The 72,089-nt window shown below is 52.7% G+C and overlaps 1 protein-coding gene across 1 annotated transcript; it reads left to right on the forward strand.

Annotated features, from left to right (window-relative positions):
- The first annotated feature begins 26,993 nt into the window (after positions 1 to 26,993).
- Positions 26,994 to 53,949, forward strand: CACNG1 (calcium voltage-gated channel auxiliary subunit gamma 1). Its single transcript, XM_073660413.1, has 4 exons — positions 26,994 to 27,365; positions 48,245 to 48,319; positions 50,419 to 50,556; positions 53,559 to 53,949. Exons 1-4 carry the CDS (start codon positions 27,125 to 27,127, stop codon positions 53,783 to 53,785), a joined length of 681 nt encoding a protein of 226 aa, XP_073516514.1. The 5' UTR covers positions 26,994 to 27,124; the 3' UTR covers positions 53,786 to 53,949.
- The last annotated feature ends 18,140 nt before the right edge of the window (positions 53,950 to 72,089 follow it).

Here is a 72,089-nt window from a genome sequence, read left to right on the forward strand (position 1 = left end):
AAACTGGCTCAAATGAGGACCGCCCCAGGAAAGGAAGACCAAGAGTCACCTCTGCTTCTGAGGATAAGTTTATCCGAGTCACCAGCCTCAGAAATCGCAGGTTAACAGCAGCTCAGATTAGAGACCAGGTCAATGCCACACAGAGTTCTAGCAGCAGACACATCTCTACAACAACTGTTAAGAGGAGACTTTGTGCAGCAGGCCTTCATGGTAAAATAGCTGCTAGGAAACCACTGCTAAGGACAGGCAACAAGCAGAAGAGACTTGTTTGGGCTAAAGAACACAAGGAATGGACATTAGACCAGTGGAAATCTGTGCTTCGGTCTGATGAGTCCAAATTTGAGATCTTTGGTTCCAACCACCGTGTCTTTGTGCGACGCAGAAAAGGTGAACGGATGGACTCTACATGCCTGGTTCCCACCGTGAAGCATGGAGGAGGAGGTGTGATGGTGTGGGGGGGCTTTGCTGGTGACACTGTTGGGGATTTATTCAAAATTGAAGGCATACTGAACCAGCATGGCTACCACAGCATCTTGCAGCGGCATGCTATTCCATCCGGTTTGCGTTTAGTTTTACCATCATTTATTTTTCAACAGGACAATGACCCCAAACACCTCCAGGCTGTGTAAGGGCTATTTGACCAAGAAGGAGAGTGATGGGGGGCTACGCCAGATGACCTGGCCTCCACAGTCACCAGACCTGAACCCAATCGAGATGGTTTGGGGTGAGCTGGACCGCAGAGTGAAGGCAAAAGGGCCAACAAGTGCTAAGCATCTCTGGGAACTCCTTCAAGATTGTTGGAAGACCATTTCCGGTGACTACCTCTTGAAGCTCATCAAGAGAATGCAAAGAGTGTGCAAAGCCGTCATCAAAGCAAAAGGTGGCTACTGTGAAGAACCTAGAATATAAGACATATTTTCAGTTGTTTCACACTTTTTTGTTAAGTATATAATTCCACATGTGGTAATTCATAGTTTTGATGCCTTCAGTGTGAATGTACAATTTTCATAGTCATGAAAAGACAGAAAAATCTTTAAATGAGAAGGTGTGTCCAAACTTTTGGTCTCTACTGTACATCCCATAACCCAATATAAGAGCCCACCTCTCATCATACATCCCATAACCCAATATAAGAGCCCACCACTCATCATACATCCCATACCCCAATATAAGAGCCCACCACTCATGATACATCCCATAACCCAATATAAGAGCCCACCACTCATCATACACCCCATACACCAATATAAGAGCCCACCACTCATCATACATCCCATAACCCAAAATAAGAGCCCACCACTCATCATTCATCCCATAACCCAATATAAGAGCCCACCACCCATCATACACCCCCATAACCCAATATAAGAGCCAACCACTCAATATACATCCCATAACCCAATATAAGAGCCCACCACTCATCATACATCCCATAACCCAATATAAGAGCCCACCACTCATCATACATCCCATACCCCAATATAAGAGCCCACCACTCATGATACATCCCATAACCCAATATAAGAGCCCACCACTGATAATACACACCATATCCAAATATAAGAGCCCACCACTCATCATACATCCCATAACCCAATATAAGAGCCCACCACCCATCATACACCCCCATAACCCAATATAAGAGCCCACCACCCATCATACACCCCTTATCCCAATATAAGAGCCCACCACTGATCATACACCCCATATCCCAATATAAGAGCCCACCACTCATCATACATCCCATATCCCAATATAAGAGCCCACCACTCATCATACACCCCATATCCCAATATAAGAGCCCACCACTCATCATACATCCCATAACCCAATATAAGAGCCCACCACTCATCATTCATCCCATAACCCAATATAAGAGCCCACCACTCATCATACACCCCATATCCAAATATAAGAGCCCACCACTCATCATACATCCCATAACCCAATATAAGAGCCCACCACTCATCATACACCCCATAACCCAATATAAGAGACCACCACTCATCATACATCCCCTAACCCAATATAAGAGCGCACCACTCATCATACACCCCATATCCCAATATAAGAGCCCACCACTCATCATACACCCCATAACCCAATATAAGTGCCCACAACTCAATATACATCCCATAACCCAATATAAGAGCACACCACTCATCATACACCCCATAACCCAATATAAGACCCCACCACTCATCATACATCCCATAACCCAATATAAGAGCCCACCACTCATCATATACCCCATATCCCAATATAAGAGCTCACCACTCATCATACACCCCATAACCCAATATAAGAGTCCACCACTCATCATTCACCCCATATCCCAATATAAGAGCCCACCACTCATCATACGCCCCATAACCCAATATAAGAGCCCACCACTCATCATACACCCCATAACCCAATATAAGAGCCCACCACTCATCATACACCCCATATCCCAATATAAGAGCCCACCACTCATCATATGCCCCATAACCCAATAAAGGTGCCCACCACTCATAATACACCCCATAACCCAATATAAGAGCCCACCACTCATCATACATCCCATAACCCAATATAAGAGCCCACCACCCATCATACACCCCATAACCCAATATAAGAGCCCACCACTCATCATACACCCTATAGCCCCATATAAGAGCCAACCACTCATCATACATCCCATAACCCAATATAAGAGCCCACCAAGCATTATGTAACATACCTGGCGGTGTCCTTGCATGGTGGTCCATCTCCCACTGTGCAAGAGCGCGCACTTGATCTCCAGTCCAGAATGTCTCTCTGGCTTCCCTCCATGCTGTCTGTTTGTGTCTGTTTCTGCTGCTTAAGGGCGGCGCCCGATCACTTCCTGCCTTTTGTACCTGCTGTGGGTCACACCCCTTGTGCGTCCTCAGCCTATTGCTGTCTGTCACTTGGTATATAGCTCAGCAGCTCCCTTCTATCCCTGCCTGAGCATAGTGTTTCCTTCAGTGTGTGCTTGCACTCTGAAGGTGCCAGGTCCCGTCTCTTGTCTCCTGCTTTTTGTATCAGTTCCCGTGTCTGAACTGAGTCCTGTATGTCTCCTGCTTTTTGTATCAGTTCCCGTGTCTGAACTGAGTCCTGTATGTCTCCTGCTTTGCGGTATCAGCTCCCGTGTCTGAACTGAGTCCTGTATGTCTCCTGCTTTGCGGTATCAGCTCCCGTGTCTGAACTGAGTCCTGTATGTCTCCTGCTTTGCGGTATCAGCTCCCGTGTCTGAACTGAGTCCTGTATGTCTCCTGCTTTGCGGTTTCAGCTCCCGTGTCTGAACTGACTCCTTTCTGTGTTCTCTTGTCTGTCCTGTCTGAACACGCTCCTAGCCTGTTCCTCTCGCCTTCTAGTGGCCGATTTCCTAGACCCGCTCCTGTGTCTGGTCTGTCCTGTCTGAACACGCTCCTTGCCTGTTCGTTCCGCCTTCTAGTGGCCGATTTCCTAGACCCGCTCCTGCGTCTGGTCTGTCCTGTCTGAACACGCTCCTTGTCTGTTCGTTCCGCCTCTCTGGGGGCCGTATTCCCAGACCCGCTCCTGTATCCCTCTGCAGTGTCGGTCTCCTCCGTACACTCAGTTCCAGTCTGAACTCTCTCCTGTCCTTTACCTGTTTTGCCTCTATGTCCGTTCCCTTCCTTTTTCTGCAGAGTCTGAACTCGTACCTAACTCCTGCTTGTTGTCTCTGTACTCCCGTTTGTGAGTTTGTGGTCCACTCGCTACTTCACTGCAAGTACCCTGTGGGTATCTGGCTCTGCCTTTCCCTTCCTGTCTGTTCCGTGTGAACAGAGCCCTGTCCCCCCTGCTCAGCCTTGCCTGCTCTGACTCCTTTGCTCACCGCTCCGGCGGTTCTAGTCTCCTGCTCTGTTCTTGCCCACCGCTTCGGGTGTTCCCTCTGCTGTGGTTGTCTACCGCATCTGCCGTTCTGTGACCCAGTCTGTACTGGGTCTTAACCTTTCTGTGCTCCAGCCCGTCCTTTCGGCCAGTACCTCCCTGCCTGCATACTCGCCTGTATCCACCCATCTGCATACCTGCCGTGTTTGCTTACATCCACCAGTCTGTGCCAGCCTAACCTGCCTGTTCCAGTAATCCCAGTGTGGGTCAACCCCCGTGTCCGGAGTTTGACCTGGAGTAGCACCTGGTCCCTCTGCCCGGTTTCTCCCTGGTGCACTGGCGTCGTATGCCGTCGTGCCACCTTGGTCGGATCGGCCAGATACTTAGTCACGCCCCTCCAGGCACTCTCCGGTCCATGGTCCAGTGGAACCACAACACCCGCACACGCCAGTCAGTCCGGGCGTGTGCATAACAGCATGCTCAGGCCATGGTTCCCGTTGAGCCCCACGGCCTTCGCTCTCTGAGAAGTTTTCCAGCGAATACATGCATTAAAAATAAATAAATAAAATTTATTTTTTTTCTCAGCTGAGTTCCAGGCGAATTACGCACCCGTCCAGATGGATCTATCTGCTCTCGTTCCTGCGGATCCGCCACGTTACTATGGGGATCCAAGACAAAGTCGTGCATTTGTGGAGCAATGCATGCTACACTTCAAGTTCTACCCTCTATGTTTTCCCACCGATCGGGTTAAGGTGGCATTCATTATGTCTTACCTGGCGGGTGATGCCTTGGAATGGATCAACCCCTTATATGAAACACAGGATCCGATCCTCCTGGACCTAATGGCCTTCCTGGTGGCCTTTCTAATGGTCTTCGATGATCCTAACCCGGAGGCTCCTGCTGAAGCTTCACCTCCCAATATCCCGGAGCAGCCCCGATGGGTAATGTGTGTGGGTAGCGCAATAGTCCTCCAGCCCAATGAGACTACTGTCCCCCCAGAATCTTCACAGGGTGACTACGCTTTCCGGAATACATCTCCCAACCTCAAGAGGCAGTCCAGACGTGCTAGACGTAGAGGCAAGCCGTCACGCCAGGGTCTGTCCTCCCTGAGACCTCCTGACCCCAACCTTGAAGTCCCTACTGAAGCTTCATCTCCCTGTATCCCGGAGAAGCCCCAACGGGTAATGTGCGTGGGTAGTGCTCCGGTTCTCCTGCCCGAAGAGACTTCTGCCCATCCAGACTCCACACAGGAGAACTTCCTGCACCCGGCATCAGATGCTTCACCCACTTTAACCGGTGTGCATGTCCAAGGATGCTCCAAAGCTGTGGTTACCTCTGAGTCTGTGCACCTCTACTACCTGGCGGAGGACCCCCTGTTGCCTCCTGAATCCTCCGGGATACCACTCGATGACAAATGGAGAGAGACTTCTCTACACTCGGTACTCGATACTTTGTCCGCTTCGTCCTGTGAGCCTGACAATCGGTACCCCAAAGTGGTAGTTACCCCCGAGTCTCTACACCCCTCCGACCAGGCGGAGGACCTCCAGTTGTCTCCAGAACCCTTCGGGGTGCTACCTGGTAGCGAAAGGACAGAGACTCTCCTTTACTCTGTACCTGATACCTCGCTCGCTTCGTCCAGTGAGTCCAACCTAGTGTACTCTGAAGCAGAGGTTACCCGTGAGTCTCTACACCCTTCTGACCAGGCGGAGGACCGCCAGTTGTCTCCAGAACCCTTCGGGGTGCCACCTGGTGGTGAATGGACAGAGACTTTCCTATACTCGGTACCCGATACCTCGCCTGCTTCGTCCAGTGAGTCCGACCTAGTGTACTCTGAAGCAGATGTTTTCTCTGAGCCTCTGCACTCTTCTGACCCGGCGGAGGACCTCCAGTTGTTTCCTGAATCCTCCGGGGTACCACCAGATAACAAAGAGACAGTGACTTTTCCTCATTATGTACCTGATAACCCGTCTATTTCTTCCTGTGAGCTTGACAAGATGTACCTCGAAGCAGAGATTACCCCCAAGTCTCTGTCCCCCTCCAACCCGGTGAAGGACTTCCAGTTGTCTCCTGTACCCTCTGGGGTGCCACCTGAAAATATGTGGAGAGAGACTTCCTTGTGTGCTGTTCCTGGTACTCCACCCGTTTCGTCTGTTGCTGAGGATGGCTGGATAGGAGGTAGCATCCTAGCTAACCAGATGAGATCAGTTTTTCCTGTGGACAGTGGAAGTGATCTCCTTGAAGTGAACGACTGGTCCTCGAATTCCCTGCGGAAGATTCTGGCAGGCCTGAAGAAGAGGGGGCGTAAGGGGGGGGGGGGACTGTAACATACCTGGCGGTGTCCTTGCATGGTGGTCCATCTCCCACTGTGCAAGAGCGCGCACTTGATCTCCAGTCCAGAATGTCTCTCTGGCTTCCCTCCATGCTGTCTGTTTGTGTCTGTTTCTGCTGCTTAAGGGCGGCGCCCGATCACTTCCTGCTTTTTGTACCTGCTGTGGGTCACACCCCTTGTGCGTCCTCAGCCTATTGCTGTCTGTCACCTGGTATATAGCTCAGCTGCGCCCATCTATCCCTGCCTGAGCATAGTGTTTCCTTCAGTGTGTGCTTGCACTCTGAAGGTGCCAGGTCCCGTTCTGTGTTCTCTTGTCTGCCTATCCTGGAGGCTGAATTTCCAGGCCTGTCTGAACACGCTCCTAGCCTGTTCCTCCTGCCTTCTAGGGGCCGATTACCTAGACCCGTTCCTGTATCTTGTCTGACCTGTCTGAACACGCTCCTAGCCTGTTCCTCCCGCCTTCTAGGGGCCGATTTCCTAGACCCGCTCCTGTATCTTGTCTGTCCTGTCTGAACACGCTCCTTGCCTGTTCGTCCTGCCTCTCTGGGGGCCGTATTCCCAGACCCGCTCCTGTATTCCGCTGCAGTGTCGGTCTCCTCCGTACACTCAGTTCCAGTCTGAACTCTCTCCTATCCTTTACCTGTTTTGCCTCTATGTCCGTTCCCTTCCTTTTTCTGCAGAGTCTGTACTCGTACCTAACTCCTGCTTGTTGTCTCTGTACTCCCGTTTGTGAGTTTGTGGTCCACTCGCTACTTCACTGCAAGTACCCTGTGGGTATCTGGCTCTGCCTTTCCCTTCCTGTCTGTTCCGTGTGAACAGAGCCCTGTCCCCCCTGCTCAGCCTTGCCTGCTCTGACTCCTTTGCTCACCGCTCCGGCGGTTCTAGTCTCCTGCTCTGTTCTTGCCCACCGCTTCGGGTGTTCCCTCTCTGCTGTGGTTGTCTACCGCATCTGCCGTTCTGTGACCCAGTCTGTACTGGGTCTTAACCTTTCTGTGCTCCAGCCCGTCCTTTCGGCCAGTACCTCCCTGCCTGCATACTCGCCTGTATCCACCCATCTGCATACCTGCCGTGTTTGCTTACATCCACCAGTCTGTGCCAGCCTAACCTGCCTATTCCAGTAATCCCAGTGTGGGTCAACCCCCGTGTCCGGAGTTTGACCTGGAGTAGCACCTGGTCCCTCTGCCCGGTTTCTCCCTGGTGCACTGGCGTCGTATGCCGTCGTGCCACCTTGGTCGGATCGGCCAGATACTTAGTCACGCCCCTCCAGGCACTCTCCGGTCCATGGTCCAGTGGAACCACAACACCCGCACACGCCAGTCAGTCCGGGCGTGTGCATAACACATTATACACCTTATAACCCAATATAAGAGCCCACCACTCATCATATGCCCCATAACCCAATATAGGTGCCCACCACTCATCATACACCCCATAACCCAACATAAGAGCCCACCACCCATCATACACCCCATAACCCAATATAAGAGCCCACCACTCACCATACACTCCATATCCCAATATAAGAGCCCACCACTCATCCTATACCCCATATCCCAATATAAGAGCCCACCACTCATCATACACCCCATAACCCAATATAAGAGCCCACCACTCATCATACGCCCCATAACCCAATATAAGAGCCCACCACTCATCATACACCCCATAACCCAATATAAGAGCCCACCACTCATCATACATCCCATAACCCAATATAAGAGCCCACCACCCATCATACACCCCATAACCCAATATAAGTGCCAACCACTCATCATAAACCCTATAGCCCAATATAAGAGCCCACCACTCATCATACATCCCATAACACAATATAAGAGCCCACCACCCATCATACACCTTATAACCCAATATAAGAGCCCACCACCCATCATACACCCCATAACCGAATATAAGAGCCCACCACTCATCAAACATCCCATAACCCAATATAAGAGCCCACCACCCATCATACATCCCATAACCCAATATAAGAGCCCACCACTCATCATACACCCCATAACCCAATATTAGAGCCCACCTCTCATCATACACCCCATAACCCAATCTAAGAGCCCACCACTCATCATACACCCCATAACCCAATATAAGAGCCCACCACTCATCATACATCCCATAACCCAATATAAGAGCCCACCATTCATCATATACCCCATATCCCAATATAAGAGCCCACCACCCATCATACACCCCATAACCCAATATAAGAGTCCACCACTCATCATACACCCCATAACCCAATATAAGAGCCAACCACCCATCATTCACCCCATAACCCAATATAGGAGCTCACCACCCATCATACACCCCATAACCCAATATAAGAGCCCACCACCCATCATACACCCCATAACCCAATATAAGAGCCCACCACTCATCATACACCCCATAACCCAATATAAGAGTCCACCACTCATCATACACCCCATAACCCAATATAAGAGCCCACCACCCATCATTCACCCCATAACCCAATACAAGAGCCCACCACTCATCATATACCCCATATCCCAATATAAGAGCCCACCACTCATCATACACCCCATAACCCAATAATAAGAGCCCACCACTCATCATACACCCCATAACCCAATATAAGAGCCCACCACCCATCATTCACCCCATAACCCAATATAAGAGCCACCACTGATCATACATCCCATAACCCAATATAAGAGCCCACCACTCATGATACACCCCATAACCCAATATAAGAGCCCACCACTCATCATACACCCCATAACCCAATATAAGAGCCCACCACTCATCATACATCCCATATCCCAATATAAGAGCCCACCACCCATCATACATCCCATAACCCAATATAAGAGTCCACCACTCATCATATACCCCATATCCCAATATAAGAGCCCACCACTCATCATACACCCCATAACCCAATATAAGAGCCCACCACTCATCATACACCCCATAACCCAATATAAGAGCCCACCACTCATGATATATCCCATAACCAAATATAACAGCCCATCACCCATCATACACCCCATAACCCAATATAAGAGCCCACCACTCAATATACATCCCATAACCCAATATAAGAGCACACCACTCATCATACACCCCATAACCCAACATAAGAGCCCACCACTCATCATACATCCCATAACCCAATATAAGAGCACACCACTCATCATATACCCCATATCCCAATATAAGAGCCCACCACTCATCATACATCCCATAACCTAATATAAGAGCACATCACTCATCATACACACCATAACACAATATAAGAGCCCACCACTCATCATACACCCATATCCCAATATAAGAGCCCACCACTCATCATACATCCCATAACCCAATGTAAGAGAGCACCACTCATCATACACCCCATATCCCAATATAAGAGCCCACCACTCATCATAAACCCCATAACCCAAAATAAGAGCCCACCACCCATCATACACCCCATAACCCAATATAAGAGCCCACCACTCAATATACATCCCATAACCCAATATAAGAGCCCACCACTCATCATACATCCCATAACCCAATATAAGAGCCCACCACTCATCATACATCCCATACCCCAATATAAGAGCCCACCACTCATGATACATCCCATAACTCAATATAAGAGCCCACCACTGATAATACACACCATATCTGTCACGGGTGTGTCGCCACGAAGATCGTCACGATTACACAGCCTGACTTCTCGCAGCTGACTTTTTGGTGCTTTGTGTTTTCGGCAGTGAGGGAGTTAATTCTCTCTCTCTCTCTGTGCTAGACGAGGTCCAGCCTCGCCCAGCTGCAATCAATGCTGCTGTAGTGAGTCTCCTTCAAATGCCTGCTGGTCTGTTTGGGAAGTGTCGGTGAAAGCATTTCATACAGACTTACAGAGCGGATCGTGGTATTTGGAGTTTCTGAGATAAGTGTATTTGGAGTCTTTTTCCCTTCCTCGCTTTATCATTTATCTCCTTTCCCGTTGGTGTTCCCTCTGTTGTAGTTGTGTAGTTTTTGTATGCAAGGTGGTTTTGGTTTTTCCCTTGTACTGTCTCATTCGTCTAAGTACTGTGTGTGGGCATATTATTACTTGTCCTCTTTTGTTGTGATCGGGGTCCTTCTCAGGACTAGATTACTTAGGTGCAGGGATCCTCAGGAGGTAGGGGTTACGCTGGCGGCCTGGACCTCTGTACCTTTAACAGTACCTCCAGGTTGAGGGACTAGTCAGGGCCCCAGCTTAGGGTCAGCTTAGGCCCCCTACCTCCAGTATACAGAGACAGCGTGACAATATCCAAATATAAGAGCCCACCACTCATCATACATCCCGTAACCCAATATAAGAGCCCACCACTCATCATACACTTCATATCCCAATATAAGAGCCCACCACTCATCATACATCCCATAACCCAATATAAGAGCCCACCACTCATCATACACCCCATAACCCAATATAAGAGACCACCACTCATCATACATCCCCTAACCCAATATAAGAGCGCACCACTCATCATACACCCCATATCCCAATATAAGAGCCCACCACTCATCATACACCCCATAACCCAATATAAGTGCCCACAACTCAATATACATCCCATAACCCAATATAAGAGCACACCACTCATCATACACCCCATAACCCAATATAAGAGCACACCACTCATCATACATCCCATAACCCAATATAAGAGCCCACCACTCATCATATACCCCATATCCCAATATAAGAGCTCACCACTCATCATACACCCCATAACACAATATAAGAGCCCACCACCCATCATACACCCCCATAACCCAATATAAGAGCCCACCACTCATCATACATCCCATAACCCAATATAAGAGCCCACCACTCATCATACACCCCATAACCCAATATAAGAGCCCACCACTCATCATATGCCCCATAACCCAATATAAGAGCCCACCACTCATCATATGCCCCATAACCCAATATAAGAGCCCACCACTCATCATACACCCCATAACCCAATATAAGAGCCCACCACTCATAATACACCCCATATCCCAATATAAGAGCCCACCACTCATCATACGCCCCATAACCCAATAGAAGAGCCCACCACTCATCATACACCCCATAACCCAATATAAGAGCCCACCACTCATAATACACCCCATATCCCAATATAAGAGCCCACCACTCATCATACACCCTATAGCCCCATATAAGAGCCCACCACTCATCATACATCCCATAACCCAATATAAGAGCCCACCACCCATCATACACCTTATAACCCAATATAAGAGCCCACCACTCATCATACACCCCATAACCCAATATAAGAGTCCACCACCCATCATACATCCCATAACCCAATATAAGAGCCCACCACTCATCATACACCCCATAACCCAATATTAGAACCCACCTCTCATCATACTCCCCATATCCCAATATAAGAGCCCACCACCCATGAAACATCCCATAACCCAATATAAGAGCCCACCACCCATGAAACATCCCATAACCCAATATAAGAGCCCACCACTCATCATACACCCCATATCCCAATATAAGAGCCCACCACTCATCATACATCCCATAACCCAATATAAGAGCCCACCACCCATCACAGACCCCGTAACCCAATATAAGAGCCCACCACTCATCATATACCCCATATCCCAATATAAGAGCCCTCCACCCATCATACATCCCATAACCCAATATAAGATCCATCACCCATCATACACCCCATAACCCAATATAAGAGCCCACCACCCATCATACACCCCATATCCCAATATAAGAGCCCACCACTCATCATACATCCCATAACCCAATATAAGAGCCCACCATTCATCATATACCCCATATCCCAATATAAGAGCCCACCACCCATCATACACCCCATAACCCAATATAAGAGTCCACCACTCATCATACACCCCATAACCCAATATAAGAGCCCACCACCCATCATTAACCCCATAACCCAATATAAGAGCTCACCACCCATCATACACCCCATAACCCAATATAAGAGCCCACCACCCATCATACACCCCATAACCCAATATAAGAGACCACCACTCTTCATACATCCCCTAACCCAATATAAGAGCGCACCACTCATCATACACCCCATATCCCAATATAAGATCCCACCACTCATCATACACCCCATAACCCAATATAAGTGCCCACAACTCAATATACATCCCATAACCCAATATAAGAGCCCACCACTCATCGTATACCCCATATCCCAATATAAGAGCTCACCACTCATCATACACTTCATAACCCAATATAAGAGACCACCACTCATCATACATCCCCTAACCCAATATAAGAGCGCACCACTCATCATACACCCCATATCCAAATATAAGAGCGCACCACTCATCATACATCCCATAACCCAATATAAGAGCCCACCACTCATCATACACCCTATAGCCCCATATAAGAGCCCACCACTCATCATACATCCCATAACCCAATATAAGAGCCCACCACTCATCATACACCCTATAGCCCCATATAAGAGCCCACCACTCATCATACATCCCATAACCCAATATAAGAGCCCACCACGCATCATACACCTTATAACCCAATATAAGAGCCCACCACCCATCATACACCCCATAACCCAATATAAGAGCCCACCACTCATCATACACCCCATAACCCAATATAAGAGTCCACCACCCATCATACATCCCATAACCCAATATAAGAGCCCACCACTCATCATACACCCCATAACCCAATATTAGAGCCCACCTCTCATCATACACCCCATAACCCAATATAAGAGCCCACCACTCATCATACACCCCATAACCCAATATAAGAGCCCACCACCCATCATACACCCCATAACCCAATATAAGAGCCCACCACTCATCATACATCCCATAACCCAATATAAGAGCCCATCACCCATCATACTCCCCATATCCCAATATAAGAGCCCACCACCCATGAAACATCCCATAACCCAATATAAGAGCCCACCACCCATCAAACATCCCATAACCCAAAATAAGAGCCCACCACTCATCATACACCCCATATCCCAATATAAGAGCCCACCACTCATCATACATCCCATAACCCAATATAAGAGCCCACCACCCATCATACACCCCATAACCCAATATAAGAGCCCATCACCCATCATACACCCCATAACCCAATATAAGAGCCCACCACCCATCACAGACCCCATAACCCAATATAAGAGCCCACCACTCATCATATACCCCATATCCCAATATAAGAGCCCTCCACCCATCATACATCCCATAACCCAATATAAGATCCATCACCCATCATACACCCCATAACCCAATATAAGAGCCCAACACCCATTATACACCCCATAACTCAATATAAGAGCCCACCACCCATCATACACCCCATAACCCAATATAAGAGCCCACCATTCATCATACACCCCATAACCCAATATAAGAGCCCACCACTCATCATACACCCCATAACCCAATATAAGAGCCCACCACCCATCATTCACCCCATAACCCAATATAAGAGCCCACCACCCATCATTCACCCCATAACCCAATATAAGAGCCCACCACTCATCATATACCCCATAACCCAATATAAGAGCCCACCACTCATCATATACCCCATAACCCAATATAAGAGCCCACCACTCATCATACACCCCATAGCCCAATATAAGAGCTCACCACTCATCATACACCCCATAGCCCAATATAAGAGCCCACCACCCATCTTTCACCCCATAACCCAATATAAGAACCCACCACTCATCATACATCCCATAACCCAATATAAGAACCCACCACTCATAATAGACCCCATAACCCAATATAAGAGCCTACCACTCATCATAGACCCCCATATCCCAATATAAGAGCCCACCACTCATCATACACCCCATAACCCAATAAAAGAGCCCACCACTCATAATACATCCCATAACCCAATATAAGAGCCCACCACTCATAATACATCCCATAACCCAACATAAGAGCCCACCACTCATCATACATCCCATGACCCAATATAAGAGCCCACCACCCATCATACACCCCCATAACCCAATATAAGAGCCCACCACTCATCATACACCATATAATCCAATATAAGAGCCGACCACACATCATACATTCCATAACACAATATAAGAGCCCACCACTCATCATACACCCCATAACCCAATATAAGAGCCCACCACCCATCATTCACCCCATAACCCAATATAAGAGCCACCACTGATCATACATCCCATAACCCAATATAAGAGCCCACCACTCATGATACACCCCATAACCCAATATAAGAACCCACCACTCATCATACATCCCATATCCCAATATAAGAGCCCACCACCCATCATACATCCCATAACCCAATATAAGAGTCCACCACTCATCATATACCCCATATCCCAATATAAGAGCCCACCACTCATCATACACCCCATAACCCAATATAAGAGCCCACCACTCATCATACACCCCATAACCCAATATAACAGCCCATCACCCATCATACACCCCATAACCCAATATAAGAGCCCTCCAATCAATATACATCCCATAACCCAATATAAGAGCACACCACTCATCATACACCCCATAACCCAACATAAGAGCCCACCACTCATCATACATCCCATAATCCAATATAAGAGCACACCACTCATCATATACCCCATATCCCAATATAAGAGCCCACCACTCATCATACATCCCATAACCTAATATAAGAGCACATCACTCATCATACACCCCATAACCCAATATAAGAGCCCACCACTCATCATACACCCATATCCCAATATAAGAGTCCACCACTCATCATACATCCCATAACCCAATGTAAGAGAACACCACTCATCATACACCCCATATCCCAATATAAGAGCCCACCACTCATCATAAACCCCATATCCCAATATAAGAGTCCACCACTCATCATACATCCCATAACCCAATGTAAGAGAACACCACTCATCATACACCCCATATCCCAATATAAGAGCCCACCACTCATCATACACCCCATAACCCAATATAAGAGCCAACCACTCAATATACAGTACAGACCAAAAGTTTGGACACACCTTCTCATTTAAAGATTTTTCTGTATTTTCATGACTTTGAAAATTGTTCATTCACATTGAAGGCATCAAAGCTATGAATTACCACATGTGGAATTATATACTTAACAAAAAAGTGTGAAACAACTGAAAATATGTCTTATATTCTAGGTTCTTCACAGTAGCCACCTTTTGCTTTGATGACTGCTTTGCACACTCTTGGCATTCTCTTGATGAGCTTCTAGAGGTAGTCACCAGAAATGGTCTTCACTTCACAGGTGTGCCCTGTCAGGTTTAATAAGTGGGATTTCTTGCCTTATAAATGGGGTTGGGACCATCAGTTGTGTTGTGCAGAAGTCTGGTGGATACACAGCTGATAGTCCTACTGAATAGACTGTTAGAATTTGTATTATGGCAAGAGAAAAGCAGCTAAGTAAAGAAAAACGAGTGGCCATCATTACTTTAAGAAATGAAGTTCAGTCAGTCCGAAAAATTGGGCGAACTTTGAAAGTGTCCCCAAGTGCAGTTGCAAAAACCATCAAGCGCTATAAAGAAACTGGCTCAAATGAGGACCACCCCAGGAAAGGAAGACCAAGAGTCACCTCTGCTTCTGAGGATAAGTTTATCCGAGTCACCAGCCTCAGAAATCGCAGGTTAACAGCAGCTCAGATTAGAGACCAGGTCAATGCCACACAGAGTTCTAGCAGCAGACACATCTCTACAACAACTGTTAAGAGGAGACTTTGTGCAGCAGGCCTTCATGGTAAAATAGCTGCTAGGAAACCACTGCTAAGGACAGGCAACAAGCAGAAGAGACTTGTTTGGGCTAAAGAACACAAGGAATGGACATTAGACCAGTGGAAATCTGTGCTTCGGTCTGATGAGTCCAAATTTGAGATCTTTGGTTCCAACCAAAGTGTCTTTGTGCGACGCAGAAAAGGTGAACGGATGGACTCTACATGCCTGGTTCCCACCGTGAAGCATGGAGGAGGAGGTGTGATGGTGTGGGGGGGCTTTGCTGGTGACACTGTTGGGGATTTATTCAAAATTGAAGGCATACTGAACCAGCATGGCTACCACAGCATCTTGCAGCGGCATGCTATTCCATCCGGTTTGCGTTTAGTTGGACCATCATTTATTTTTCAACAGGACAATGACCCCAAACAACCTCCAGGCTGTGTAAGGGCTATTTGACCAAGAAGGAGAGTGATGGGGGGCTACGCCAGATGACCTGGCCTCCACAGTCACCAGAGCTGAACCCAATCGAGATGGTTTGGGGTGAGCTGGACCGCAGAGTGAAGGCAAAAGGGCCAACAAGTGCTAAGCATCTCTGGGAACTCCTTCAAGATTGTTGGAAGACCATTTCCGGTGACTACCTCTTGAAGCTCATTAAGAGAATGCAAAGAGTGTGCAAAGCTGTCATCAAAGCAAAAGGTGGCTACTGTGAAGAACCTAGAATATAAGACATATTTTCAGTTGTTTCACACTTTTTTGTTAAGTATATAATTCCACATGTGGTAATTCATAGTTTTGATGACTTCAGTGTGAATGTACAATTTTCATAGTCATGAAAATACAGAAAAATCTTTAAATGAGAAGGTGTGTCCAAACTTTTGGTCTCTACTGTACATCCCATAACCCAATATAAGAGCCCACCTCTCATCATACATCCCATAACCCAATATAAGAGCCCACCACTCATCATACATCCCATAACCCAATATAAGAGCCCACCACTCATCATACATCCCATAACCCAATATAAGAGCCCACCACTCATCATACATCCCATAACCCAATATAAGAGCCCACCTCTCATCATACATCCCATAACCCAATATAAGAGCCCACCACTCATCATACATCCCATACCCCAATATAAGAGCCCACCACTCATGATACATCCCATAACCCAATATAAGAGCCCACCACTGATAATGCACACCATATCCAAATATAACAGCCCACCACTCATCATACATCCCATAACCCAATATAAGAGCCCACCACCCATCATACATCCCATAACCCAATATAAGAGCCCACCACCCATCATACACCCCCATAACCCAATATAAGAGCCCACCACCCATCATACACCCCATATCCCAATATAAGAGCCCACCACTCATCATACATCCCATATCCCAATATAAGAGCCCACCACTCATCATACACCCCATATCCCAATATAAGAGCCCACCACTCATCATACATCCCATAACCCAAAATAAGAGCCCACCACTCATTATTCATCCCATAACCCAATATAAGAGCCCACCACCCATCATACACCCCCATAACCCAATATAAGAGGCAACCACTCAATATACATCCCATAACCCAATATAAGAGCCCACCACTCATCATACATCCAATAACCCAATATAAGAGCCCACCACTCATCATACATCCCATACCCCAATATAAGAGCCCACCACTCATGATACATCCCATAACCCAATATAAGAGCCCACCACTGATAATACACACCATATCCAAATATAAGAGCCCACCACTCATCATACATCCCATAACCCAATATAAGAGCCCACCACCCATCATACACCCCCATAACCCAATATAAGAGCCCACCACCCATCATACACCCCTTATCCCAATATAAGAGCCCACCACTGATCATACACCCCATATCCCAATATAAGAGCCCACCACTCATCATACATCCCATATCCCAATATAAGAGCCCACCACTCATCATACACCCCATATCCCAATATAAGAGCCCACCACTCATCATACATCCCATAACCCAATATAAGAGCCCACCACTCATCATTCATCCCATAACCCAATATAAGAGCCCACCACTCATCATACACCCCATATCCAAATATAAGAGCCCACCACTCATCATACATCCCATAACCCAATATAAGAGCCCACCACTCATCATACACCCCATAACCCAATATAAGAGACCACCACTCATCATACATCCCCTAACCCAATATAAGAGCGCACCACTCATCATACACCCCATATCCCAATATAAGAGCCCACCACTCATCATACACCCCATAACCCAATATAAGTGCCCACAACTCAATATACATCCCATAACCCAATATAAGAGCACACCACTCATCATACACCCCATAACCCAATATAAGACCCCACCACTCATCATACATCCCATAACCCAATATAAGAGCCCACCACTCATCATATACCCCATATCCCAATATAAGAGCTCACCACTCATCATACACCCCATAACCCAATATAAGAGCCCACCACCCATCATACACCCCCATAACCCAATATAAGAGCCCACCACTCATCATACATCCCATAACCCAATATAAGAGTCCACCACTCATCATTCACCCCATATCCCAATATAAGAGCCCACCACTCATCATACGCCCCATAACCCAATATAAGAGCCCACCACTCATCATACACCCCATAACCCAATATAAGAGCCCACCACTCATCATACACCCCATATCCCAATATAAGAGCCCACCACTCATCATATGCCCCATAACCCAATAAAGGTGCCCACCACTCATCATACACCCCATAACCCAATATAAGAGCCCACCACTCATCATACATCCCATAACCCAATATAAGAGCCCACCACCCATCATACACCCCATAACCCAATATAAGAGCCCACCACTCATCATACACCCTATAGCCCCATATAAGAGCCCACCACTCATCATACATCCCATAACCCAATATAAGAGCCCACCAAGCATTATACACCTGATAACCCAATATAAGAGCCCACCACTCATCATATGCCCCATAACCCAATATAGGTGCCCACCACTCATCATACACCCCATAACCCAACATAAGAGCCCACCACCCATCATACATCCCATAACCCAATATAAGAGCCCATCATACACCCCATAACCCAATATAAGAGCCCACCACTCACCATACACTCCATATCCCAATATAAGAGCCCACCACTCATCCTATACCCCATATCCCAATATAAGAGCCCACCACTCATCATACACCCCATAACCCAATATAAGAGCCCACCACTCATCATACGCCCCATAACCCAATATAAGAGCCCACCACTCATCATACACCCCATAACCCAATATAAGAGCCCACCACTCATCATACATCCCATAACCCAATATAAGAGCCCACCACCCATCATACACCCCATAACCCAATATAAGTGCCAACCACTCATCATAAACCCTATAGCCCAATATAAGAGCCCACCACTCATCATACACCCTATAGCCCCATATAAGAGCCCACCACTCATCATACATCCCATAACCCAATATAAGAGCCCACCACCCATCATACACCTTATAACCCAATATAAGAGCCCACCACCCATCATACACCCCATAACCGAATATAAGAGCCCACAACTCATCAAACATCCCATAACCCAATATAAGAGCCCACCACCCATCATACATCCCATAACCCAATATAAGAGCCCACCACTCATCATACACCCCATAACCCAATATTAGAGCCCACCTCTCATCATACACCCCATAACCCAATATAAGAGCCCACCACTCATCATACACCCCATAACCCAATATAAGAGCCCACCACTCATCATACATCCCATAACCCAATATAAGAGCCCACCATTCATCATATACCCCATATCCCAATATAAGAGCCCACCACCCATCATACACCCCATAACCCAATATAAGAGTCCACCACTCATCATACACCCCATAACCCAATATAAGAGCCAACCACCCATCATTCACCCCATAACCCAATATAGGAGCTCACCACCCATCATACACCCCATAACCCAATATAAGAGCCCACCACTCATCATACACCCCATAACCCAATATAAGAGTCCACCACTCATCATACACCCCATAACCCAATATAAGAGCCCACCACCCATCATTCACCCCATAACCCAATACAAGAGCCCACCACTCATCATATACCCCATATCCCAATATAAGAGCCCACCACTCATCATACACCCCATAACCCAATAATAAGAGCCCACCACTCATCATACACCCCATAACCCAATATAAGAGCCCACCACCCATCATTCACCCCATAACCCAATATAAGAGCCACCACTGATCATACATCCCATAACCCAATATAAGAGCCCACCACTCATGATACACCCCATAACCCAATATAAGAGCCCACCACTCATCATACACCCCATAACCCAATATAAGAGCCCACCACTCATCATACATCCCATATCCCAATATAAGAGCCCACCACCCATCATACATCCCATAACCCAATATAAGAGTCCACCACTCATCATATACCCCATATCCCAATATAAGAGCCCACCACTCATCATACACCCCATAACCCAATATAAGAGCCCACCACTCATCATACACCCCATAACCCAATATAAGAGCCCACCACTCATGATATATCCCATAACCAAATATAACAGCCCATCACCCATCATACACCCCATAACCCAATATAAGAGCCCACCACTCAATATACATCCCATAACCCAATATAAGAGCACACCACTCATCATACACCCCATAACCCAACATAAGAGCCCACCACTCATCATACATCCCATAACCCAATATAAGAGCACACCACTCATCATATACCCCATATCCCAATATAAGAGCCCACCACTCATCATACATCCCATAACCTAATATAAGAGCACATCACTCATCATACACACCATAGCACAATATAAGAGCCCACCACTCATCATACACCCATATCCCAATATAAGAGCCCACCACTCATCATACATCCCATAACCCAATGTAAGAGAGCACCACTCATCATACACCCCATATCCCAATATAAGAGCCCACCACTCATCATAAACCCCATAACCCAAAATAAGAGCCCACCACCCATCATACACCCCATAACCCAATATAAGAGCCCACCACTCAATATACATCCCATAACCCAATATAAGAGCCTACCACTCATCATACATCCCATAACCCAATATAAGAGCCCACCACTCATCATACATCCCATACCCCAATATAAGAGCCCACCACTCATGATACATCCCATAACTCAATATAAGAGCCCACCACTGATAATACACACCATATCTGTCACGGGTGTGTCGCCACGAAGATCGTCACGATTACACAGCCTGACTTCTCGCAGCTGACTTTTTGGTGCTTTGTGTTTTCGGCAGTGAGGGAGTTAATTCTCTCTCTCTCTCTGTGCTAGACGAGGTCCAGCCTCGCCCAGCTGCAATCAATGCTGCTGTAGTGAGTCTCCTTCAAATGCCTGCTGGTCTGTTTGGGAAGTGTCGGTGAAAGCATTTCATACAGACTTACAGAGCGGATCGTGGTATTTGGAGTTTCTGAGATAAGTGTATTTGGAGTCTTTTTCCCTTCCTCGCTTTATCATTTATCTCCTTTCCCGTTGGTGTTCCCTCTGTTGTAGTTGTGTAGTTTTTGTATGCAAGGTGGTTTTGGTTTTTCCCTTGTACTGTCTCATTCGTCTAAGTACTGTGTGTGGGCATATTATTACTTGTCCTCTTTTGTTGTGATCGGGGTCCTTCTCAGGACTAGATTACTTAGGTGCAGGGATCCTCAGGAGGTAGGGGTTACGCTGGCGGCCTGGACCTCTGTACCTTTAACAGTACCTCCAGGTTGAGGGACTAGTCAGGGCCCCAGCTTAGGGTCAGCTTAGGCCCCCTACCTCCAGTATACAGAGACAGCGTGACAATATCCAAATATAAGAGCCCACCACTCATCATACATCCCGTAACCCAATATAAGAGCCCACCACTCATCATACATCCCATAACCCAATATAAGAGCCCACCACCCATGAAACATCCCATAACCCAATATAAGAGCCCACCACCCATCAAACATCCCATAACCCAATATAAGAGCCCACCACTCATCATACACCCCATATCCCAATATAAGAGCCCACCACTCATCATACATCCCATAACCCAATATAAGAGACCACCACCCATCATACATCCCATAACCCAATATAAGAGCCCATCACCCATCATACACCCCATAACCCAATATAAGAGCCCACCACCCATCACAGACCCCGTAACCCAATATAAGAGCCCACCACTCATCATATACCCCATATCCCAATATAAGAGCCCTCCACCCATCATACATCCCATAACCCAATATAAGATCCATCACCCATCATACACCCCATAACCCAATATAAGAGCCCACCACCCATCATACACCCCATAACCCAATATAAGAGCCCACCACCCATCATACATCCCATAACCCAATATAAAAGCCCACCACTCATCATACACTCCATAACACAATATAAGAGCCCACCACTCATCATACATCCCATAACCCAATATAAGAGCCCACCACTCATCATACATCCCATAACCCAATATAAGAGTCCACCATTCATCATATACCCCATATCCCAATATAAGAGCCCACCACCCATCATACACCCCATAACCCAATATAAGAGTCCACCACTCATCATACACCCCATAACCCAATATAAGAGCTCACCACCCATCATACACCCCATAACCCAATATAAGAGCCCACCACTCATCATACACCCCATAACCCAATATAAGAGCACACCACCCATCATACACCCCATAACCCAATATAAGAGCCCACCACCCATCATGCACCCCATAACCCAATATAAGAGCCCACCACTCATCATACACCCCATAACCCAATATAAGAGCCCACCACCCATCATTCAACCCATAACCCAATACAAGAGCCCACCACTCATCATATACCCCATATCCCAATATAAGAGCCCACCACTCATCATACACCCCATAACCCAATAATAAGAGCCCACCACTCATCATACACCCCATAACCCAATATAAGAGCCCACCACCCATCATTCACCCCATAACCCAATATAAGAGCTCACCACCCATCATACACCCCATAACCCAATATAAGAGCCCACCACCCATCATACACCCCATAACCCAATATAAGAGCCCACCACTCATCATACACCCCATAACCCAATATAAGAGCCCACCACCCATCATACACCCCATAACCCAATATAAGAGCCCACCATTCATCATACACCCCATAACCCAATATAAGAGCCCACCACTCATCATACACCCCATAACCCAATATAAGAGTCCACCACTCATCATACACCCCATAACCCAATATAAGAGCCCACCACCCATCATTCACCCCATAACCCAATATAAGAGCTCATCATTCATCCCATAACCCAATATAAGAGCCCACCACTCATCATACACCTCATATCCCAATATAAGAGCCCACCACTCATCATACATCCCATAACCCAATATAAGAGCCCACCACTCATCATACACCCCATAACCCAATATAAGAGACCACCACTCTTCATACATCCCCTAACCCAATATAAGAGCGCACCACTCATCATACATCCCCTAACCCAATATAAGAGCGCACCACTCATCATACACCCCATATCCCAATATAAGAGCGCACCACTCATCATACATCCCATAACCCAATATAAGAGCCCACCACTCATCATACACCCCATAACCCAATATTAGAACCCACCTCTCATCATACTCCCCATATCCCAATATAAGAGCCCACCACCCATGAAACATCCCATAACCCAATATAAGAGCCCACCACCCATCAAACATCCCATAACCCAATATAACAGCCCACCACTCATCATACACCCCATAACCCAATATAAGAGCCCACCACCCATCTTTCACCCCATAACCCAATATAAGAACCCACCACTCATCATATATCCCATAACCCAATATAAGAGCCCACCACTCATCATACACCCCATATCCCAATATAAGAGCCCACCACCCATCATACATCCCATAACCCAATATAAGAGCCCATCACCCATCATACACCCCATAACCCAATATAAGAGCCCACCACCCATCACAGACCCCATAACCCAATATAAGAGCCCACCACTCATCATATACCCCATATCCCAATATAAGAGCCCTCCACCCATCATACATCCCATAACCCAATATAAGATCCATCACCCATCATACACCCCATAACCCAATATAAGAGCCCAACACCCATTATACACCCCATAACTCAATATAAGAGCCCACCACCCATCATACACCCCATAACCCAATATAAGAGCCCACCATTCATCATACACCCCATAACCCAATATAAGAGCCCACCACTCATCATACACCCCATAACCCAATATAAGAGTCCACCACTCATCATACACCCCATAACCCAATATAAGAGCCCACCACCCATCATTCACCCCATAACCCAATATAAGAGCCCACCACCCATCATTCACCCCATAACCCAATATAAGAGCCCACCACTCATCATATACCCCATAACCCAATATAAGAGCCCACCACTCATCATACACCACATAGCCCAATATAAGAGCTCACCACTCATCATACACCCCATAGCCCAATATAAGAGCCCACCACCCATCTTTCACCCCATAACCCAATATAAGAACCCACCACTCATCATACATCCCATAACCCAATATAAGAGCCCACCACTCATCATACACCCCATAACCCAATATAAGAGCCCATCACTCATGATACATCCCATAACCAATATAAGAGCCCACCACTCATCATACATCCCATAACCCAATATAAGAGCCCACCACTCATCATACACCCCATAACCCAATAAAAGAGCCCAGCACTCATCATACACCCCATATCCCAATATAAGAGCCCACCACAAATCATACACCCCATAACCCAATATAAGAGCCCATCACCCATCATACACCCCATAACCCAATATAAGAGCCCACCATTCATCATACTCCCCATATCCCAATATAAGAGCCCTCCACCCATCATACATCCCATAACCCAATATAAGATCCATCACCCATCATACACCCCATAACCCAATATAAGAGCCCACCACCCATCATACACCCCATAACCCAATATAAGAGCCCACCACTCATCATACACCCCATAACCCAATATAAGAGCCCACCACTCATCATACACCCCATAACCCAATATAAGAGCCTACCACTCATCATACACCCCATAACCCAATATAAGAGCCCACCACTCATCATACACCCCATAACCCAATATAAGAGCCTACCACTCATCATACACCCCATAACCCAATATAAGAGCCTACCACTCATCATACACCCCATAACCCAATATAAGAGACCACCACACATCATTCACCCCATAACCCAATATAAGAGCTCACCACCCATCATACACCCCATAACCCAATATAAGAGCCCACCACCCATCATTCACCCCATAACCCAATATAAGAGCCCACCACTCATCATATACCCCATATCCCAATATAAGAGCCCACCTCTCATCATACACCCCATAACCCAATATAAGAGCCCACCACTCATCATACACCCCATAGCCCAATATAAGAGCCCACCACCCATCATACACCCCATAACCCAATATAAGAGCCCACCAGTCATCATACACCCCATAGCCCAATATAAGAGCCCACCACCCATCTTTCACCCCATAACCCAATATAAGAGCCCACCACTCATCATGCACCCCATAACCCAATATAAGAGCCCACCACCCATCATACACCCCATAACCCAATATAAGAGCCCACCACTCATCATACACCCCATAACCCAATATAAGAGCCCACCACTCATCATACACCCCATAACCCAATATAAGAGTCCACCACTCATCATACACCCCATAACCCAATATAAGAGCCCACCACCCATCACAGACCCCATAACCCAATATAAGAGCCCACCACCCATCATTCACCTCATAACCCAATATAAGAGCCCACCACTCATCATACACCCCATAACCCAATATAAGAGCCCACCATCCATCATACATCCCATAACCCAATATAAGAGCCCACCACCCATTATACACCCCATAACTCAATATAAGAGCCCACCACTCATCATACACCCCATAACCCAATATAAGAGCCCACCATTCATCATACACCCCATAACCCAATATAAGAGCCCACCACTCATCATACACCCCATAACCCAATATAAGAGTCCACCACTCATCATACACCCCATAACCCAATATAAGAGCCCACCACCCATCATTCACCCCATAACCCAATATAAGAGCCCACCACTCATCATATACCCCATATCCCAATATAAGAGCCCACCACTCATCATACATTCCCTAACCCAATATAAGAGCCCACCACCCATCATAGACCCCATAACCCAATATAAGAGCCCACCACCTATCACAGACCCCATTAATAAGCCTTCCTCATTATAAGACTCTGGATACCATTGTTCACACCTGGAAGTTTGTAACATGTTTATATTGCACATTGTATCCTTGCACCTCGCTGGCGGTGCGTCCTGGTGACTCCCATTCTCCGCTCTCTTCGGATGATGGACTACTTCTGCCTCTCTTCGGATGATGGACTACTTCTGCCTCTCTTCGGATGATGGACTACTTCTGCCTCTCTTCGGATGATGGACTACTTCTGCCTCTCTTCGGCCTTTAGTAACTTTTTTAATTGCGCAGTAAAAAAGTTTTTGAAACTTTTTTTTTTTCCTTTTTCTTCTTGTTTTCGGCCACAAACAAACAAGCGTCGGGAGGAAGCCACAACGTAATTATTTACAGCAAGAACTTCACCGCGGCCAAAGAGAAAACCAAAGGGTCCGGCAGTAATAGCACCTCCCAGCATGCTCTGCTCTGTGTGTAACCCACACTGACAGATCCCAACAGCTGCGGGGTCCGGCCCAGCCCCTTCTCCAATCTCAGCCGCAGCCTCAGACACAGCAGAGCTAAGGAGGCGACAGGACAAGCTCATAACAAGACCCCCCGATACCCCACTCAATCGCCACCATGATGGAACTGAAAGCCCTAAAGATTCGCATCACCTTCTGCATCATCCTCATCGGGGTCTCGCTGATGTTGGCCGCCGTCATGAGCGATCACTGGGCCGTCATGAGCCCCAAAGTGGACAACCACGAGGAGCTCTGCGAGATGGCGCACTTCGGCTTGTGGCGCTTGTGCACCAAGAAGATATTGGTGGAAGGGAACGACGTGATCAGCAAACCGTGCGGCCCCCTCAGCCTTCCCGGAGGTAAGCAGCGGGACCACTAATAAAACCTCCAGATTTCTGGTGGCACTGACCCCCATGTCCCTAACCGAAGCCCCAAATCTGCGAAACTCTCCGTTCATACAATGAGGGTCAGCATGTGTACTCCAGAGATAGGGGGCGCCATCACTGCCTGTATCTCCCTGGAGTCCATAACTGAGTAATGAGACGTTCTCCACCTTTCTAATGAACCTTAACTTTCAGCTCTTCAGCAGTTTCAGGATCTCTGTTTGCTGTCAGAGGAAAAGAACATTCTTATAATCGCAGCTGAGGGGTAAAAAGTGACTCAGAGACACGTCAGAAGTTTTTGGTCGGCTTTGGTCCAGATGCTGAGACCCCACTGATCGCTAAAAAGAAGAGGCGTTCTGAGCGCTATCTGCGTCTCATTGATCAGCTGGGCACTACTGCCCCTTTAATTTATTGGTGGGGGTCTCTGCACTTGGACCTTCAATGATCAATATCCACATCTCCATCTGTGGACGTGAAGTTACACTTATCCTGCCTTCTCCTACCATTTCCTGCCATCTCTTGTCCTCTCCTGCTCTTTCCTGTCTTTTCCTGCCCTTTCCTGTCATCTCCTGTCCTGCCATCTCATGCTCATTCCTGCCACCTCCTGCCTCTTCCTGCCATCTACTGCCTCTGCTGCCTTTTCCTGCCCTCTCCTGTCATTTCGTGCCTTCTTCTGCCCTTTCCTGCCATCTCATGCCCATTCCTGCCCTGTCCTATCCTCTCCTGCCATCTCCTGTCCCTTCTTACCCTCGTCTGCCATCTCCTGTTCTCTCTTGCCCTCTACTGCAATCTTCTGCCCTTTCTTACCCTCTCCTGCCATCTCCTGCACTTTCCTGCCTGCTCCTACCCTCTCCTGCCATCTTCTGCCCTTTCTTACCTTCTCCTGTCCTTTCCTGCTCTCTCCTGCCTCTTCCTGTTATCCCCTGCCTTTTCCTGCAATATCCTGCCTTCTCCTGCCTTTTCTTGCCTTCCCCTGCCCTCTCCTGCCTTTTCATGTCTTCCCCTGCCTTTTCCTGTAATCTCCTGCTTTTTCTTGCCATCCCCTGCCCTCTCCTGCCTTTTCTTGTCGTCCCCTGCCCTCTCCTGCCTTTTCTTGTCCTCCCCTGCCCTTTCCTGTCATCCCCTGCCTTTTCCTGCAATCTCCTGCCCTTTCCTGCCCTCTCCTGCCTTTTCTTGCCCTCCCCTGCAATCTCCTGCCTTTTCTTGCCCTCCCCTGCAATCTCCTGCCTTTTCTTGCCCTCCCCTGCAATCTCCTGCCTTTTCCTGCAATCTCCTGCCTTTTCTTGCCCTCCCTGCCCTCTCCTACCTTTTCTTGCCCTCCCCCGCCCTCTCCTGCCTTTTCTTGTCTTCCCCTGCGTTCTCCTGCCTTTTCTTGTCTTCCCCTGCCTTTTCTTGCTGTCCCCTGCCCTCTCCTGCTTTTTCTTGCCCTACCCTGCCCTCTCCTGCCTTTTCTTGTCCTCCCCTGCCCTTTCCTGTAATCTCCTGCCTTTTCTTGCCATCCCCTGCCCTCTCCTGCCTTTTCTTGCCCTCCCCTGCCTTTTCTTGCCCTCCCCTGCCCTCTCCTGCCTTTTCTTGCCCTCCCCTGCCCTTTCCTGTAATCTCCTGCCTTTTCTTGCCCTCCCCTGCCCTCTCCTAACTTTTTTTTGCCCTACCCTGCCCTCTCCTGCCTTTTCTTGCCTACCCTGCCCTTTCCTGCCTTTTCTTGTCCTCCCCTGCCCTCTCCTGCCTTTTCTTGCCCTCCCCTGCCCTCTCCTGCCTTTTCTTGCCCTCCCCTGCCCTCTCCTGCCTTTTCTTGTCCTCCCCTGCCCTTTCCTGTAATCTCCTGCCTTTTCTTGCCCTCTCCTGCCCTCTCCTACCTTTTCTTTCCCTACCCTGCCCTCTCCTGCCTTTTCTTGTCCTCCCCTGCCCTCTCCTGCCTTTTCTTGCCCTCCCCTGCCCTCTCCTGCCTTTTCTTGCCCTCCCCTGCCCTCTCCTGCCTTTTCTTGTCCTCCCCTGCCCTTTCCTGTAATCTCCTGCCTTTTCTTGCCCTCCCCTGCCCTCTCCTGCCTTTTCTTGCCCTCCCCTGCCTTTTCTTGCCCTCCCCTGCCCTCTCCTGCCTTTTCTTGTCCTCCCCTGCCCTTTCCTGTAATCTCCTGCCTTTTCTTGCCCTCTCCTGCCCTCTCCTACCTTTTCTTTCCCTACCCTGCCCTCTCCTGCCTTTTCTTGTCCCCCCCTGCCCTTTCCTGTAATCTCCTGCCTTTTCTTGCACACCCCTGCCCGCTCCTGCCTTTTCCTACATTCTCCTGTATTCTCCTTCCCTCTAAATCCCTTTTCTGCACATTTCCTATCCTGATCATTTGTTACAATGTATCAGTGTAGGTTATATATTAGTACAATAATCATCTACATTGGATACAACCCTCAGCTGTGGGGAAGCATTTCTGTGCAGCCTCTGGATATTGATCACAATGTGTCCACTCACTTACAGCAAGCAGAGATCTTGAAAATTGTGAGAAATAGAAACATAAAACCTGTTATAAAGTCGCAACACTTGATTGAAGAAGTTTTCTGTAAGGAGTAATGGGGGAGGGGTCGATAGCACTTTGGTCAGGTTCGGTGAGGTGTGATCGGATACCAACATCCACGTTACATCCCCGAACCCCGAGAGCAGGAAAAGCGCAGAACTAAACCTCATAGAAATAAACGTACTCCAAATCCCAAACACAAATTGGGAAAGACTCCTGGAATGAGACCCCGAACAGCTGCCGAGACGTCTCATTATTCACGTGCACCTGCCAAGAAGCATGCCAGTAATACCATTTACATGCCACGCTGGTCAGAAGGAAGGGTGCCGAAACCCGGGAGCGGCTGAAATATAATAACCCAGCTATAATACATGGGTACTGAAACCGAGGGCAAAGAATGACACTGCACAGGACCACCGCTCCTGTCCTGTATATATACACTGTACAGTACCACTCCTCCAGTATATATACACTGCACAGTACCACTCCTGTATATATACACTGCACAGTACCACTCCTCCTGTCCTGTATATATACACTGCACAGGACCACCGCTCCTGTCCTGTATATATACACTGCACAGTACCACTTCTCCTGTATATATACACTGCACAGTACCACTCCTCCTGTATATATACACTGCACAGGACCACCGCTCCTGTCCTGTATATATACACTGTACAGTACCACTCCTCCTGTATATATACACTGCACAGTACCACTCCTCCTGTCCTGTATATATACACTGCACAGTACCACTCCTCCTGTATATATACACTGCACAGTACCATTCCTGTATATATACACTGCACAGTACCACTCCTCCTGTCCTGTATATATACACTGCACAGTACCACTCCTCCTGTATATATACACTGCACAGTACCACTCCTCCTGTATATATACACTGTACAGTACCACTCCTCCTGTATATATACACTGCACAGTACCACTCTTGTATATATACACTGCACAGTACCACTCCTCCTGTCCTGTATATATACACTGCACAGTACCACTCCTCCTGTCCTGTATATATACACTGCACAGTACCACTCCTCCTGTCCTGTATATATACACTGCACAGTACCACTCCTCCTGTCCTGTATATATACACTGCACAGTACCACTTCTGTCCCGTATATATACACTGCACAGTACCACTCCTCCTGTATATATACACTGCACAGTACCACTCCTCCTGTATATATACACTGTACAGTACCACTCCTCCTGTATATATACACTGCACAGAACCACTCCTCCTGTCCTGTATATATACATTGCACAGTACCACTCCTCCTGTCCTGTATATATACACTGCACAGTACCACCCCTCCTGTATATATACACTGCACAGTACCACTCCTCCAGTCCTGTATATATACACTGCACAGTACCACTTCTGTCCCGTATATATACACTGCACAGTACCACTCCTCCTGTATATATACACTGCACAGTACCACTCCTCTTGTATATATACACTGCACAGTACCACTCCTCCTGTATATATACACTGCACAGTACCACTCATCCTGTCCTGTATATACACTGCACAGTATCACTCCTCCTGTCCTGTTTATATACACTGCACAGTACCACTTCTCCTGTATATATACACTGCACAGTACCACTCCACCTGTCCTGTATATATACACTGCACAGTACCACTTCTCCTGTCCTGTATATATACACTGCACAGTACCACCCCTCCTGTCTTGTTTTTATACACTGCACAGTACCACTTCTCCTGTATATATACACTGCACAGTACCACTCCTCCTGTCCTGTATATATACACTGCACAGTACCACTCCTCCTGTCCTGTATATATACACTGCACAGCACCACTCCTCCTGTCCTGTATATATACACTGCACAGTACCACTCCTCCTGTCCTGTATATATACACTGCACAGTACCACTCCTCCTGTCCTGTATATACACTGCACAGTACCACTCCTCCTGTATATATACACTGCACAGTACCACTCCTCCTGTCCTGTATATATACACTGCACAGCACCACTCCTCCTGTCCTGTATATATATACTGCACAGTACCACTCCTCCTGTCCTGTATATATACACTGCACAGTACCACTCCTCCTGTCCTGTATATATACACTGCACAGTACCACTCCTCCTGTATATATACACTGCACAGTACCATTCCTGTATATATACACTGCACAGTACCACTCCTCCTGTCCTGTATATATACACTGCACAGTACCACTCCTCCTGTATATATACACTGTACAGTACCACTCCTCCTGTATATATACACTGCACAGTACCACTCCTGTATATATACACTGCACAGTACCACTCCTCCTGTCCTTTATATATACACTGCACAGTACCACTCCTCCTGTCCTGTATATATACACTGCACAGTACCACTCCTCCTGTCCTGTATATATACACTGCACAGTACCACTCCTCCTGTCCTGTATATATACACTGCACAGTACCACTTCTGTCCCGTATATATACACTGCACAGTACCAATCCTCCTGTATATATACACTGTACAGTACCACTCCTCCTGTATATATACACGGCACAGCACCACTCCTCCTGTCCTGTATATATACACTGCACAGTACCACTCCTCCTGTCCTTTATATATACACTGCACAGTACCACTCCTCCTGTCCTGTATATATACACTGCACAGTACCACTCCTCCTGTCCTGTATATATACACTGCACAGTACCACTCCTCCTGTCCTGTATATATACACTGCACAGTACCACTCCTCCTGTCCTGTATATATACACTGCACAGTACCACTTCTGTCCCGTATATATACACTGCACAGTACCACTCCTCCTGTATATATACACTGTACAGTACCACTCCTCCTGTATATATACACGGCACAGTACCACTCCTCCTGTCCTGTATATATACATTGCACAGTACCACTCCTCCTGTCCTGTATATATACACTGCACAGTACCACCCCTCCTGTATATATACACTGCACAGTACCACTCCTCCTGTCCTGTATATATACACTGCACAGTACCACTCCTCCAGTCCTGTATATATACACTGCACAGTACCACTTCTGTCCCGTATATATACACTGCACAGTACCACTCCTCCTGTATATATACACTGCACAGTACCACTCCTCCTGTATATATACACTGCACAGTACCACTCCTCCTGTATATATACACTGCACAGTACCACTCCTCCTGTCCTGTATATATACACTGCACAGTACCACTCCTCCTGTCCTGTATATATACACTGCACAGTACCACTCCTCCTGTATATATACACTGCACAGTACCATTCCTGTATATATACACTGCACAGTACCATTCCTGTATATATACACTGCACAGTACCACTCCTCCTGTCCTGTATATATACACTGCACAGTACCACTCCTCCTGTATATATACACTGTACAGTACCACTCCTCCTGTATATATACACTGCACAGTGCCACTCCTGTATATATACACTGCACAGTACCACTCCTCCTGTCCTGTATATATACACTGCACAGTACCACTCCTCCTGTCCTGTATATATACACTGCACAGTACCACTCCTCCTGTATATATACACTGCACAGTACCACTCCTCCTGTATATATACACTGTACAGTACCACTCCTCCTGTATATATACACTGCACAGTACCACTCCTCCTGTCCTGTATATATACATTGCACAGTACCACTCCTCCTGTCCTGTATATATACACTGCACAGTACCACCCCTCCTGTATATATACACTGCACAGTACCACTCCTCCTGTCCTGTATATATACACTGCACAGTACCACCCCTCCTGTCCTGTATATATACACTGCACAGTACCACTCCTCCAGTCCTGTATATATACACTGCACAGTACCACTTCTGTCCCGTATATATACACTGCACAGCACCACTCCTCCTGTATATATACACTGCACAGTACCACTCCTCCTGTCCTGTATATACACTGCACAGTATCACTCCTCCTGTCCTGTTTATATACACTGCACAGTACCACTTCTCCTGTATATATACACTGCACAGTACCACTCCTCCTGTCCTGTATATATACACTGCACAGTACCACTCCTCCTGTCCTGTATATATACACTGCACAGTACCACTCCTCCTGTCCTGTATATACACTGCACAGTACCACTCCTCCTGTATATATACACTGCACAGTACCACTCCTCTTGTCCTGTATATATACACTGCACAGCATCACTCCTCCTGTCCTGTATATATACACTGCACAGTACCACTCCTCCTGTCTTGTTTATATACACTGCACAGTACCACTTCTCCTGTATATATACACTGCACAGCACCACTCCTCCTGTCCTGTATATATACACTGCACAGTACCACTCCTCCTGTCCTGTATATATACACTGCACAGTACCACCCCTCCTGTCCTGTATATATACACTGCACAGTACCACTTCTCCTGCCCTGTATATATACACAACACAGTACCACTCCTCCTGTCCTGTATATATACACTGCACAGTACCACTCCTCCTGTATATATACACTGCACAGCACCACTCCTCCTGTATATATACACTGCACAGTACCACTCCTCCTGTCCTGTATATATACACTGCACAGTACCACTCCTCCTGTCCTGTATATATACACTGCACAGTACCACTCCTCCTGTCCTGTATATATACACTGCACAGTACCACTTCTCCTGTATATATACACTGCACAGTACCACTCCTCCTGTCCTGTATATATACACTGCACAGTACCACTTCTCCTGTCCTGTATATATACACTGCACAGTACCACTCCTCCTGTCCTGTATCTATACACTGCACAGTACCACCCCTCCTGTCTTGTTTATATACACTGCACAGTACCACTTCTCCTGTATATATACACTGCACAGTACCACTCCTCCTGTCCTGTATATACACTACACAGTACCACTCCTCCTGTCCTGTATATATACACTGCACAGTACCACTCCTCCTGTATATATACACTGCACAGTACCACTCCTCCTGTATATATACACTGTACAGTACCACTCCCCCTGTCCTCTATATATACACTGCACAGTACCACTCCTCCTGTCCTGTATATATACACTGCACAGTACCACTCCTCCTGTCCTGTATATATACACTGCACAGCACCACTCCTCCTGTCCTGTATATATACACTGCACAGTACCACCCCTCCTGTCCTGTATATATACACTGCACAGTATCACTGTCACGGGTATGTCAGAAGTGACAGTCACCCTGCAGTTGTTTGCAGGAGATCTCTTAGTTTGGCATTACAGACACCTTCTTAAAAGCTGTCTCTCTAGGACCCAGTTTCTACCTTCCTCTTGCTAATTAACACCCTGGCCTGCGTGTATAAATACCTGCTGTTTGCTAGAGAGAGGTGCCGGCGATATTCACATTACCCCTTGTGAAGGCTTGAGCAAGAGCAGTACTTCTTCCCCACTAGAGCTAAGAGGACGGGTGTTCATCTCTCTGAAGTCGACTAAAGCTAAGCTATCTTCCCTTGTTTGCTCCCCCTTGTTGTCTTTAGTTGTCAGTGGGGATCGACTAGCGCTCATCCTCTCCCTTCCCTAGCCAGGCCCAAACGCCAGGGAAAGACAGGGCGAGGTTCCTTTGCGGCGATTGGTGCGGAAACAATATAGGGACATTAGTGGAGACAGGGTGATAGAAGGTCAGCCTAGGAGGTCTCCACTTGCCCTTTTCCCAGAGTCTGGGCCCCCTTTTCCACCTTCCCTTCGTGTTGCACTAAGTCTTTCTTACACCTTGTGCGACATTATCGCCGGCCGAGCATGTTTTGAAAAGAAAAAACAAAAGCTGACACTTTCGGGGGGGGGGGGGGGGGGTTGTGTGTTTTTTGGACATGGACTTTATTTTTCTTTTCTCCCTTGGTATGGGATCAGTTACAGAGCGGCTGCGCAGTCTGTCTCTGGAGGTGAATGACCTCCACTGTGAGATTCAGAAGCAGCATCAGCGGTTACAGGTCACCAATATGGGGGTCTTTGCAGGTAGGCCTGTCTAGCCTGAACCCAAGGTTGCCCTTCTGGACAGGTTTTCAGGTGGTAGAGATAAGTTTTTGTGTTCGAGGAGGCCTGCAAACTGTACTTTAAATTTCGTCCTTACTCCTCCGGTAATGAGGAGCATATTGTGATCTCTCTACTGCAGGGAGATCCTCAGTCGTGGGAGTTTTCTTTACCGCAGGACTCTGCTTGTCTCCAATCTGTGGAGGGATTTTTCGGGGCTCTTGCCCTCATCTATGATGACCCTGACCGAGTCGCTTTGGCTGAGTCTAAGCTATGTTCCCTTCAGCAGGGGATTCGGTCAGTGGAGACGTACAGTTCTGAATTCCGTAGATGGGAAACGGATTCCAAATGGAAAGACTCAGCCCTCAATTTTGTGAGGATCTTACTGAAAGGCTGAAAGATGCCTTGGCAGTATATGAAACCCCTCAGTCCTTGGAGCCTGCCATGTCTTTGGCCATAGGTCTTGATAGATGCCTTCAGGATAGGCGGGTGAGATCACTTGCTCCGGGGCCTTCTCCCCTGGCTGGTGAAACATAATCCGTTGGTGGATTGGCAAACCGAGGAGATTATTGAATGGGGAGATTACAGCCATGAGAACTGTTTAGATATCTCCCTTGCCACTGTATCTACAGAAATATTACCTGCTTTTCTGTCTGGTTTTGTGGACGTTTTTTCTGAGAGGGGGTGTCAGGATTTGCCTCCTCATCGTGCATATGACTGTCCTATCAACCTGACCCCCGGAGCTAAAATACTGAAGTCCAGACTGTATAATCTTTCCTGCCCTGAGAGACAAGCTGTCATAGAAAATATTAAGAATTTCTCTCTCCCCCTGAAACTCCTCATTCCCTCTCCTCTATACCATTTCTCAAAGAAGCTCACCATCTAAGGAGCTGTTGCTATCCAAATTAGCACACACAGGAGAAGTGGCTAATAGGCAAATGCTAGTACAAAGGGAGCTACTAACCCAATTAACATACGAGTGTATTTTCTAGTGGCACAGGACTGTGATAAATATACACCTAGGTGAGAAAAATGTAGTTCCTGGCTTCAAAAGAATTCTCTCTCACCCCCAGGGCATGAGAGAGGGCATCCTCCATCCTCCATTTGGTGCCATCAGAAATCTGCACTCTCGATGGCACCGACATGAAATATGGAATATTGGAAGTTCTATACTTCCGATAATAATGGGACACATATTTTTAGTGGCAGGGTTAGCTAAGGAACAATATGCATAGTTTTCCGTAGCTGTGAGCCCCTCCGGTGAGCTATGGTGCAAAAGTACCAGAATAACAGACCGCAGCTATGCCATGTGTAGTCTCTAATAAATTCGTAACAAAGAATATGGCGCCACTTGCAAGCTTTTGCGATCAACCAGTGATAAAATATCTAACTTCTGTGATAACTTAATAAAAATATGAAGGCTGGAGCCCAGCCCACATGATGTCATCACAGGGGGTGTGTGGGCAGGTTCCCCCTTCGGCATAAAAGACCAAGCCGAAGATGGGTCAGTACTCATGCCAGGAGTATATATTTCATATAGCACGGGTCACGTTCGATAAGGCCTCCAGCTAAACGGAATCGTCTCTGCGATCTTTTTAGTGAGTTCTTCTTTAATCCCATTTTATTTGTGTAACTGTATATTCTGTATTTTAATGTCTCCTTTGTAAAACCTTTTGTATATTTTTCATAAACACAGGGTCCGTCCTCTGGTAAATGGCGTCCATGCGCTTTCTTTTCTAAAAAATTATCTTCGGCTGAGAGAAATTATGACGTGGGTAATAGGGAACTTTTGGCAATCAAATTGGCGTTGGAGGAATGGCGACATTGGTTGGCGGGGGCTGTCCATCCTATTACTGTTATTACTGATCATAAGAACCTGTCCTATCTCCAGTCAGCTAAAGGTCTCACCCCTAGGCAAGCCAGATGGTCCCTGTTTTTTACTGGGTTCAATTTTGTTGTCACTTTTCGTCCAGGGGTCAAAAATGTCAAGGCTGATGCTTTGTCCCGGAGCTTCGCTGGTGGTGGCGACCATGAGGACCCTGCCCCGATATTACAGAAGGGGGTGGTCATTTCGGCACTGGAGGGTGAGGTGTTGGAGGCTCAGGGGGACGCCCCTGCCTCCTGCCCTCCAGGACGGTTATTTGTACCATCTGATGTGCGCAGCAAAGTAATCAAGGAACATCATAACTCTGTGCTTGCTGGTCATCCAGGTGGTAAGGCCACCGCGGACCTCCTCTCTCGTCGTTTTTGGTGGCCGGGGTTGCATCGGGATGTGATTGAACACGTAGCTGCTTGTAGTATTTGCGCGCGTTCTAAGGTTTCGCATATCCATCCGTCTGGTACTCTTCTTCCGCTACCTATCCCTAGTAGGACATGGACACACTTGTCCATGGATTTCATTACTGACCTACCGGTTTCTGCAGGCAATACGGTGGTTTTGGTGGTAGTAGATCGGTTCAGTAAAATGGTTCGCTTTGTCTCATTACCTGCACTTCCCAATGCCAAGACACTTGCTCAGATGTTCATAAATGAGATCGTGGAGCTTCACAGGGTTCCCACCGATGTGGTGTCTGATCGGGGGACTCAGGTTGTTTCCAAGTTCTGGAAGACATTCTGTTCTCGACTGGGGGTGCAGCTGTCCTTTTCCTCTGCCTGCCACCCTCAGTCGAATGGTTAGACCGAGCGCGTCAATCAGAATTTAGAGACCTACCTCAGGTGTTTAGTCTCAGAAAATCAGGAGGATTGGGCATCCTACTTACCGCTGGCAGAATTTGCCATTAATAATCATCGTGAGGAATCCACTGTCAGGTCATCGTTCTTCAGTGCATACAGTTATCATCCACAGTTTGGTACCTTTAGTGGGGTAGGAGCTTCAGGAGTTCCTGAGGAGGAACGTTTTGCTTCGTGGCTCTCCTCGGTGTGGCAGGGTGTGCTGAGTAATCTAAAGATCATGGGAGACAGGTATAAACGTATGGCTGACAGGAGACGCTCGCCAGGACCTGAATGTGAATGACTTTGTGTGGTTGTCTACCAGGAATATAACATTGAAAGTCCCTTATTGGAAGCTGGGACCTAGGTTTATTGGTCCCTATAAAATAACCGCCGTCATTAACCCAGCAGCGTTTCGTCTTGAGCTTCCTCAGGCCCTTAAGGTCCACAACATGTTCCACAGGTCCTTACTCAAGAAGTATGTGGAACCTCCTGAGCCCTCACCTCTACCACCGCCCCCAGTAATGGTTGATGGTAATCTGGAGTTCGAGATTTCGAGGATTGTAGATTCTCGTCTCCAACGTCGTTCTCTACAATACTTGGTGCACTGGAAGGGTTATGGTCTGGAGGAGAGGATGTGGGTTTCAGCATCAGAGGTGAACGCTCCCAGGTTGGTTCGTTCATTCCACACATCTTCTCCTGAGAAACCCGGTCCTGAGTGTCTGGAGGCCAGTCGTAGAGGGGGAAGTACTGTCAAAGGTGTCAGAAGTGATAGACAGTCACCCTGCAGTTGATTGCAGGAGATCTCTACGTTTGGCATTGCAGACACCTTCTTAGAGGCTGTCTCTCTAGGACCCAGTGGCTACCTTCCTCTGGCTAATAAACACCCTGGACTGGGTGTATAAATACCTGCTGTCTGCTAGAGGGATGTGCTGGCGACACTCATTATCATTACCCTTTGTGAAGGCTCGGAGTAAGTGCAGTACTTCTTCCTCTCTGGAGCTAGGAGGACGGGTGTTCATCTCTCTGAAGTCGACTAAAAGCTAAGCTATCTTCCCCTGCTTATTCGCCCTTGTTGTGTTTAGTGGTCAGAGGGGATTGACAAGCAAAGTTGACGCGCCCCCAGGGCTGTGGGGTACTCGGCAGCCGGGCCTCTGGATGCTGGGGGAGATATCACGGTGGCTGGCCCGGTCCGTGGCCCAGGGCGGTCAACAAAAAGGGGGGGTTTTATTTATAGGGGATTTGTAACGTTCGTGACGCCACCTGTGGAATGCGGCCAAAGTGAGCCACCCATGTGGAGCAGTCCTCTGGAGCTGGTGTTACTGCAGCAGGGATGGTGTGGCTCTCCACAGGTAGAGCTAGCTCCAGGGCAGTGTAGGTGTTGTTAGTTGTGCTGGGAATTGTAGTGCAGGGGGAAAGATGGCGCAGCTGAAATAATGGACGGAGGCAGTGCGGTGCAGTCATCCGAGTCTTTACTCACAGTTCTCATGTACGTTCCACTGGTGCACTGTCCAGCTTACAGCCTCCCACGTCGCGCTGCGTTCACCAGACCGGGGGTTCAGCTCTTCCTCAGGGAGTTTAGGAGCACCTGACGGAACCCCGCTTTCTTGTGTTCCTAGCTAGACCGTCTTCACGCTGGGTCTTCTCCCTCCTGCCCTGCGCTGCCCACTCTCAATCCCGCTCGGGTGCTCTGAAGTCCCTCCTGTCTAACTGGAGTTCCCGGACCTGCTTGACCCTCACGGAGATTAGAATGCGGCTTTGACAACTGAACTATAAAAGCCAGAAGCCTCCGGTTTTCCCAGCCGAGACTTGAAGTAACACGGCTGGCCCAGGGGCCGGTCCCCTTCTTGCGGCCTGATCCCTCAGTCTTCTGACAGATTCGGGGCGTACGGGTGCCGTCCTGCACTCGCCGTAACCCCTGGGATCCCTTCAATAGAGCGGAGCCTACTTCTCTGCTCCCCTCCTGGACCTCTATCACTTGGCCCTACTTGTGGAGCAGAGCTCCTAAAGAGACTCTGCTCCCAGACTGTCTGTCCTCACTCACTCCTCTGACTGACTGAACTGTCACCCTAAGATGGCTTCCCTTTATATATCTCTTACAATGGTACTCCCCTAAACTGCTTCCTCCACCCACACCCACTACTGGTTCCCCCTACCTTTGGGTTCCCCCCACTCAAGCCAGGGACAGGGCTCAGCAGCTGCGCACATGCATGTTGCCTCTCCAGCCGGCCTGGAGCAGTGTAGTGTTGAATATGGGTGTTGGGGTCCCGAGCAGCACTCCCTCCTTACCTGAGAGAAGGAGACACCACACCTCTGGGTGAGGTGCAGTACCTCTGTGGCGACTGAACCCTCAGGGGCGCCACACTGCCCCCTCCTTTCCCTAGCCTGGGCCAAATGCCAGGGAAAGACAGGGCGAGGTTCACGTGCGGCGATTGGTGAAGAACCAATATACGGACGTTGGTGGAGACAGGGTGGTACTAGACCAGACTAGGAGGTCTCCACTCTCACCTTTCCCTAGAATCTGGGCTCCCTTTCCCTTTGTGCTGCACTAAGTCTTTCCTACACCTTGCGTGACAGTATCTCTGTATACAGGGAGCTCCCCCTAGTGGTGACTGCAGACAGGATCTTATCATGTATCTCTGTATACAGGGAGCTCCCCCTAGTGGTGACTGCAGACAGGATCTTATCATGTATCTCTGTATACAGGGAGCTCCCCCTAGTGGTGACTGCAGACAGGATCTTATCATGTATCTCTGTATACAGGGAGCTCCCCCTAGTGGTGACTGCAGACAGGATCTTATCATGTATCTCTGTATACAGGGAGCTCCCCCTAGTGGTGGCTGCAGACAGGATCTTATCATGTATCTCTGTATACAGGGAGCTCCCCCTAGTGGTGACTGCTGACAGAATCTTATCATGTATCTCTGTATACAGGGAGCTCCCCCTAGTGGTGACTGCTGACAGAATCTTATCATGTATCTCTGTATACAGGGAGCTCCCCCTAGTGGTGGCTGCAGACAGGATCTTATCATGTATCTCTGTATACAGGGACCTCCCCTTAGTGGTGACTGCAGACAGGATCTTATCATGTATCTCTGTATACAGGGAGCTCCCCCTAGTGGTGACTGGAGACAGAATCTTATCATGTATCTCTGTATACAGGGAGCTCCCCCTAGTGGTGGCTGCAGACAGAATCTTATCATGTATCTCTGTATACAGGGAGCTCCCCCTAGTGGTGGCTGCAGACAGGATCTTATCATGTATCTCTGTATACAGGGAGCTCCCCCTAGTGGTGGCTGCAGACAGGATCTTATCATGTATCTCTGTATACAGGGAGCTCCCCCTAGTGGTGGCTGCAGACAGAATCGTATCATGTATCTCTGTATACAGGGAACTCCCCCTAGTGGTGGCGGCAGACAGGATCTTATCATGTATCTATGTACACAGGGAGCTCCCCCTAGTGGTGGCGGCAGACAGGATCTTATCATGTATCTCTGTATACAGGGAGCTCCCCCTAGTGGTGACGGCAGACAGGATCTTATCATGTATCTCTGTATACAGGGAGCTCCCCCTAGTGGTGACTGCAGACAGGATCTTATCATGTATCTCTGTATACAGGGAGCTCCCCCTAATGGTGGCTGTAGACAGAATCTTATCATGTATCTCTGTATACAGGGAGCTCCCCCTAGTGGTGGCTGCAGACAGAATCTTATCGTGTATCTCTGTATACAGGGAGCTCCCCCTAGTGGTGGCTGCAGACAGGATCTTATCGTGTATCTCTGTATACAGGGAGCTCCCCCTAGTGGTGACTGCAGACAGAATCTTATCATGTATATCTGTATACAGGGAGCTCCCCCTAGTGGTGGCTGCAGACAGAATCTTATCATGTATCTCTGTATATAGGGAGCTCCCCCTAGTGGTGGCCGCAGACAGGATCTTATCATGTATCTCTGTATACAGGGAGCTCCCCCTAGTGGTGGCTGCAGACAGAATCTTATCATGTATCTCTGTATACAGGGAGCTCCCCCTAGTGGTGGCTGCAGACCGAATCTTGTCATGTATCCCTATATACAGGGAGCTCCCCCTAGTGGTGGCTACAGACAGAATCTTATCATGTATCTCTGTATACAGGGAGCTCACCCTAGTGGAGGCTGCAGACAGAATCTTATCATGTATCTCTGTACACAGGGAGCTCCCCCTAGTGGTGACTGCAGGCAGGATCTTTTCATGTATCTCTGTATACAGGGAGCTCCCCCTAGTGGTGGCTGCAGACAGGATATTATCATGTATCTCTGTATACAGGGAGCTCCTCCTAGTGGTGGCTGCAGACCGAATCTTGTCATGTATCCCTATATACAGGGAGCTCCCCCTAGTGGTGGCTGCAGACAGGATCTTATGTATCTCTGTATACAGGGAGCTCCCCCTAGTGGTGACTGCAGACAGAATCTTATCATGTGCCTCTGTATACTGGGAGCTCCCCCTAGTGGTGGCTGCAGACAGAATCTTATCATGTATCTCTGTATACAGGGAGCTCCCCCTAGTGGTGGCTGCAGACAGAATCTTATCATGTATCTCTGTATACAGGGAGCTCCCCCTAGTGGTGGCTGCAGACAGAATCTTATCATGTGCCTCTGTATATTGGGAGCTCCCCCTAGTGGTGGCTGCAGACAGAATCTTATCATGTATCTCTGTATACAGGGAGCTCCCCCTAGTGGATGCTGCAGACAGAATCTTATCATGTATCTCTGTATACAGGGAGCTCCCCCTAGTGGTGACTGCAGACCGAATCTTGTCATGTATCCCTATATACAGGGAGCTCCCCCTAGTGGTGGCTGCAGACAGGATCTTATCATGTATTTCTGTATACAGGGAGCTCCCCCTAGTGGTGACTGCAGACAGAATCTTATCATGTGCCTCTGTATACTGGGAGCTCCCCCTAGTGGTGGCTGCAGACAGAATCTTATCATGTATCTCTGTATACAGGGTGCTCCCCCTAGTGGTGGCTGCAGACAGAATCTTATCATGTATCTCTGTATACAGGGAGCTCCCCCTAGTGGATGCTGCAGACAGAATCTTATCATGTATCTCTGTATACAGGGAGCTCCCCCTAGTGGTGACTGCAGACAGAATCTTATCATGTATCTCTGTATACAGAGAGCTCCCCCTAGTGGTGGCTGCAGACAGGATCTTATCATGTATCTATGTATACAGGGAGCTCCCCCTAGTGGTGACTGCAGACAGAATCTTATCATGTATCTCTGTATACAGGGAGCTCCCCCTAGTGGTGGCTGCACACAGAATCTTATCATGTATCTCTGTATACAGGGAGCTCCCCCTAGTGGTGGCTGCAGACAGGATCTTATCCTGTATCTCTGTATACAGGGAGCTCCCCCTAGTGGTGGCAACAGACAGGATCTTATCCTGTATCTCTGTACACAGGGAGCTCCCCCTAGTGGTGACTGCAGGCAGGATCTTATTATGTTTTTCTGTAGACAGGACACTCCCCCTAGTGGTGACTGTCTACTTCCGACAATATTAGATTTTCAGCAGCACAATGTAATAAATTTTCCTTGGGGGAAAGGAATGAGATTTTCCTGATGTAGATTATTTTGAGCCCTACATAGTGGAAGCAGACGTGTCCCCAGCAGCACAGAGTATTTCAGGAGAGAATTGAAGTTCTGTCTATGTTTGGGGCCACATAGGGTGAGGGTCGCCCTTGAATTTACATTATTCATGGTCCTGAAAATTCCCCTTTGCTCGGATGCTGTGGACCGCTTCGCTCATTAACCCTGTAACAGGAGATGTCGTGCCCACCTCTCCGACTCTGGGTGGCACCTGCCAGTCTGTATGGGATCGCTTACGCTGTGCAGCCCCCGTATAGGTGACTTCGACATGTGCTCATACCTTGAGCCCCTCCGGCCCCCCCCTGGTGTATTTTGGGTGGTCTCCTCTTTGGACCTGAGCATCTGCTCCTCTGCCGGGATCACAACCACCAACATCTCAGAAACGGACGGAGCAGAATAACCCTCAAATGCTATGTTCCCCAGTTAGAGAGAGACCCCATACCCTTCTCTGCCCTCATCACAATGCACCCTGGGGTCTCGCTGATCTGCAGCTGCCGGACCCCCCCCCATGTGGAGCAGAATTTATTGCAGCAAATGGCGTCCACTCTAATAATAATCCGCTCACATAAAACAGAAGGAGCGTCCTGCAGCACGCGATGGCCGCTCATAAACAGCCAGCTGTCCACACCTCTGACTGACAGCGGCAGACGGGGGCACAGAACGGGGGTCCCCACCACCCCATCCCCCCACTCATTACACACCAGATATAAATACACCTTGTGTGAGGTCTGGTAAAACCCAAAATGTCGCAATCTGTCCGGTGAGTTTGGCGGATTTATTCTGATACGCGGCTGCTATACTAAACGTGGTGCTCAGAAAAAATACAGTGTAATACACCTGATCTGCCACCGGGGGCGCAGCTTTATTGCCTGCGGGGTCCAGAAGCCCCTTTAATGGTGAAGGGCCCCCAGAAATGTTAATGCATATCCATCCGTCTATGGAAGAGATCCCCCCCACCATCCCGCCCCTCCCCCGGCAGCTGCATTCCCACCCATGACAGCGGTGAGTGGAAGATGATATTCTGCTAATCAACCCGGATTTTAGCTAATGGGATTAGGGAGAAATCTGGAGGCGGCGGAATGTGAGGGGTCAGCGACCGCTGCAGTGGGGGTCCCAGAGCGAGAGGAGACCACTGCTGCTCACACCGCTGGGGGGCAGAACCCTCCCCGCAGAGGCCCCGCCCATTTGTATGTTTTCCCGCAGATGGACGGGGGTCTTCCGTGCAGGTGAAGCCGCCTCTCTCTCGTTTCTCGCTGCCCCTTTATGAAAGCTATAGATGCGGCGCGGCGGCGGCGCTGTCAGCGCAGGGCGGCGTGATGCGAGGTGACAGCTCCGGCTTTCTGCGGCCGCAGTCCGGGAATCGCAGTAATGAGGCAGAAAACCTGCAGGAAATGTGCTGGGATGTGGCAGCTGCTGGGAGCGGTGAGAGTGACGGTCTGCGCTGCCCCCCAGTAATACACAGACGACACGCAGGCAGTGGCCATTGTGCTCGGGGTCATCAGCGCTCGACTATAGCGGCCCAAGAAACGGAAAATTGTATGAAAAATCCTCGGGGAAAGCAACAGTAAGGTATCAGGAGAAACAGCAACGTTCACAAGGGAAGGGCGTAGTGCCAGCTGCAGTACCTGCCTGTCACCTCTGGGGGCACTGTGCCAGCTGCAGTACCTGCCTGTCACCTCTGGGGGCGTAGTGCCAGCTGCAGTACCTGCCTGTCACCTCTGGGGGCACTGTGCCAGCTGCAGTACCTGCCTGTCACCTCTGGGGGCGTAGTGCCAGCTGCAGTACCTGCCTGTCACCACTTGGGGTGCTGTGCCAGCTGCAGTACCTGCCTGTCACCACTGGGGGCGCTGTGCCAGCTGCAGTACTTACCTGTAACCTCTAGGGGCGCTGTGCCAGCTGCAGTACCAGCCTGTCACCTCTGGGGGTGCTGTGCCAGCTGCAGCATCTGCCTGTCACCTCTGGTGGTGCTGTGCCAGCTGCAGTACCAGCCTGTCACCTCTGGGGGTGCTGTGCCAGCTGCAGTACCTGCCTGTCACCTCTGGTGGTGCTGTGCCAGCTGCAGTACCTGCCTGTCACCTCTGGTGGCGCTGTGCCAGCTGCAGTACCAGCCTGTCACCTCTGGTGGTGCTGTGCCAGCTGCAGTACTTACCTGTAACCTCTAGGAGCGCTGTGCCAGCTGCAGTACTTACCTGTAACCACTGGGGGCGCTGTGCCACCTGGAGTACCTGCCTGTCACCTTTGGGGGTGCTGTGCCAGCTGCAGTACCAGCCTGTCACCTCTGAGGTCGCTGTGCCAGCTGCAGTACTTACCTGTAACCTCTGGGGGTGCTGTGCCAGCTGCAGTACCTGCCTGTCACCTCTGGGGGCGCTGTGCCAGCTGCAGTACCTGCCTGTCACCTCTGGTGGTGCTGTGCCAGCTGCAGTACCTGCCTGTCACCTCTGGTGGTGCTGTGCCAGCTGCAGTACCTGCCTGTCACCTTTGGGGGCGCTGTGCCAGCTGCAGTACCTGCCTGTCACCTCTGGGGGCGCTGTGCCAGCTGCAGTACCTGCTTGTCACCTCTGGGGGCGCTGTGCCAGCTGCAGTACCTGCCTGTCACCTCTGGGGGCGCTGTGCCAGCTGCAGTACCTGCCTGTCACCTTTGGGGGCGCTGTGCCAGCTGCAGTACCTGCCTGTCACCTTTGGGGGCGCTGTGCCAGCTGCAGTACCTGCCTGTCACCTTTGGGGGCGCTGTGCCAGCTGCAGTACCTACCTGTCACCTCTGGGGGCGCTGTGCCAGCTGCAGTACCTGCCTTTCACCTCTGGTGGTGCTGTGCCAGCTGCAGTACCTGCCTGTCACCTCTGGTGGCGCTGTGCCAGCTGCAGTACCTGCCTTTCACCTCTGGTGGTGCTGTGCCAGCTGCAGTACCTGCCTGTCACCTCTGGTGGCGCTGTGCCAGCTGCAGTACCTGCCTGTCACCTTTGGTGGCGCTGTGCCAGCTGCAGTACCAGCCTGTCACCTCTGGTGGTGCTGTGCCAGCTGCAGTACTTACCTGTAACCTCTAGGGGCGCTGTGCCAGCTGCAGTACTTACCTGTAACCACTGGGGGCGCTGTGCCGCCTGGAGTACCTGCCTGTCACCTCTGGGGGCGCTGTGCCAGCTGCAGTACCTGCCTCTCACCTCTGGGGGTGCTGTGCCAGCTGCAGTACTTATCTGTAACCTCTGGGGGTATAGTGCCAGCTGCAGTACCTGCCTGTCACCTCTGGGGGTGCTGTGCCAGCTGCAGTACTCACCTGTAACCTCTGGGGGTGCTGTGCCATCTGCAGTACTTACCTGTAACCTCTGGGGGCGCTGTGCCATCTGCAGTACTCACCTGTCACCTATGGGGGGCACTGTGCCGGCTGCAGTACTCACCTGTCACCTATGGGGGGCACTGTGCCGGCTGCAGTACTCACCTGTCACCTATGGGGGGCACTGTGCCGGCTGCAGTACTCACCTGTCACCTATGGGGGGCACTGTGCCGGCTGCAGTACTCACCTGTCACCTATGGGGGGCACTGTGCCGGCTGCAGTACTCACCTGTCACCTATGGGGGGCACTGTGCAGGCTGCAGTACTCACCTGTCACCTATGGGGGGGCACTGTGCAGGCTGCAGTACTCACCTGTCACCTATGGGGGGCACTGTGCAGGCTGCAGTACTCACCTGTCACCTATGGGGGGCACTGTGCAGGCTGCAGTACTCACCTGTCACCTATGGGGGGCACTGTGCAGGCTGCAGTACTCACCTGTCACCTATGGGGGGCACTGTGCAGGCTGCAGTACTCACCTGTCACCTATGGGGGGCACTGTGCAGGCTGCAGTACTCACCTGTCACCTATGGGGGGCACTGTGCGGGCTGCAGTACTCACCTGTCACCTGTGGGGGGCATGCTTTTTATCAGCAGTCTGGTCTACATGTCTGTGATAATCACCTGCAGATTTCTCTTCCAGATGTGAACTGCTCCTACTTCAAACACTTCACCTCCGGAGAAAACGCCGAAATCCTAGAGGTCACCACCCAGAAAGGTAAGTGTGCGGGGCCGGGGCAAGGACAGGGGGCAGCAGGGGGCCGGGGCAGGAGGCAGCAGGGGGCCGGGGCAAGGACAGGGGGCAGCAGGGGGCAGGTGCAGAAGGCAGCAGGGGGCAGGTGCAGAGGGCAGCAGGGGGCCGGGGCAGGTGCAGGAGGCAGCAGGGGGCCGGGGCAGGTGCAGGAGGCAGCAGGGGGCCGGGGCAAGGACAGGGGGCAGCAGGGGGCAGGTGCAGAAGGCAGCAGGGGGCCGGGGCAGGAGGCAGCAGGGGGCAGGTGCAGGAGGCAGCAGGGTGCCGGGGCAAGGACAGGGGGCAGCAGGGGGCCGGGGCAGGAGGCAGCAGGGGGCCGGGGCAAGGACAGGGGGCAGCAGGGGGCAGGTGCAGAAGGCAGCAGGGGGCAGGTGCAGAGGGCAGCAGGGGGCCGGGGCAGGTGCAGGAGGCAGCAGGGGGCAGGTGCAGAAGGCAGCAGGGGGCAGGTGCAGAGGGCAGCAGGGGGCCGGGGCAGGTGCAGGAGGCAGCAGGGGGCCGGGGCAAGGACAGGGGGCAGCAGGGGGCAGGTGCAGAAGGCAGCAGGGGGCCGGGGCAGGTGCAGGAGGCAGCAGGGGGCCGGGGCAGGTGCAGGAGGCAGCAGGGGGCCGGGGCAGGAGGCAGCAGGGGGCAGGTGCAGGAGGCAGCAGGGTGTCGGGGCAGGAGGCAGCAGGGGGCAGGTGCAGGAGGCAGCAGGGGGCCGGGGCAGGTGCAGGAGGCAGCAGGGGGCCGGGGCAGGAGGCAGCAGGGGGCCGGGGCAAGGACAGGGGGCAGCAGGGGGCCGGGGCAGGAGGCAGCAGGGGGCCGGGGCAGGTGCAGGAGGCAGCAGGGGGCCGGGGCAGGAGGCAGCAGGGGGCCGGGGCAAGGACAGGGGGCCGGGGCAGGTGCAGAAGGCAGCAGGGGGCCGGGGCAGGAGGCAGCAGGGGGCAGGTGCAGGAGGCAGCAGGGGGCCGGGGCAGGTGCAGGAGGCAGCAGGGGGCCGGGGCAAGGACAGGGGGCAGCAGGGGGCCGGGGCAGGTGCAGAAGGCAGCAGGGGGCCGGGACAAGGACAGGGGGCAGCAGGGGGCAGGTGCAGGAGGCAGCAGGGGGCCGGGGCAGGTGCAGGAGGCAGCAGGGGGCCGGGGCAAGGACAGGGGGCAGCAGGGGGCAGGTGCAGAAGGCAGCAGGGGGCCGGTGCAGGAGGCAGCAGGGGGCCGGGGCAGGTGCAGGAGGCAGCAGGGGGCAGGTGCAGGAGGCCGGGGCAGGTGCAGGAGGCAGCAGGGGGCCGAGGCAGGTGCAGGAGGCAGCAGGGGGCCGGGGCAGGTGCAGGAGGCAGCAGGGGCCGGGGCAGGTGCAGGAGGCAGCAGGGGGCAGGTGCAGGAGGCAGCATTGGGCAGGTGCAGGAGGCAGCATTGGGCAGGTGCAGGAGGCAGCAGGAGGCAGCAGGGGGCAGGTGCAGGAGGCAGCAGGGGACGGGGCAGGTGCAGGAGGCAGCAGGAGGCAGCAGGGGGCAGGTGCAGGAGGCAGCAGGGGACGGGGCAGGTGCAGGAGGCAGCAGGGGGCCGGGGCAGGTGCAGGAGGCAGCAGGGGGCAGGTGCAGGAGGCAGCCAGGGGCGGCGGCAGGTAACAGTGGCAGTCTCCCCCAGTGCCGGTCACCCCCAGTGCCCCCCGTGGGTCAGGAGCGTCCTCGCTGACGGATGGCATTATCTGCGCTGAGGACAGTAATCCCCGCCGGGCACTGAGGGATTAGCGCCTCGCAGACACCGGGACGAGCACAATACTTCCCGGCTGTCACATTCCCGCTGTCAGCTGCTGTCTATTAGACATCTTCATCCTCGTCACTCTCGGGATCGCCGCTTGCTGTCAGGAAACCATTTTTCCTGACATCCATAAGTATAAATTCCTGCTCACACAGCTGAGGAATTGTTACAGTGTATCAGTGCAGACAAAGACATCAGCAGCTCTCCTCCTACCTGCAGCACATTGATACATTGTAACAACCCCTCACCTGTGAGCAGGACTATTTTCTGTGTTTGAGGGGGGACCACCAGTGATCTCCGCTGACCGCCCTGCGGGGCTTCTCTCGGCAGAGTACAGCATCTCGGCAGCCGCCATCGCCATCATCGGGGTGGGCTTCATGACCATCGGCACAGTCTGCACACTGCTGTCCTTCAAGCAGAAGCTGGACTACCTCCTGAAGCCGGCCGGACTCTTCTACATGTTCTCAGGTGCGTCCATGGAGGCTCCGCCCACAGGACACCTAACCCTACACCAAGTAGTCTGGAAGGTGGGCGACTATATCGGCCCCTGACATAAGGCAGGAGACGACCCCACTGCCCAAGACAAAGGGGCGGGGACATGCTGTTGGGATCCCTTTAAACTTACCCTGTCATGGCCACCACACATTGCTCCTCCTGACATACATAGATATATCTGCAGATCATTATTTCCTGTGACCTCTATGCAGACCATCGCTCTCACCTGTGGTGAAACATACAGCCCATTGTTCTCTCTTGTGGTGAAACCTGCAGACCATTACTCTCCCCTCTAGTGATACATGCAGATCATTGCTCTCCCCTGTGGGGACACCTGCAGCTCATTGCTCTCCCCTGTGGGGACACATGCAGACCATTGCTCTCCCCTGTGGTGACACTTGCAGACCATTGCTCTCCCCTGTGGTGACACTTGCAGACCATTGCTCTCCCCTGTGGTGACACCTGCAGCTCCTTGCTCCCCCTGTAGTGACACCTGCAGCTCATTGCTCTCCCCTGTGGTGACACCTGCAGACCATTGCTCCCCCTGTAGTGACACCTACAGACCATTGCTCTCCTCTAAGTTGACACCTGCAGACCATTTCTCCCCCCTGTAGTGACACCTACAGACCATTGCTCTCTCCTGAGGTGACACCTGCAGCTCATTGTTCTCCCCTGTGGTGACTGCTGTAGACCATTTCTCTCCCCTGTGGTGACACCTGTAGACCATTTCTCTCCCCTGTGGTGACACCTGCAGACCATTTCTCTCCCCTGTGGTGACACCTGCAGACCATTGCTCCCCCTGTAGTGACACCTGTAGACCATTTCTCTCCCCTGTGGTGACACCTGTAGACCATTTCTCTCCCCTGTGGTGACACCTGCAGACCATTGCTCCCCCTGTAGTGACACCTGCAGACCATTTCTCTCCCCTGTGGTGACACCTGCAGACCATTGCTCCCCCTGTAGTGACACCTGTAGACCACTTCTCTCCCCTGTGGTGACACCTGTAGACCATTTCTCTCCCCTGTGGTGACACCTGCAGCTCATTGCTCTCCCCTGTGGTGACACCTGCAGACCATTGCTCCCCCTGTAGTGACACCTACAGACCATTGCTCTCCCCTAAGTTGACACCTGCAGACCATTTCTCTCCCCTGTAGTGACACCTACAGACCATTGCTCTCTCCTGAGGTGACACCTACAGACCATTGCTCTCCCCTAAGTTGACACCTGCAGACCATTTCTCTCCCCTGTAGTGACACCTACAGACCATTGCTCTCTCCTGAGGTGACACCTGCAGACCATTGCTCCCCCTGTAGTGACACCTGTAGACCATTTCTCTCCCCTGTGGTGACACCTGTAGACCATTTCTCTCCCCTGTGGTGACACCTGCAGCTCATTGCTCTCCCCTGTGTTGACACCTGCAGACCATTGCTCTCTCCTGAGGTGACACCTGCAGCTCATTGTTCTCCCCTGTGGTGACTGCTGCAGACCATTTCTCCCCCCTGTAGTGACACCTACAGACCATTGCTCTCTCCTGAGGTGACACCTGCAGCTCATTGTTCTCCCCTGTGGTGACTGCTGTAGACCATTTCTCTCCCCTGTGGTGACACCTGTAGACCATTTCTCTCCCCTGTGGTGACACCTGCAGACCACTTCTCTCCCCTGTGGTGACACCTGCAGACCATTGCTCCCCCTGTAGTGACACCTGTAGACCATTTCTCTCCCCTGTGGTGACACCTGTAGACCATTTCTCTCCCCTGTGGTGACACCTGCAGACCATTGCTCCCCCTGTAGTGACACCTGCAGACCATTTCTCTCCCCTGTGGTGACACCTGTAGACCATTTCTCTCCCCTGTGGTGACACCTGCAGACCATTGCTCCCCCTGTAGTGACACCTGTAGACCACTTCTCTCCCCTGTGGTGACACCTGTAGACCATTTCTCTCCCCTGTGGTGACACCTGCAGCTCATTGCTCTCCCCTGTGGTGACACCTGCAGACCATTGCTCCCCCTGTAGTGACACCTACAGACCATTGCTCTCCCCTAAGTTGACACCTGCAGACCATTTCTCTCCCCTGTAGTGACACCTACAGACCATTGCTCTCTCCTGAGGTGACACCTGCAGACCATTGCTCCCCCTGTAGTGACACCTGTAGACCATTTCTCTCCCCTGTGGTGACACCTGTAGACCATTTCTCTCCCCTGTGGTGACACCTGCAGCTCATTGCTCTCCCCTGTGTTGACACCTGCAGCTCATTGCTCTCCCCTGTGGTGACACCTGCAGACCATTGCTCCCCCTGTAGTGACACCTGTAGACCATATCTCTCCCCTGTGGTGACACCTGTAGACCATTGCTCTCCCCTGTGGTGACACCTGCAGCTCATTGCTCTCCCCTGTGGTGACACATGCAGCTCATTGCTCTCCCCTGTGGTGCCACCTGCAGCTCATTGATCTCCCCTGTGGTGACACCTGCAGCTCATTTCTCTCCCCTGTGGTGCCACCTGCAGCTCATTTCTCTCCCCTGTGGTGCCACCTGCAGCTCATTGCTCTCCCCTGTGGTGCCACCTGCAGCTCATTGCTCCCCCCTGTGGTGCCACCTGCAGCTCATTGTTCTCCCCTGTGGTGACTCCTGTAGACCATTGCTCCCCCCTGTAATGACACCTGTAGACCATTTCTCTCCCCTGTGGTGACACCTGCAGATCATTGCTCTCCCCTGTGGTGACACCTGCAGATCATTGCTCTCCCCTGTGGTGACACCTGCAGCTCATTGCTCTCCCCTGTGGTGACACCTGCAGCTCATTGCTCTCTCCTGAGGTGACACCTGCTGCTCATTGTTCTCCCCTGTGGTGACTCCTGTAGACCATTTCTCTCCCCTGTGGTGACACCTGCAGCTCATTGCTCTTCCCTGTGGTGCCACCTGTAGACCATTGCTCTCCCCTGTGGTGACATCTGCAGACCATTCTTCTCTATGTCTTTCAGGCTTGTGTATCATCATCTCGGCGGAGGTGATCCGTCAGTCCGTGCACCGGATGATTGACAGCAAGGAGACGGTGTGGATCGAGTACTACTATTCCTGGTCGTTCACCTGCGCCTGCTCGGCCTTCGCGCTGCTCTTCATCTGCGGCATCGCCCTCGTCATCATCTCTCTTCCCCGGATGCCCCGGAATCCATGGGAAACGTGTATGGACGCAGAACCCGAAATGTAAGAAGAACCCACAATCCCCCAGGACGACGGGAGAGATTAAGGGGAGGAAAGGAAGAAGAGTCTGGGGGCAAGAGACGCTCTGAACCCCGCGCCCCCGAGGACCTCGCCTTCCCCTCCCCCGCTTTTATCTGTTTTTTACTGTATATAAAGGTTTTATGTGCTGGATGCAGCGTGTCACCCCCGAGACGGCAGGGAGGACCCCCATCAACCCCCAGTGACCACTCACAGGGCCCGAAATAAGCAATGACCTCAGATAACTCCAGGATATCTAATAGCTCAGGACAAATGCTCATGTTTCTTAAACAGCCCTCATCTGAAAAAGTCAGTAGGTTCCCCGGACAGCAGGGGGCGACGATGAGCGATTACAGGATTCCGGAGTTATAAGGTATTTATGCTCTACATGCCAGCCAATTATCTTCTAGGAAACAGTCCTGCCGACATCTATAAGCAGGCAGCTCCCAGTGCCACACCCCCGGACATGCTGAGCAAGCTCCTCCCATCTACAGGCAGGCAGCTCCCAGTGCCACGCCCCTGGACATGCTGAGCAAGCTCCTCCCATCTATAGGCAGGCAGCTCCCAGTGCCACACCCCCGGACATGCTGAGCAAGCTCCTCCCATCTACAGGCAGGCAGCTCCCAGTGCCACACCCCAGGACATGCTGAGCAAGCTCCTCCCATCTATAGACAGGCAGCACCCAGTGCCACACCCCCGGACATGCTGAGCAAGCTCCTCCCATCTATAGGCAGCTCCCAGTGCCACACCCCCGGACATGCTGAGCAAGCTCCTCCCATCTACAGGCAGGCAGCTGCCAGTGCCACGCCCCCGGACATGCTGAGCAAACTCCTCCCATCTATAGGCAGCTCCCAGTGCCACACCCCCGGACATGCTGAGCAAGCTCCTCCCATCTATAGACAGGCAGCACCCAGTGCCACACCCCCGGACATGCTGAGCAAGCTCCTCCCATCTATAGGCAGGCAGCTCCCAGTGCCACACCCCCGGACATGCTGAGCAAGCTCCTCCCATCTATAGGCAGGCAGCTCCCAGTGCCACACCCCCGGACATGCTAAGCAAGCTCCTCCCATCTATAGACAGGCAGCACCCAGTGCCACACCCCCGGAAATGCTGAGCAAGCTCCTCCCATCTATAGGCAGGCAGCTCCCAGTGCCACGCCCCCCGGACATGCTAAGCAAGCTCCTCCCATCTATAGACAGGCAGCACCCAGTGCCACACCCCGGACATGCTGAGCAAGCTCCTCCCATCTATAGACAGGCAGCACCCAGTGCCACACCCCCGGAAATGCTGAGCAAGCTCCTCCCATCTATAGGCAGCTCCCAGTGCCACACCCCCGGACATGCTGAGCAAGCTCCTCCCATCTACAGGCAGGCAGCTGCCAGTGCCACGCCCCCGGACATGCTGAGCAAGCTCCTCCCATCTATAGGCAGGCAGCACCCAGTGCCACACCCCCGGACATAAAGAGCAAGCTCCTCCCATCTATAGGCAGCTCCCAGTGCCACACCCCCGGACATGCTGAGCAAGCTCCTCCCATCTACAGGCAGGCAGCTGCCAGTGCCACGCCCCCGGACATGCTGAGCAAACTCCTCCCATCTATAGGCAGCTCCCAGTGCCACACCCCCGGACATGCTGAGCAAGCTCCTCCCATCTATAGACAGGCAGCTGCCAGTGCCACGCCCCCGGACATGCTGAGCAAGCTCCTCCCATCTATAGGCAGGCAGCACCCAGTGCCACACCCCCGGACATAAAGAGCAAGCTCCTCCCATCTATAGGCAGCTCCCAGTGCCACACCCCCGGACATGCTGAGCAAGCTCCTCCCATCTACAGGCAGGCAGCTCCCAGTGCCACACCCCCGGACATGCTGAGCAAGCTCCTCCCATCTATAGACAGGCAGCACCCAGTGCCACACCCCCGGACATGCTGAGCAAGCTCCTCCCATCTATAGGCAGGCAGCTCCCAGTGCCACACCCCCGGACATGCTGAGCAAGCTCCTCCCATCTATAGGCAGGCAGCTCCCAGTGCCACACCCCCGGACATGCTAAGCAAGCTCCTCCCATCTATAGACAGGCAGCACCCAGTGCCACACCCCCGGAAATGCTGAGCAAGCTCCTCCCATCTATAGGCAGGCAGCTCCCAGTGCCACACCCCCGGACATGCTGAGCAAGCTCCTCCCATCTATAGACAGGCAGCTCCCAGTGCCACGCCCCCCGGACATGCTGAGCAAGCTCCTCCCATCTATAGGCAGGCAGCTCCCAGTGCCACACCCCCGGACATGCTGAGCAAGCTCCTCCCATCTATATGCAGGCAGCTCCCAGTGCCACGCCCCCGGAAATGCTGAGCAAGCTCCTCCCATCTACAGGCAGGCAGCTCCCAGTGCCACACCCCCGGACATGCTGAGCAAGCTCCTCCCATCTATAGACAGGCAGCACCCAGTGCCACACCCCCGGACATGCTAAGCAAGCTCCTCCCATCTATAGACAGGCAGCACCCAGTGCCACACCCCCGGAAATGCTGAGCAAGCTCCTCCCATCTATAGGCAGGCAGCTCCCAGTGCCACGCCCCCCGGACATGCTAAGCAAGCTCCTCCCATCTATAGACAGGCAGCACCCAGTGCCACACCCCGGACATGCTGAGCAAGCTCCTCCCATCTATAGACAGGCAGCACCCAGTGCCACACCCCCGGAAATGCTGAGCAAGCTCCTCCCATCTATAGGCAGCTCCCAGTGCCACACCCCCGGACATGCTGAGCAAGCTCCTCCCATCTACAGGCAGGCAGCTGCCAGTGCCACGCCCCCGGACATGCTGAGCAAGCTCCTCCCATCTATAGGCAGGCAGCACCCAGTGCCACACCCCCGGACATAAAGAGCAAGCTCCTCCCATCTATAGGCAGCTCCCAGTGCCACACCCCCGGACATGCTGAGCAAGCTCCTCCCATCTACAGGCAGGCAGCTGCCAGTGCCACGCCCCCGGACATGCTGAGCAAACTCCTCCCATCTATAGGCAGCTCCCAGTGCCACACCCCCGGACATGCTGAGCAAGCTCCTCCCATCTATAGACAGGCAGCTGCCAGTGCCACGCCCCCGGACATGCTGAGCAAGCTCCTCCCATCTATAGGCAGGCAGCACCCAGTGCCACACCCCCGGACATAAAGAGCAAGCTCCTCCCATCTATAGGCAGCTCCCAGTGCCACACCCCCGGACATGCTGAGCAAGCTCCTCCCATCTACAGGCAGGCAGCTCCCAGTGCCACACCCCCGGACATGCTGAGCAAGCTCCTCCCATCTATAGACAGGCAGCACCCAGTGCCACACCCCCGGACATGCTGAGCAAGCTCCTCCCATCTATAGGCAGGCAGCTCCCAGTGCCACACCCCCGGACATGCTGAGCAAGCTCCTCCCATCTATAGGCAGGCAGCTCCCAGTGCCACACCCCCGGACATGCTAAGCAAGCTCCTCCCATCTATAGACAGGCAGCACCCAGTGCCACACCCCCGGAAATGCTGAGCAAGCTCCTCCCATCTATAGGCAGGCAGCTCCCAGTGCCACACCCCCGGACATGCTGAGCAAGCTCCTCCCATCTATAGACAGGCAGCTCCCAGTGCCACGCCCCCCGGACATGCTGAGCAAGCTCCTCCCATCTATAGGCAGGCAGCTCCCAGTGCCACACCCCCGGACATGCTGAGCAAGCTCCTCCCATCTATATGCAGGCAGCTCCCAGTGCCACGCCCCCGGAAATGCTGAGCAAGCTCCTCCCATCTACAGGCAGGCAGCTCCCAGTGCCACACCCCCGGACATGCTGAGCAAGCTCCTCCCATCTATAGGCAGCTCCCAGTGCCACACCCCCGGACATGCTGAGCAAGCTCCTCCCATCTATAGGCAGGCAGCTCCTAGTGCCACACCCCCGGACATGCTGAGCAAGCTCCTCCCATCTATAGGCAGGCAGCTCCCAGTGCCACACCCCCCGGACATGCTGAGCAAGCTCCTCCCATCTACAGACAGGCAGCTCCCAGTGCCACACCCCAGGACATGCTGAGCAAGCTCCTCCCATCTATAGACAGGCAGCTCCCAGTGCCACACCCCAGGACATGCTGAGCAAGCTCCTCCCATCTATAGACAGGCAGCTCCCAGTGCCACACCCCAGGACATGCTGAGCAAGCTCCTCCCATCTATAGACAGGCAGCTCCCAGTGCCACACCCCAGGACATGCTGAGCAAGCTCCTCCCATCTATAGACAGGCAGCTCCCAGTGCCACACCCCAGGACATGCTGAGCAAGCTCCTCCCATCTATAGACAGGCAGCTCCCAGTGCCACACCCCCGGACATGCTGAGCAAGCTCCTCCCATCTATAGGCAGGCAGCTCCCAGTGCCACACCCCTGGATATGCTGAGCAAGCTCCTCCCATGTATAGACAGGCAGCTCCCAGTGCCACACCCCCGGACATGCTGAGCAAGCTCCTCCCATCTATAGGCAGGCAGCTCCCAGTGCCACACCCCCGGACATGCTGAGCAAGCTCCTCCCATCTATAGGCAGGCAGCTCCCAGTGCCACACCCCTGGACATGCTGAGCAAGCTCATCCCATGTATAGACAGGCAGCTCCCAGTGCCACACCCCCGGACATGCTGAGCAAGCTCCTCCCATCTATAGACAGGCAGCTCCCAGTGCCACACCCCCGGACATGCTGAGCAAGCTCCTCCCATCTATAGGCAGGCAGCTCCCAGTGCCACACCCCTGGACATGCTGAGCAAGCTCATCCCATGTATAGACAGGCAGCTCCCAGTGCCACACCCCCGGACATGCTGAGCAAGCTCATCCCATCTACAGGCAGGCAGCTCCCAGTGCCACACCCCCGGACATGCTGAGCAAGCTCCTCCCATCTACAGGCAGGCAGCTCCCAGTGCCACACCCCCGGACATGCTGAGCAAGCTCCTCCCATCTATAGGCAGGCAGCTCCGAGTGCCACACCCCCGGACATGCTGAGCAAGCTCCTCCCATCTATAGGCAGGCAGCTCCCAGTGCCACACCCCCGGACATGCTGAGCAAGCTCCTCCCATCTATAGGCAGGCAGCTCCCAGTGCCACGCCCCTGGACATGCAGAGCAAGCTCCTCCCATCTACAGGCAGGCAGCTCCCAGTGCCACGCCCCCGGACATGCTGAGCAAGCTCCTCCCATCTATAGGCAGGCAGCTCCCAGTGCCACACCCCCGGACATGCTGAGCAAGCTCCTCCCATCTATAGACAGGCAGCTCCCAGCGCCACACCCCAGGACATGCTGAGCAAGCTCCTCCCATCAACAGGCAGCTCCAAGTGCCACACCCCTGGACATGCTGAGCAAGCTCCTCCCATCTATAGGCAGGCAGCTCCCAGTGCCACACCCCCGGACATGCTGAGCAAGCTCCTCCCATCTATAGACAGGCAGCTCCCAGTGCCACACCCCTGGACATGCTGAGCAAGCTCCTCCCATCTATAGACAGGCAGCTCCCAGTGCCACACCCCCGGACATGCTGAGCAAGCTCCTCCCATCTACAGACAGGCAGCTCCCAGTGCCACACCCCCGGACATGCTGAGCAAGCTCCTCCCATCTATAGACAGGCAGCACCCAGTGCCACACCCCCGGACATGCTGAGCAAGCTCCTCCCATCTATAGACAGGCAGCACCCAGTGCCACACCCCCGGACATGCTGAGCAAGCTCCTCCCATCTATAGACAGGCAGCACCCAGTGCCACACCCACCGGACATGCTGAGCAAGCTCCTCCCATCTACAGGCAGGCAGCACCCAGTGCTACACCCCCGGACATGCTGAGCAAGCTCCTCCCATCTATAGACAGGCAGCACCCAGTGCCACACCCCCGGACATGCTGAGCAAGCTCCTCCCATCTATAGACAGGCAGCACCCAGTGCCACACCCACCGGACATGCTGAGCAAGCTCCTCCCATCTATAGACAGGCAGCACCCAGTGCCACACCCACCGGACATGCTGAGCAAGCTCCTCCCATCTATAGACAGGCAGCTCCCAGTGCCACACCCCCGGACATGCTGAGCAAGCTCCTCCCATCTACAGGCAGCTCCCAGTGCCACACCCCCGGACATGCTGAGCAAGTTCCTCCCATCTACAGGCAGGCAGCTCCCAGTGCCACACCCCCGGACATGCTGAGCAAGCTCCTCCCATCTATAGGCAGGCAGCTCCCCAGTGCCACGCCCCCCGGACATGCTGAGCAAGCTCCTCCCATCTATAGGCAGGCAGCTCCCAGTGCCACACCCCCGGACATGCTGAGCAAGCTCCTCCCATCTATAGACAGGCAGCACCCAGTGCCACACCCCCGGACATGCTGAGCAAGCTCCTCCCATCTATAGGCAGGCAGCTCCCAGTGCCACACCCCCGGACATGCTGAGCAAGCTCCTCCCATCTATAGGCAGGCAGCTCCCAGTGCCACACCCCCGGACATGCTGAGCAAGCTCCTCCCATCTACAGGCAGCTCCCAGTGCCACACCCCCGGACATGCTGAGCAAGCTCCTCCCATCTATAGGCAGGCAGCTCCCAGTGTCACACCCCCCGGACATGCTGAGCAAGCTCCTCCCATCTATAGGCAGGCAGCTCCCAGTGTCACACCCCCCGGACATGCTGAGCAAGCTCCTCCCATCTATAGGCAGGCAGCTCCCAGTGTCACACCCCCCGGACATGCTGAGCAAGCTCCTCCCATCTATAGGCAGGCAGCTCCCAGTGCCACACCCCCGGACATGCTGAGCAAGCTCCTCCCATCTATAGACAGGCAGCTCCCAGTGCCACACCCCCGGACATGCTGAGCAAGCTCCTCCCATCTACAGGCAGGTAGCTCCCAGTGCCACACCCCCGGACATGCTGAGCAAGCTCCTCCCATCTAGAGACAGGCAGCTCCCAGTGCCACACCCCCAGACATGCTGAGCAAGCTCCTCCCATCTATAGGCAGGCAGCTCCCAGTGCCACACCCCCGGACACGCTGAGCAAGCTCCTCCCATCTATAGGCGGGCAGCTCCCAGCGCCACACCCCCGGACATGCTGAGCAAGCTCCTCCCATCTATAGGCAGGCAGCTCCCAGTGCCACACCCCCCGGACATGCTGAGCAAGCTCCTCCCATCTATAGGCAGGCAGCTCCCAGTGCCACACCCCCGGACATGCTGAGCAAGCTCCTCCCATCTATAGACAGGCAGCTCCCAGTGCCACACCCCTGGACATGCTGAGCAAGCTCCTCCCATCTACAGGCAGGCAGCTCCCAGTGCCACACCCCCGGACATGCTGAGCAAGCTCCTCCCATCTATAGACAGGCAGCTCCCAGTGCCACACCCCGGACATGCTGAGCAAGCTCCTCCCATCTATAGGCAGGCAGCACCCAGTGCCACACCCCCGGACATGCTGAGCAAGCTCCTCCCATCTATAGACAGGCAGCTTCCAGTGCCACACCCCGGACATGCTGAGCAAGCTCCTCCCATCTATAGACAGGCAGCTCCCAGTGCCACACCCCGGACATGCTGAGCAAGCTCCTCCCATCTATAGACAGGCAGCACCCAGTGCCACACCCCCCGGACATGCTGAGCAAGCTCCTCCCATCTATAGACAGACAGCTCCCAGTGCCACACCCCCGGACATGCTGAGCAAGCTCCTCCCATCTACAGGCAGGTAGCTCCCAGTGCCACACCCCCGGACATGCTGAGCAAGCTCCTCCCATCTATAGGCAGGCAGCTCCCAGTGCCACACCCCCGGACATGCTGAGCAAGCTCCTCCCATCTATAGGCAGGCAGCTCCCAGTGCCACACCCCCGGACATGCTGAGCAAGCTCCTCCCATCTATAGGCAGGCAGCTCCCAGTGCCACACCCCGGACATGCTGAGCAAGCTCCTCCCATCTATAGGCAGGCAGCTCCCAGTGCCACACCCCCGGACATGCTGAGCAAGCTCCTCCCATCTATAGGCAGGCAGCTCCCAGTGCCACACCCCCGGACATGCTGAGCAAGCTCCTCCCATCTATAGGCAGGCTGCTCCCAGTGCCACGCCCCCGGACATGCTGAGCAAGCTCCTCCCATCTACAGGTGGCTCCCGGTGCCACACCCCCGGACATGCTGAGCAAGCTCCTCCCATCTATAGGCAGGCAGCTCCCAGTGCCACACCCCCGGACATGCTGAGCAAGCTCCTCCCATCTATAGGCAGGCAGCTCCCAGTGCCACACCCCCGGACATGCTGAGCAAGCTCCTCCCATCTACAGGCAGGCAGCTCCCAGTGCCACACCCCCGGACATGCTGAGCAAGCTCCTCCCATCTACAGGCAGGCAGCTCCCAGTGCCACACCCCCGGACATGCTGAGCAAGCTCCTCCCATCTACAGGCAGGCAGCTCCCAGTGCCACACCCCCGGACATGCTGAGCAAGCTCATCCCATCTACAGGCAGGCAGCTCCCAGTGCCACACCCCCATACATGCTGAGCAAGCTCCTCCCATCTATAGGCAGGCAGCTCCCAGTGCCACACCCCCGGACATGCTGAGCAAGCTCCTCCCATCTATAGGCAGGCAGCTCCCAGTGCCACACCCCCGGACATGCTGAGCAAGCTCCTCCCATCTATAGGCAGGCAGCTCCCAGTGCCACACCCCCGGACATGCTGAGCAAGCTCCTCCCATCTATAGACAGGCAGCTCCCAGTGCCACACCCCCGGACATGCTGAGCAAGCTCCTCCCATCTATAGACAGGCAGCTCCCAGTGCTACACCCCCGGACATGCTGAGCAAGCTCCTCCCATCTATAGGCAGCTTCCAGTGCCACACCCCCGGACATGCTGAGCAAGCTCCTCCCATCTATAGGCAGGCAGCTCCCAGTGCCACACCCCCGGACATGCTGAGCAAGCTCCTCCCATCTATAGGCAGGCAGCTCCCAGCGCCACACCCCCGGACATGCTGAGCAAGCTCCTCCCATCTATAGACAGGCAGCTCCCAGTGCCACACCCCTGGACATGCTGAGCAAGCTCCTCCCATCTATAGGCAGGCAGCTCCCAGTGCCACACCCCCCGGACATGCTGAGCAAGCTCCTCCCATCTATAGACAGGCAGCTCCCAGTGCCACACCCCCGGACATGCTGAGCAAGCTCCTCCCATCTATAGGCAGGCAGCTCCCAGTGCCACACCCCCGGACATGCTGAGCAAGCTCCTCCCATCTATAGACAGGCAGCTTCCAGTGCCACACCCCCGGACATGATGAGCAAGCTCCTCCCATCTATAGACAGGCAGCTCCCAGTGCCACACCCCCGGACATGCTGAGCAAGCTCCTCCCATCTACATGCAGGCAGCTCCCAGTGCCACACCCCCGGACATGCTGAGCAAGCTCCTCCCATCTATATTCAGGCAGCTCCCAGTGCCACACCCCCGGACATGCTGAGCAAGCTCCTCCAATCTACAGGCAGGTAGCTCCCAGTGCCACACCCCCGGACATGCTGAGCAAGCTCCTCCCATCTACAGGCAGGCAGCTCCCAGCGCCACACCCCCGGACATGCTGAGCAAGCTCCTCCCATCTATAGGCAGGCAGCTCCCAGTGCCACACCCCCGGACATGCTGATCAAGCTCCTCCCATCTATAGGCAGGCAGCTCCCAGTGCCACACCCCCCAGACATGCTGAGCAAGCTCCTCCCATCTATAGGCAGGCAGCTCCCAGTGCCACGCCCCCGGACATGCTGAGCAAGCTCCTCCCATCTACAGGCAGGCAGCTCCCAGTGCCACACCCCTGGACATGCTGAGAAAGCTCCTCCCATCTACAGGCAGGCAGCTCCCAGTGCCACACCCCCAGACATGCTGAGCAAGCTCCTCCCATCTATAGGCAGGTAGCTCCCAGTGCCACACCCCCGGACATGCTGAGCAAGCTCCTCCCATCTACAGGCAGCTCCCAGTGCCACACCCCCGGACATGCTGAGCAAGCTCCTCCCATCTACAGGCAGGCAGCTCCCAGCGCCACACCCCCGGACATGCTGAGCAAGCTCCTCCAATCTACAGGCAGGTAGCTCCCAGTGCCACACCCCCGGACATGCTGAGCAAGCTCCTCCCATCTACAGGCAGGCAGCTCCCAGCGCCACACCCCCGGACATGCTGAGCAAGCTCCTCCCATCTATAGGCAGGCAGCTCCCAGTGCCACACCCCCGGACATGCTGATCAAGCTCCTCCCATCTATAGGCAGGCAGCTCCCAGTGCCACACCCCCCAGACATGCTGAGCAAGCTCCTCCCATCTATAGGCAGGCAGCTCCCAGTGCCACGCCCCCGGACATGCTGAGCAAGCTCCTCCCATCTACAGGCAGGCAGCTCCCAGTGCCACACCCCTGGACATGCTGAGAAAGCTCCTCCCATCTACAGGCAGGCAGCTCCCAGTGCCACACCCCCAGACATGCTGAGCAAGCTCCTCCCATCTATAGGCAGGCAGCTCCCAGTGCCACACCCCCGGACATGCTGAGCAAGCTCCTCCCATCTATAGGCAGGCAGCTCCCAGTGCCACACCCCGGACATGCTGAGCAAGCTCCTCCCATCTATAGGCAGGCAGCTCCCAGTGCCACACCCCCGGACATGCTGAGCAAGCTCCTCCCATCTATAGGCAGGCAGCTCCCAGTGCCACACCCCGGACATGCTGAGCAAGCTCCTCCCATCTATAGGCAGGCAGCTCCCAGTGCCACACCCCCGGACATGCTGATCAAGCTCCTCCCATCTATAGGCAGGCAGCTCCCAGTGCCACACCCCCCAGACATGCTGAGCAAGCTCCTCCCATCTATAGGCAGGCAGCTCCCAGTGCCACGCCCCCGGACATGCTGAGCAAGCTCCTCCCATCTACAGGCAGGCAGCTCCCAGTGCCACACCCCTGGACATGCTGAGAAAGCTCCTCCCATCTACAGGCAGGCAGCTCCCAGTGCCACACCCCCAGACATGCTGAGCAAGCTCCTCCCATCTATAGGCAGGCAGCTCCCAGTGCCACACCCCCGGACATGCTGAGCAAGCTCCTCCCATCTATAGGCAGGCAGCTCCCAGTGCCACACCCCGGACATGCTGAGCAAGCTCCTCCCATCTATAGGCAGGCAGCTCCCAGTGCCACACCCCCGGACATGCTGAGCAAGCTCCTCCCATCTATAGGCAGGCAGCTCCCAGTGCCACACCCCGGACATGCTGAGCAAGCTCCTCCCATCTATAGGCAGGCAGCTCCCAGTGCCACACCCCTGGACATGCTGAGCAAGCTCCTCCCATCTATAGGCAGGCAGCTCCCAGTGCCACACCCCGGACATGCTGAGCAAGCTCCTCCCATCTATAGACAGGCAGCTCCCAGTGCCACACCCCCGGACATGCTGAGCAAGCTCCTCCCATCTACAGGCAGGCAGCTCCCAGTGCCACACCCCCGGACATGCTGAGCAAGCTCCTCCCATCTACAGACAGACAGCTCCCAGTGCCACACCCCCGGACATGCTGAGCAAGCTCATCCCATCTACAGGCAGGCAGCTCCCAGTGCCACACCCCCGGACATGCTGAGCAAGCTCCTCCCATCTACAGGCAGGCAGCTCCCAGTGCCACACCCCCGGACATGCTGAGCAAGCTCCTCCCATCTATAGGCAGGCAGCTCCCAGTGCCACACCCCCGGACATGCTGAGCAAGCTCCTCCCATCTATAGGCAGGCAGCTCCCAGTGCCACACCCCCGGACATGCTGAGCAAGCTCCTCCCATCTATAGGCAGGCAGCTCCCAGCGCCACACCCCCGGACATGCTGAGCAAGCTCCTCCCATCTATAGACAGGCAGCTCCCAGTGCCACACCCCCGGACATGCTGAGCAAGCTCCTCCCATCTATAGACAGGCAGCACCCAGTGCCACACCCCCGGACATGCTGAGCAAGCTCCTCCCATCTATAGGCAGGCAGCTCCCAGTGCCACACCCCCGGACATGCTGAGCAAGCTCCTCCCATCTATAGGCAGCTTCCAGTGCCACACCCCCGGACATGCTGAGCAAGCTCCTCCCATCTATAGGCAGCTTCCAGTGCCACACCCCCGGACATGCTGAGCAAGCTCCTCCCATCTATAGGCAGGCAGCTCCCAGTGCCACACCCCCGGACATGCTGAGCAAGCTCCTCCCATCTACAGGCAGGCAGCACCCAGTGCCACACCCCCGGACATGCTGAGCAAGCTCCTCCCATCTATAGACAGGCAGCTCCCAGTGCCACACCCCTGGACATGCTGAGCAAGCTCCTCCCATCTACAGGCAGGCAGCTCCCAGCGCCACACCCCCGGACATGCTGAGCAAGCTCCTCCCATCTATAGACAGGCAGCTTCCAGTGCCACACCCCCGGACATGCTGAGCAAGCTCCTCCCATCTATAGGCAGGCAGCTCCCAGTGCCACACCCCAGGACATGCTGAGCAAGCTCCTCCCATCTATAGACAGGCAGCTCCCAGTGCCACACCCCCGGACATGCTGAGCAAGCTTCTCCCATCTATAGGCAGGCAGCTCCCAGTGCCACACCCCCGGACATGCTGAGCAAGCTTCTCCCATCTATAGGCAGGCAGCTCCCAGTGCCACACCCCCGGACATGCTGAGCAAGCTCCTCCCATCTACATGCAGGCAGCTCCCAGTGCCACACCCCCGGACATGCTGAGCAAGCTCCTCCCATCTATAGGCAGGCAGCTCCCAGTGCCACACCCCCATACATGCTGAGCAAGCTCCTCCCATCTATAGGCAGGCAGCTCCCAGTGCCACACCCCCGGACATGCTGAGCAAGCTCCTCCCATCTATAGGCAGGCAGCTCCCAGTGCCACACCCCCGGACATGCTGAGCAAGCTCCTCCCATCTATATTCAGGCAGCTCCCAGTGCCACACCCCCGGACATGCTGAGCAAGCTCCTCCCATCTACAGGCAGGCAGCTCCCAGCGCCACACCCCCGGACATGCTGAGCAAGCTCCTCCCATCTACAGGCAGGCAGCTCCCAGCGCCACACCCCCGGACACGCTGAGCAAGCTCCTCCCATCTATAGGCAGGCAGCTCCCAGTGCCACACCCCCGGACATGCTGAGCAAGCTCCTCCCATCTACAGACAGGCAGCTCCCAGTGCCACACCCCCGGACATGCTGAGCAAGCTCCTCCCATCTACAGGCAGGCAGCTCCCAGCTCCACACCCCCGGAGATGCAGAGCAAGCTCCTCCCATCTATAGGCAGGCAGCTCCCAGTGCGACACCCCCGGACATGCTGAGCAAGCTCCTCCCATCTATAGGCAGGCAGCTCCCAGTGCCACACCCCCGGACATGCTGAGCAAGCTCCTCCCATCTATAGACAGGCAGCTCCCAGTGCCACACCCCCGGACATGCTGAGCAAGCTCCTCCCATCTACAGGCAGGCAGCTCCCAGCGCCACACCCCCGGACATGCTGAGCAAGCTCCTCCCATCTATAGGCAGGCAGCTCCCAGTGCGACACCCCCGGACATGCTGAGCAAGCTCCTCCCATCTATAGACAGGCAGCTCCCAGTGCCACACCCCCGGACATGCTGAGCAAGCTCCTCCCATCTATAGGCAGGCAGCTCCCAGTGCCACGCCCCCGGACATGCTGAGAAAGCTCCTCCCATCTACAGGCAGGCAGCTCCCAGTGCCACACCCCTGGACATGCTGAGCAAGCTCCTCCCATCTATAGGCAGGCAGCTCCCAGTGCCACACCCCCGGACATGCTGAGCAAGCTCCTCCCATCTATAGGCAGGCAGCTCCCAGTGCCACACCCCCCAGACATGCTGAGCAAGCTCCTCCCATCTATAGGCAGGCAGCTCCCAGTGCCACGCCCCCGGACATGCTGAGCAAGCTCCTCCCATCTACAGGCAGGCAGCTCCCAGTGCCACACCCCTGGACATGCTGAGAAAGCTCCTCCCATCTACAGGCAGGCAGCTCCCAGTGCCACACCCCCGGACATGCTGAGCAAGCTCCTCCCATTTATAGGCAGGTAGCTCCCAGTGCCACACCCCCGGACATGCTGAGCAAGCTCCTCCCATCTACAGGCAGGTAGCTCCCAGTGCCACACCCCCGGACATGCTGAGCAAGCTCCTCCCATCTATAGGCAGGCAGCTCCCAGTGCCACGCCCCCGGACATGCTGAGCAAGCTCCTCCCATCTACAGGCAGGCAGCTCCCAGTGCCACACCCCTGGACATGCTGAGAAAGCTCCTCCCATCTACAGGCAGGCAGCTCCCAGTGCCACACCCCCGGACATGCTGAGCAAGCTCCTCCCATCTATAGGCAGGCAGCTCCCAGTGCCACACCCCCGGACATGCTGAGCAAGCTCCTCCCATCTACAGGCAGCTCCCAGTGCCACACCCCCGGACATGCTGAGCAAGCTCCTCCCATCTATAGACAGACAGCTCCCAGTGCCACACCCCCGGACATGCTGAGCAAGCTCCTCCCATCTATAGGCAGGCAGCTCCCAGTGCCACACCCCCGGACATGCTGAGCAAGCTCCTCCCATCTATAGGCAGGTAGCTCCCAGTGCCACACCCCCGGACATTCTGAGCAAGCTCCTCCCATCTATAGGCAGGCAGCACCCAGTGCCACACCCCCGGACATGCTGAGCAAGCTCCTCCCATCTATAGGCAGGCAGCTCCCAGCGCCACACCCCCGGACATGCTGAGCAAGCTCCTCCCATCTACAGGCAGGCAGCTCCCAGTGCCACACCCCCGGATATGCTACACAAGCTCCTCCCATTTCCTGCCGAGAACACTGATCTGGCCAATGAGAAGTCTTAAGATGAATGAACGCTGCAGTGATTTGTGGGGTCCGCACTGCCCCCTGCTGGTCTGATATCAGCCCCGCTATGAGCATCAGTAAACGTGATGTCTTTGGAGCTTTGTTATTTCTTTCTCGGCCAATGAGCACACGCGGATCACTGCACCCATCAGGCGGCTGCAAATAATGGAGCTGATGGTCCAGAACTAGGAGGGGGAGGATACGGGAGATGGGCCAGGAACAAGAGGAATATCAGAATACAGGAAATCCTGGGGGCCGCAGTGACCCACGCACTCCGCTCACCGACACACACACTCCTCCTGACGCACTCCACCCGACACACACTCCTCCTGACGCACCCCACCCGACACAAACTCCACCCTCCTGATGCACCCCACCCACATGACGAACTCCCCGTCCTCCCAACACACTCCCGCCCACTGACGCACTCCCGCCCCTTAGCTTTCCTGACGCACTCCCGCCCTCCTGAAGCACTCCCGCCCACTGACGCACTCCCGCCCCCTAGCTTTCTGCTTTCCTGACGCACTCCCGCCCTCCTGACGCACTCCCGCCCCCTAGCTTTCTGCTTTCCTGACGCACTCCCGCCCTCCTGACGCACTCCCGCCCTCCTGATGCACCCCACCCACATGACGAACTCCCCGTCCTCCCAACACACTCCCGCCCACTGACGCACTCCCGCCCCTTAGCTTTCCTGACGCACTCCCACCCTCCTGACGCACTCCCGCCCCCTAGCTTTCTGCTTTCCTGACGCACTCCCACCCCTTAGCTTTCCTGACGCACTCCCGCCCTCCTGATGCACTCCCGCCCACTAGCTTTCTGCTTTCCTGACGCACTCCCGCCCCTTAGCTTTCCTGACGCACTCCCGCCCTCCTGACGCACTCCCGCCCTCCTGACGCACTTCCGCCCCCTAGCTTTCTGCTTTCCTGACGCACTCCCGCCCTCCTGACGCACTCCCGCCCTCCTGATGCACCCCACCCACATGACGAACTCCCCGTCCTCCCAACACACTCCCGCCCACTGACGCACTCCCGCCCCTTAGCTTTCCTGACGCACTCCCACCCTCCTGACGCACTCCCGCCCCCTAGCTTTCTGCTTTCCTGACGCACTCCCACCCCTTAGCTTTCCTGACGCACTCCCGCCCTCCTGACGCACTCCCGCCCCCTAGCTTTCTGCTTTCCTGACGCACTCCCGCCCTCCTGACGCACTCCCGGCCCTCCTGACGCACTCCCGGCTCCTAGCTTTCTGCTTTCCTGATGCACTCCCACCCCTTAGCTTTCCTGACGCACTCCCGCCCTCCTGATGCACTCCCGCCCCCTAGCTTTCTGCTTTCCTGACGCACTCCCGCCCTCCTGACGCACTCCCGCCCTCCTGACGCACTCCCGCCCCCTAGCTTTCTGTTTTCCTGACGCACTCCCGCCCTTCTGACGCACTCCCGCCCCCCTGACGCACTCCCGCCCCCTAGCTTTCTGCTTTCCTGACGCACTCCCGCCCTCCTGACGCACTCCCGCCCTCCTGACGCACTCCCGCCCCCTAGCTTTCTGCTTTCCTGACGCACTCCCGCCCTCCTGACGCACTCCCGCCCTCCTGATGCACTCCCGCCCCCTAGCTTTCTGCTTTCCTGATGCACTCCCGCCCTCCTGACGCACTCCCGCCCTCCTGATGCACTCCCGCCCCCTAGCTTTCTGCTTTCCTGACGCACTCCCGCCCTCCTGACGCACTCCCGCCCTCCTGATGCACTCCCGCCCCCTAGCTTTCTGCTTTCCTGATGCACTCCCGCCCTCCTGACGCACTCCCGCCCTCCTGATGCACTCCCGCCCCCTAGCTTTCTGCTTTCCTGATGCACTCCCGCCCTTCTGATGCACTCCCGCCCCCTAACTTTCTGCTTTCCTGACGCACTCCCACCCCTTAGCTTTCCTGACGCACTCCCGCCCCCCTGATGCACTCCCGCCCCCTAGCTTTCTGCTTTCCTGACGCACTCCCGTCCTCCTGACGCACTCTCGCCCTCCTGACGCACTCTCGCCCTCCTGACGCACTCCCGTCCTCCTGACGCACTCCCGTCCTCCTGACGCACTCCCGCCCCCTAGCTTTCTGCTTTCCTGACGCACTCCCGCCCTCCTGACGCACTCCCGCCCCCTAGCTTTCTGCTTTCCTGACGCACTCCCGCCCCTTAGCTTTCTAGAGGCACTCCTTATCTACTGTATAGTGTGCTACCTTTCAGCGGTACACAGGCCTGTACTATCTACTAAACAGTGTGCTGCCTTTCCACACTGCAGACTCGAATTATCAGTGCCTCTCTGTAGTACACAGGCTTGCATTTATCTGTACAGTATTCTGCCTCTCCATAGTGCACAGGCTTGTATACACTTGCTGTACAGTACTCTGCCTCTCTGTAGTACACAGGCTTGCATTTGTCTGTACAGTATTCTGCTTCTCCATAGTGCACAGCAGGGGTGGACACTGGCAGCTTGGGACCCCTGTGTAAGAAATGTGTCCCCCTCCTTTTATAGCGACAAAGCTAGAGATATACAGTATATATAGCCATATATATATATTACATAGTCTCCATTATTATGTACAGCACCGTCTCTTATTACACAGTGCACTCTCTTGTTATGTACAGCACCATCCCTTATTACATAGTGTCCTCTCTTGTTATGTACAGCACTGTCCCTTATTACACAGTGTCCTCTCTTGTTATGTACAGCACTGTCCCTTATTACACAGTGCCCTCTCTTGTTATGTACAGCACCGTCACATTATTACACAGTGTCCTCTCTTGTTATATACAGCACTGTCCCTTATTACACAGTGCCCTCTCTTGTTATGTAGAGCACCGTCACATTATTACACAGTGTCCTCTCTTGTTATGTACAGCACTGTCCCTTATTACACAGTGTCCTCTCTTGTTATGTACAGCACTGTCCCTTATTACACAGTGCCCTCTCTTGTTATATACAGCACCGTCCCTTACATATTGGATTATCTATAGCGCCCTGTTCTTTCTTACATAGTGTCCTCTCTTGTTAGATATATAATGCAATGATGGCTGATGGAGTAAGGGAAAGCTTCTTTTCTGATGGAGGCGCTGATGGACTGGTCTTCTGGTCACCGGCTGCTCCATCAGCCGTCATTTTATACAGTCATATGAAAAAGTTTGGGCACCCCTATTAATCTTAAGCTTAATGTTTTATAAAAAATGGTGTTTTTGCAACAGCTATTTCAGTTTGATCTATGTAATAACTGTTGGACACAGTAATGTTTCTGCCTAGAAATGAGGTTTATTGTACGAACAGAAAATGTGCAATCTGCATTCAAACAAAACGTGACAGGTGCATAAGTATGGGCACCTCACCAGAAAAGTGACATTAATATTTAGTAGATCCTCCTTTTGCCTCTAGTCGCTTCCTGTAGCTTTTAATGAGTTCCTGGATCCTGGATGAAGGTATTTTTGACCATTCCTCTTTACAAAACAATTCCACTTCAGTTAAGTTTGATGGTCGCCGAGCATGGACAGCCCTCTTCATATGATCCCACAGATGTTCAATGATATTCAGGT

Source organism: Phyllobates terribilis, unplaced genomic scaffold, assembly GCF_046119375.1.
Source record: "Phyllobates terribilis strain yellow unplaced genomic scaffold, ASM4611937v1 Scaffold_25__1_contigs__length_18738178, whole genome shotgun sequence".
Taxonomy (NCBI): Eukaryota; Metazoa; Chordata; class Amphibia; order Anura; family Dendrobatidae; genus Phyllobates; species Phyllobates terribilis.

Coding starts and splice junctions, on each gene's coding strand:
- CACNG1 (XM_073660413.1), top strand. CDS start 27,125: ATGATGGAACTGAAAGCCCTAAAGATTCGCATCACCTTCTGCATCATC. Junction 48,320..50,418: donor AGAGGTCACCACCCAGAAAG/GTAAGTGTGCGG, acceptor TTCTCTCGGCAG/AGTACAGCATCTCGGCAGCC. Junction 50,557..53,558: donor ACTCTTCTACATGTTCTCAG/GTGCGTCCATGG, acceptor TATGTCTTTCAG/GCTTGTGTATCATCATCTCG.